Genomic DNA, 72,089 nt, shown 5'->3' on the forward strand with positions numbered 1-72,089 from the left:
CGGCAGGGATACCTCCATCCCTAGAACTCCACTCAAGATCTCGAACGCCCTCAAAAAGCCCTAGCTGTTGGGATGCAACTGACTGGGGGCTGCATTAATATAGTTCAAAAAATCACATTCGAACTGCATAAAGGGAAGGCAAACACCCAAATCTCTGAAAAAGCTCTCATATACATAAAATGAGGGGGAATTAGTAGACCTTTTCATGTACACACCCTCGCCAGCCGAACAAGGCTCCAGTCGGACCAACCGAGAGACGGAGGGGTCACAAATCCTGTGCGTCTCCCACAGCGCATCGACCTCCAGTTTCGAATCAAAGACACTCGCAAACCTGGCCATTTCGCGTTTGACCCACTCATAACCAGGAATGCCCAGCTCTGAGTCTCCAGGCGGAGGCACCCCTTTTGCCTCGGCGGCGACCACCGCCTTGCCATGTACCCTACCCCTAGTGGAGGCAGAAGACTTGCTACCATAACCACCAGCCATCAAGAAAACACAAAGAAACGGAAACGAGGAGCAAGCAAAGACGAGACTTGCGCAAGAAGCCGAGAGACAGAAAAAGAGTAAAGCGAAAAGGGCAAAGGCGCGAGAAAGGGAAAAGTCTCTCCCCGAAATTCAAAACCGCCAAGCTACGTGTCGACCAAGGGGCACGCCTGACGAAACATTAAATGCAAGCCATCATCGCTTAACCGCCATTTCCTTTAGTGCGCCGCCCGCAAGTTTCAGAAGTGAACAGCCGCGCCACGTGGCGAAGCTCCAGATAGCATACGCACTAAGTCACTCCCCCTCTAGCAAGCCCGGTCTTAACTCCTCAACCTACGGCTTTCAGAGCTCGGGGGGCTAGTGTACTGGCCGCATCCCGCATCCGGGCTCTAAGCTCGGATTAGCGAGATGAAGGTCATACCAGGCACGCGCTGAACAATAACAGCCCGGAGCCTGGACAGATCACACCCGAACCCAGGGACCTCATCTCAGGCCCAGGGCCCAATACAACCCTAAACCACCTCAAGGTACGTGCATTATATATATGAGACTATTATTCGTGCAAACCCTAACTTTAGCATCGGAGTCTCTTTTGCAGGTACCGCCCCCATCTTGGAGCATCAGCGTACCAGTGAAGGAGGCTCATCAATCTTACCTGGCGGATCAGCTCCACAGCAGATTTCCGGTAAGAACACTTTTAATTCATTGTTCAATTTTAATAAAATTTGATATAAGCATACAAGGTGCTAGAAAATCATAATTCAACAATTAGATCAATAAAATTTATATTTAATGTAAAGTTATTAAGCGGTGGATAGTTAGTAAAAGTTATACTAGTGCTGTTTGAACTCTCTCTCTCTCTCTATATATATATATATATATATATATATATATATATATATATATATATATATTGTTGGAGTTCAAGTGTAAAATGAAGTCTCACATTAGTTAAAGTTGAGCATTTTAAGTAATATATAAGTGAGAAAGACTTACTTATCTGTCTTAAGATTTTGAGTTATGTTGTGACGTGAATCTCACTTGAGTAGTTTATTCACTATCCATTATATGGATGGCTCCCTAGTGTTGAACTCTCTAACCCAACAGTTGTATCAAAGTCGATGGTTAGACCAAGTGACTAGTGACAGACTCAAATGAGTATTAAGCAATAGAATTGGTTTGACTCAGATGAGTATTGAGCAATGAAATTAGTTGTGGATGCTAATAGAGAATTAATGTAAGATCCAAGGGTAGGATCATCCTTGTATCGAAAAGTTTCTCCTAAGGTGTAAAGGAAGTGTCCTGTTGATGTGCAATGGCGGTGCAAGTAAGCTATCATTGAAAACTCATTAATAAAAAAAAAACTTCTGCTTAAAAAGAGAGCTTGACCATGTGAAAAAGACTCACACTTGAGGAGGAATGTAGGCTACCATTGAAAACTCGTTGATAAAAAAAATACTTGTGCTTAAGGAGAAAGCTTGACCATGTGGAAGAGATGGAGTTCAAGTGTGAAGTGGAGTCCTACATCGCTTAGAGTTGGACATGTTGAGTAGTTTATAAGTAAGAGGACCCACCTATCTAATACCTTAAGGATTTAAATTATGTTATGATGTCAATTTCACTTGTGTAGTTTACTTACTATCTATTGTGTGGTAATCATGGTATTAAACTTCCTGGCCCAACATATATATATTCAAATATTTGATACAACTGTATATTTTATATTTTAGTATTTTTTAATATTTAGTTGAGAGAAAATAATTCATAAAAAACCTTAAATGTGTGTTAAAATAACATATTTACTGTAACGACCCGCCGTGGTTCTTACACTCAGTAGAATTGCACTAATTATACCAGTGAACTAAGAGAAGATATGAAACTGGATAACAAAATACATACATGTATATATAAAAGTAATAATAAAATATGTTTCTATGCACAAAATACAATACTATATATATATATATATATAATCATCCAAAACAATAATACTCTCCTAGTGCTGATCAAGTACAATCAAACAATTATCCAAGATGGTAACTCTGACACTGGAACAAAACTTCACATCTTGCAGTGGTCATAGTAACCAACTCCAACCTAATGCTGACCTGCTTCCATACACAATATGATTATCACAGTCCATCCACATGAAAACAGAAGGGTAAACTAGAGTTCAAAAATCAATCATGTAAGCATAAAAATAAAGTGAAATTCTTGTTTATTTGAACAAAACTCCTTCTTAGAAATTATTTTATTCAAATAAATAATATATATTTATTCAAATATACAACCATTTGAGGAATAAAAGTGTAAAAATAAAATAACTTTGATGTTTCCTCGTTATTTCTATTTGTTTTTATAGAAAAATTTATAGACATGAATTCGACATTTGTAAATTTTTCCAATGACACATTTCTTATTAAACAAACCATCAAAATTATTTTTTGCCACATATATTTCTTCACTTTCCTCGCTTTTTTTTTTTTTCTTCTTTCTATTGTAACAAAACAGTGTTAAAGTAAAAAAATTTCTCTCAATATTTGTTTTAGATATGACTCATTATTAGTTCAATCCTGCCTAGATACTTAATTCTTAGTTATAACAAAAAAAACAAACTACTTGTTAATTATTGAAAAAAAATCATTTAATTGAATTATATTTTCTTAATATTTAGTTAAATAAAAATTAATATTTATTATTTTTATTAATATAATAATTTTTTTTATTTTTTTTATTCTAGAAAGTGTTAAATAAATTATACAGCACACCAATTTTGATATAACAAGCCCTTCCTGGATGACACGTTAAAATCGTTCGCCTAACAGAAAGGAGTGGGAAGGGAAGGGCACCCCATCTCCCAAGCCAAAATTAATAATTTTCATATCAGCTATATTATTATTTTAAATCACTTAATATAACAGTAATTATGTCTTAAATTTGAATCTTCTATGATTACATTCTATTTTCAATTACTACCACAAACAACTGCTTGGTATTTTTAATTTTTATGTATTTAAACAAAACTAATTATTTATGCAAAAGAAAATTGTCAGGGGCAGTAAATTGAAAAAATTAAAGAAGAAACTAAACATGTACTTTAAAGAATATATATATATATATATATATATATATATATATATATATATATATATATATATATATAAGTTAGTTTGTAGTTTAAGACAACCACCATGCAGTGATGTCTAGGAGTGGAATTCATGCCCTAGAACCACCGACCAAAATCTTTTCATGTTCAAATTTCGTGGCGATGTTACTATATGCACTTTGCAGGCTTATCCACAGAGTCGATGAATCTTTTTTACCAACATTTATTCATATATTGAATATTGGACCATTTTATGATAACATAGCATCATCACTATCGTGTGGACCCAATAAAATATTTATAATATTTTTTTTTATAATTAGAATGATAAATATCGGATAACACTCTCAAGAATATTAGCTAGATATTTAATAAATTAAGCATTATTATTCATTTAATAATTAGTTAAAGATTAGTAGTGTCTATAATTTGATGCAGTTTAATAATAACAAAATAATTTATATAAATTTTTTAAATATTAGTCACTAAATATTTTGTGACTCTAGTATTACCAAGAAATAAAAATTATAACTAATTTTCGTCACTAATTTATTGATGTCTTTTAGCTCATGTTTGTTTCTATGGAAAGACTATTCATGTAGATGGAAAGCGATGTATGGAACGTGTTTATTTCGAGTGAAATACGAAGAAAAAAAAAAGCGGGAAAAAGCGAGAGAGCTGTACGGAGGGTTCTTCGATAAACCATGGAAAAAAGCGGAGAAAGCCACGTTGGCAAGGATAGAAAGACATGGTTGCCCTTCTGGAAATGCAGTTGTCCATCACGTGCATAATCGATTATGCATGACACATAATCGATTATGGGCCAGCATAATCGATTATGCATGGCACACAATCGATTATGTGTCATACATAATCGATTATGTGGCATATTTTTGCTTCCAGTCGTGGCCCAGAACGGGCCGTTCCAAACTACTAAAACAAGGATAATTTAGTAGCTTAGAACGGGCCGTTTCAAACTACTAAATTGGCTTAAAAATCCTAGTTGAGAACGGGCCGTTCCAAATTGACTGTTATGGGTAAAAAAGCAAATTAGAAAATATAATTATCATAATATATTTTGTTATCATTATTTATTATTATAAATATTATTATTATCATTATTATTAATATTTAAATAAAAATTATCTTATATTATATATATATATATAATATTTAAATCATAGAAAAAATATATTTTTTTCAATATTTTAAATATAGTCAAAATATCAATTAAATTATTAAAATAAATAATATTATTTATTTGTATTATAAAATTGATAATAATAAAATTAAAAAAGAATCTTAAATTAATTTTATCATTAAATTTAAAGCAAATATTTAAATTAAATTATTTTTAAATTAAGATTTTATATTTATTTTTTTAGTTAAAATTTTTATATTTATCTTTTAATTATAATAATTATAAACTTTTTTTAACCTAAGAGTAAAATAGTAATCTTATAAAATCATTTATTAAAAATTTATTTTTATTTATAACATCAATCAATTCACTCACAAACTTTCTCTACACTTTTCACTTACTTTTTTTTTAAATCGCTCTTTTTTTACTGTCTCTTTTCTATCCTCAAATCTAAACAAAGGCTTAGTGCATGTTAACTTATAACCCATTTGGGTCTAGAAATTTCTGAACCTGGCATATCAACTAAACCTTTTCCTAAATATATATTTATCATTGATTTCACTTTTCCGTCTAATCATTTCTTTTCATGTTTCGTTAAGATAGGAACTAAATCACTTTCAAAAGGATCTAATACATAGATAATTAGATTAGACAAGTGTGTTTGTTCAGGGTGCTGATTTGACATTGCATCCGATGAATGAACAGATATGAAATGATTTTATTCCAAGTGTTTACGCCAACCCAAGATTATATGTGTTATAATAATTCATCCATTATTTATATTGCGCTGTTTAAAACTGGTAGAACAAAATATAACGATAATTTATTAATAGTGTTTTGTGACAGCCTAGCAGACTCAAACTACTTAAAAAAAAATCCCAAGAGCTATAATTGCATAGACTACCTATTCATAAATGTCCATATGTATGCCATTGCCAAGTTTTATGAATGTAGGTAATTACATTCTTTTACCTTTATATAAATAAACATAAACTTGGTGTAATGTACCAAGGACATTAAAATAAAATTAATTTGAAACTTAACTAAATCCCAATTTTTAATTAGTCTATACTTATAGGACTTGTTTAACTAGTTACAACTTAAATTAGTTTAAATCCATGTAACAGATAAATAAGTGAACTCTACAGAGTCCATTTTACATTCAGTTGGACTATGCCTTTATCTCTCGATCTCTGGAATTTGATATATAAAAAAAAAAAAATAGGTATGCTGTCTTAAATACTTTTAATTACGTAAAAAAATATTAATATTTTTAACGTGATATATTAAATAAACTTATTTTAAATATTTTTTAAGATGAAACAAGGGCACACTCTATCCTATTTTGGTTTTTTATTGTAGGAAACAATGAAGAACATGTTATATCTTCAGTTGTTCGTTCTTTTCTACGGCCCACGTTGGACAAAGGAAATATAGTAGCCCATGCATTATTAATGAGTCCTCTTCAAGGCCCAAACATATTTGCAAATTTTGGAGGTTCTCACTTCCCAATTTCACAATATGTGAATGTGTGGAGGGCTTGAAAAATTGATTTTGAAGTTTTAGTGATTTATGTTTAGAAGTTTTTATTTTAAAAGCAAATTAATAATAAAATTCAACATCAAATTTCAATTCTTTTAAATGAAAGTTCGTAAATATTACCTTAAATCTCTACTACTAAATTAATTTTAGTAGTTTTTAGAATGTAATTTTAAGTATTATACAATTCAATACTACAAATTTAATTTAAAAGATAAAATTTGTCTCTCACTATATTACTAGTTGTTCCTACCGTAAGTCCGTTGTCATCGTTAGGGTCACCGTATCTGAGGTATTGTCCGCTTTGGCACTCGTTGAGCTGTCACGGTTTTGTCCTTTAAAAGGCGTGTCGGTGGGTTAAGGAAGAAGGGTGTTTATAAACTACCCTTAGCCTCGACTCTTAAGCGATGTGAGACTTTTAAGCATACCAGAACAAGCCCCCCAGTCGACTCCTAAGCAATGTGGGACTCCTAATGATTATGACACACTTAATAAATTTAAGTTTTGGATTCAAGTTTTGTAAATAAAAAATATATATTATTCAAAGAAAAAATTCTACTAAATCAAATTTTTAATTAAAAATTAATTATTAATAAAATTAATGGATAAAAATAATTTAAAATTTAAATTTTTTAACAATTAGGAGAAGTTTGTGAAAATAAATCATTCAAATTAAATATATAAATATATAAATATCTATATGTTCTGGTCTAGAGTACTATTAGGATTTGTTTTAGGTAAGTCTTCAAAGTTTGAGCATTCAAGAGTGTAAATCTGTCTTATTAGGTCTAAGGTTCGAAATTTTATAATTACTTGTTCGTTGGTCTTATGGGCCTCGAAAACATCTGGATTCTCTAAGGTGACTTATTACTGTAATATTTGATTCTTAAATATAAGATTTTATTTCAGATATGATCCTCTATGGCAGGTTTATTTTGATACCTTTTAGGTAGGGATGGCAAAGTGGGCTGTGGCCCGCGGGCCGGCCTGTTAGCCCGCCAAAAATTGGCGGGCCGGGCTCATCATTTCAACCCGCCAACCCACCAAGCCCGCCCCGTCAAGCTCGCCAACCCGCGGGCCAAATAACGGGCGAGCCCGCTACAACCCGCCGAACCGCATATATATATTTTTAAATTTAATTATTTTTATGTTTATTTTATTTTGATGTAGAAGATGCGGATGAAGATGATCAAGAAAAAAAGTAGAGACATCTTCTAAAGAGAGCTTCTAATATTCTTAAAATAAGAATTTAAAGTTAATTAATTGTATTTAAACTTGTTTTGTGAACTATCAAAAAATTTAGTTGTGTAAGTTTATAATTTGATTTTGATTTTGGTATAAATGGACTAATTTCTATTTGATTTTGTTCTAAGTTTGTAATTTGTTTTTGTTGAACATATATTATGTACAATATGTATGCATTTTTAATTTCATATGGTTATATTTATTTATTTGTAGCAAATTTTTTTTATTTGAATATAAAATATATATTTTTTTCCATTTTTTTTATTTTTATTTTTGTATGCGGGCTGACCCGCCAACCCGCCAACCCGTCCTTAGGCGGGGCGGGCCAACATCTCCAGCCTGTTTTACATTGGCGGGCCGGCCCTGCCCGGCCCGTTTTTGGCAGGCCAAAACGGGCTGGGCTGGCCTGTTTTGCCATTCCTACTTTTAGGGAAGTAGTTTGCCTTAGGAAGTTGGGCTGCTCCTGATCCTTTAGTATCCCCTCTCGGCTTGGCCTTCACTATGTCCGGCCAATGATCTCAACCCAGGCCTCTCGCCAAAACCATCATGAAATTTATCCAAGATGGTACACTTGCGCCTAGCCCTAAGCCTAGAAGACAAAAGGGCTTGAGTGAAAGTTGTGATGCTTGACCAATCTCAACAAATCCATCTCGAGAAATATCCTGAATGTACGGTTAAAGATATCGATCAAGGTCTAAGAAATTATCCGGGATAGTACACTGTGTTTATTATTTAATATGGTATGATTTAAAATTTCAACACAAACTTAATTTACTATTAACTATATTTAAGTTATATTTTTTTACAAAACAAAAAATATAAAATGGTTTTTTTTTACAGGAAAATGGAAGATGTTTTTTGGTTGAGATATTTTGGAAAATGGAAGATGTTTGAAGCAAGAAATATTGTACAACCTACTAAAAAGAAAATAAATGTTAAAAATCCTTATATTTAAAAGGTCAATGCTCGTATTTATAATATCGATGTAAAATTCATTTATACACCGCTTCAAATAACTCACTAAAAAAAACACAGTAACAACATTGTCTATAAGGATAATCAATAATGTTCCTATAAAGTAAAATTTTCCGTAAGATATAAAGAATTTACTTAATTTAAAGAGTAGTGTAATTTTATTTCATTGAAATGTAATAGTAAATGTGCCATTACATATTATATTCATAGGTAGATAAATATATAATTTATAAAAGATTTAATTATGTTTTAAAATTTTTAAATTTGGGGTATATATTCTTTTGATTTCCCAAATTTAAAATGTTTTTAGTATTCAAAATATAAAAAATTATTATTATTTTAATTCCTAAAAAAACACTTTTTAATTTCTATAATTTTAAAAAGTATTATTTTAGTCACTAATATTATAATTGATATAATAAATCGAGAGACATTAAAATAATAGTTTTTTTAATATATTTTGGAAACTCAAAATACAAATTTTAAATTTTAGAAATAAAATAAATACTTCTTAAAATTACATCGATTGAAAACACATAAAATAAATTTTAAGTTCGACTTAAATATGTTTTTAGTCCCTCAAATTTAAGACAAATTTGTTTTTAATGTCTCAAATTTAAAATTATTATTTTTAGTCCCTATAATTTTAAAAAATCTTATTTTAATCCCCCAAGTCATCAATAATATATTTGAAAGTGACTAATTAAGACAAGTATGCAATATTAACTGAATTTAATGTGAAATCTTTACTAATAGGGACATTGATAGATATATTTTATATAATAATATTTGATTAATTTTTTAACAAAATTTAAATATAAGAACTAAAATAAATTTTTTTAAAATTACAGAAATTAAAAATAACAATTTTAAATTTGAGGGACAAAAAATAAATTTATCCTAAATTTGAGGGACTAAAAATATATTTAAGCCTTTTTAAGTTTTATAAAATTTCACATTTGTTTGTTTGGAAAATTAAACGGCATCGTCCGGTAGTCTTTTTGTTCTCTCTTGTCTTGGGCCAGATTGGTCTTTTTAAGTTGCGTCAACAACCAACAATTACATTACCTTCATAAACTCTATTTTTACCCTACGTTGCCTTGTAAATAGTTTCGGGACCACGGATCTTAATCTCATTACTCAGTGACGTGCCAAACACGAAAGGGCTCGTCAAAGCATCCTTTTAAACAAAAAAGTTCAAGCCTATATGCTCCAAGTATCTTTGGAGATTCACGTGCACACCAATTTAATATGCCGAACTCAAAATTATAAAGAGGTAACACCTATTTTAGTTCTTGAAGTTAGAAGATATTATTATATTAATTTCTCAAATTAATTTTTTTAAAATAAGTATCTAAAAGTGTAAAATGATAAATTTATTAGTTGAAGACTTAAAAATTGTATCATTAAAATTATATTATTGATATATATTTAAAGACTAAAATGATAATAAGTAATTAAATTTAAAGATTTATTTAATATCTTAGGAACTTGTTTAACAATTTCTTAATTTTAAAGACAAAAATGACAATATATTTTATAATGACATGTTAGATCATACACTACTAAGGACATGACAACACATCATCATATCCAATATCGTAGTAGAAAAGAAAATAGTTCATTGTCATCAAGGAAATCATATATCTAGGTTTATTATGTAACACAAAACTTATACACCATGTATGTACAAAACCTATATATACTCAAGATCTTGGGATCAATTGAGAAAAAAATAATAAAGTAGTTTTTGGTCATCAAGCAACAAAATAAGTTCCCCTTATAGAGTTACAGCCTTGGAATATGCAAATACATATATATGACCAACATTAACAAAACATAAATTGATCAATCCTACATCTATATGACAACAGTCAATGTGAGACCCGCTCCCTCCTTCTTCCCCCTTCCTCTCAACCCTCCTCATTTCCCTTTCTTCATTCACTCTCTTGTTCTCTCATTCTCTTCCCTTCCACTTAGGTTGAGGCAGGGAGCTAAGGTGGTCCTTTTCTTGTGGAGCTAGTAGAGAGCGGAGCTTTCTCTTTTTCTCCTTCTTCCTTTTCCTCTTCCCGGAAGCTCGGAATCTTCTCCTCCGAGGTAAGGGAAGTTAGATTCCTTGCATATTGTTTGGAAATGAGTTTAGAAACTCAAATGTTGTTTGATTTCTGGATATTGATGGTCGGATTGATGAGTTGTGCATTTTTGGGGTTTCAGAAAAATTGAGAAAAATGGGGATTTTTACACGTTTGATGGTTGCATGTTGAAAAAGAGATGGTTTTTGAGTTGTATGCTGTAAATGTAGTTCATTTGATGGATTGCATGTGTTTGAGTTGGCTGATTTTGTAGGTTTTGGGTGAAAATTTCAAAGTGGTGAGGGTTACTATTTGAAATTGCGCTGGGCGCAGTTCTTCGCACCGGGCGTGATTTGAAATGGGAAATTCCTGGGTGAATCACGTCGGGCCTGGGGAGAACCATGCTGGGCGCACTATTAGACGTGAATCTTATGTTTTTGTTACTGATATTGTGCCGGACGCAGGATAATTGCACTAGGCTCGGAGACCTCTATAGGTCTCAGGTTGAGTTTGCGCCGGGCGTGAGTATGTTGGTATTTGAGTCTTCATGAAAGTTATAGCCTTGGATGTTATCTTTCCAATGGCGCTGGAATCACCCAAAAAGGAGTTCTAAAATACCAGATATGATTGTTTTAGTGAAGATGGGTCAAGCTGCCAGCATTGGTTATAGCTATTGCGGTTTTTAGAATTTTTAATAAGGTAGATGAAGGAATTAGTACTTGGTGTCTTCATGAGACTTGTAGGAAATCTTCTTATCTTTCATATGATATAAGGATGAGCATGGTAGGAGTAGTATAACTCCTGATACGCTATTTTATGTGAAGGTTGCCATTTCACAATTAATGATTTGGTTAAGTTGAAAGTTGTTTTAGGTGCTTAGGTTGATTGGTGTTGTTTGGGTGGTTAATTTGGCATGATAGATTAGTTGTAAACAATATGCGTGAGTCGTATTATGTGTTGAATATGTTGTATGTTGTGAAGTTGTTGATCATGCTGTTAATAATGTTAAGCTGAGCTGTGCTGTATGTTATTTTAGCTGTTATTGTTGTTAAGATGGGCTGTGCTGTATGTTGTTTGAGCTGTTATTACTGTTAAGCTGAGTTATGCTAAATGTTGTTTATGCTAATTAATGTTGTTAATGTCGTATGATGAAAAGTTGAGTTGTGCTGTATGTTGTTTATGTTGTTAATGATGTAACGTTGAGTTGTGTTGTATGATTCTTATGCTGATTAATGTTGTTGAGCCGAGCTGAGTTGTATGCTGTCTAAGTTGTTAATGTTATTATGTTGTGATGTGCTTAATGTTGATTTTGAGCTGTGTTGTGAATATAGTAGGTCGAAAGGCTGAGCTGTTGTAGGCTGAAAGACTGAGCTGTTGTAGGCCATAAAGCTGAGCTGTTGTAGACTGTAAGGCTGTGCTGTTGTAGGCCGAAAGGCTGAGCTATTGTAGGTCGTAAGGCTGAGCTATTGTAGGTCGAAAGGATGAGCTGTTGTAGGCCATAAGACTAAGGTTTTGTAGGCCGTAAAGCTGAGTTATTGTAGGTCGTAAGGCTGAGCTATTGTAGGCCGTAAGGCTGAGTTGTGTAGGCCGTAAGGCTGAGCTGTGTAGGCCATAAGGCTGAGCTGTTGATCACTAAGACTAGAGGAGACGTTTTTTGAAATTGCTCATCCCTTTGTGTGGATTGAGGAAGCTATGGTGCTCTTAGAGCCCAATTTGTTGAAAACCCTCCCTGGGAAGTTGTCCCTTGGAGTGGTCACGGTGCTGTTCTCCTCTAAGTACTTAGTTGGTCCCGTGTGTGGGCAAGGTCGAGGCACACGTGTACAAAGCGACCATGGTATAGGAGTCAGGTCGAGCTATACCGCTTACAAGCGACCAAATCTAGATGAAATGCGTGACGATGCATAAGTTATTTGATGTTGATTTTGCCGAATGATGTGAGTTGTATATGTGTAGTGTGCTGTGAAGCTGAGATGTAGATGTATGCTGTTATGTGTTGTATGTCAACATTGTTGAATTTGATGATGTGCTGATAAGTTGAAGCTGTTTGTAATTCCTATATATATATATATATATATATATATATATATATATATGCTAATTCTTTTCACTAGCTTACCCTTATTTATTTCCATGTGGATTATACTACAATGATCATACTATGTATGGAAGCAGAGCAGGGATAGGCTGGAGTATAGTAGCAGGTCTGCAGCTGGCAGATGGAGCGGATGTTTTTGTTGTTTTTGGCTACCTAGTGTAGTTAGGCTAATGTTTTTTGTATATTGACTTGTTGAGCCCCAGGCTAGACCTATGTGTATATATTTTATTTTGACATATATATGCATACTCTATTCTGCGTGGTGTTGTTGTTGTGCGACGGCTAGGTGGGTCGTTACACTTTTTGGTATCAGAGTCGTTCAAGTCTAGTGGACACTTTGTGGGGATGGTTCCTTTAGGCTTTTGTTGTGTTGAACTCTATGTTGTGCTGATTGTGATGTTGATTTATGAAGAGTGATGGTTGATTGGGAGTGCTTCTAGAGGGTGTTTCTCGAGAAGTACTTCCCAGAGCTGTGTGTTGGTTGTCCAATAGTTGTAAATGAGAAGAGGTACAAGGTAAACTTGATCTATTTGCCTTTAGTAGATATTTACATAATCTTAGGGATAGATTGATTGTCTTCCAATCACATCCTTATAGATTGTGCCAATAGGAGATTGATCTTCCCTCAGGTGGAGGATGAGTTGTTGATTTCGGCTGGCCAAGCTGAATCATTGATGAGAGGTGGAGCAGAGTGTTGTATTCTGTTTGCTGCTTTGAGTGTGGAGACCGAGAGGGTCATTGTTGAGATAGATGTGGTGAAAAAATTTGCTAAGGTGTTTCATGATGAGATGCCTGAGTTGCCTCCTACTAGGGAGATGGAGTTCAGCATTGACTTGGTTCTAGGTGCGGGGCCAGTGTCGGTGGCTCCCTATAGGATGGCCCCAGCTGAGCTGGTTGAGCTGAAAGGTCAGTTGGAAGACCTGTTGAAAAAGCAATTGGTGTGGTCGAGTGTATCGCCGTGGGGTGCTCCCGTGTTGTTGGTGAAGAAGAAGGATGGAGGTAGTCGGCTATGTGTTGATTACCGGCAGTTGAACAAATTGACCATTAAGAACAAATATCCACTTCCTCAGATAGATGACTTAATGGATCAATTGAGGGGAACATCAGTTTTCTCGAAGATTGACTTGAGGTCAGGATATCACCAGATCAGGGTGAAGGAGGGTGACATACCTAAGACCGCTTTCAGGACTAGGTATGGTCACTATGAATATGTTGTGATGCCGTTTGGTGTGACCAACGCCCCGACAGTGTTCATGGATTACATGAACAGGATCTTCCGGCCCTTCTTGGATAAATTTGTGGTGGTGTTCATTAATGACATCTTAATTTATTCAAGGATCTCGGAGGAGCATGGAGAGCACTTGAGGCTGGTGTTGGAGATTCTGAAGGCGAAGCAGTTGTACGCCAAGCTGTCTAAGTGTGAATTCTGGTTAGAAAAGGTGAAGTTCTTGGGCCATGTTATTTTAGCTGAGGGGATTACTGTTGATCCGACTAAGGTGGAGTCGGTGTTGTAGTGGGAGCGTCCAAGAACTGTGACATATATTCGGAGTTTTGTGGGTCTAGCGGGTTACTATAAGAGGTTCATTGAGGGATTCTCCAAGATAGTAGCGCCTCTAACCTAGTTGACTAGAAAGGATCAGCCGTTCATTTGGAAAGATGCCTGTGAACAGAGTTTTGATGAGCTGAAGAGGAGGTTGACTACTTTTCCTGTGTTGGTGTTGCCCGACTCTGGTGAGCCCTTTGATATGTACTGTGATGCTTCTCACCAGGAATTGGGGTGTGTGCTGATGCAGAACAGGAAAGTAGTGGCATATGCTTCAAGGCAACTGAAGAACCATGAGAGGAATTATCGTACTCATGACTTGGAGTTGGTGGCAGTTATTTTTGCCTTGAAGATATGGAGGCATTACCTTTATGGTGCTTGGTTCAGCGTCTTTAGTGATCACAAGAGTTTGAAGTACTTGTTTGATCAGAAGGAGCTAAACATGAGGCAGAGGCAGTGGATGAAGTTTCTAAAGGACTATGATTTCTAACTGATGTATCACCCTGGGAAGGCCAATGTTGTGGCAGATGCGTTGAGTAGGAAATTCATCCATATGTCTTGTATGATGGTGAAAGAGCTGGAGCTAGTGAAGGAGTTCAGAGATTTGAATCTCTGTGTGGAGCTAGCTCAGGATCACATTAGTTGTGGGATGACTACCATAACTAGTGAGTTCTTGAGGCAGGTTGGACTAAAATAGTTGCAAGATGTAGAGTTGGTGAAGTTTCTTGATTTGCTGGGTACCGAGAAGGCTGTTGGTTTTGAGCTGGACAGAGATGGGATCTTGAGGTTTAAGGGCAGAATTTGCCTACCTCATGATGCTGAGCTGAAGAAAGCTGTAATGGAGGAAGGCTACAAGAGTAGACTTAGCATACATCCTAGTATGACTAAGATGTACCAAGACCTCAAGAAGACTTTTTGGTGGTCTGGTATGAAGAGAGACATTGCTGAATATGTGGCGGCCTGTCTGACTTGTCAGAAGGCGAAGGTGGAGCATCAGAAGCCGAGTGGTTTGATGCAGTAGATGGAGATTCCAGAATGGAAGTGGGATAGTATCACTATGTATTTCATTGTGGGATTTCCTAGGTTAACTAGGAATAGTGATGCTATCTGGGTGATTGTTGATCGGCTGACCAAGTGTGCACATTTCTTGCCTGTCAATATCAAGTGGTCCTTTGAGAAGCTGACGTAGTTGTATGTGAGGAAAATAGTACGGTTGCACGGGGTGCCTTCCAATATTATTTCAGACAGAGATCCAAGGTTCACTTCCATATTTTGGCAGAGTCTACATCAAGCCCTAGGCACAAAGTTGAGGTTGAGTTCTACTTATCATCCACAGACGGATGGTCAGTTAGAGAGGACAATTTAGTCATGGGAGGATCTGTTGAGGGCTTGTGTGTTAGACCACTTGGAAAGCTGAGAGGAAGTCCTACCACTGGTGGAGTTCACGTACAATAATAGCTTTCATGCTAGTATTGGGATGGCGCCATTTAAAGCACTGTATGGTAGGAAGTGTATGACTCCTCTGTGTTGGTATCAAGATGGTGAGTCAGTGGTTATGGGGCCAGAGCTGATCCTATAGACTACTGACAAGTCGCCTGTAGTTGTGGTTGATTACAAGTTGAAGGAGTTGAGAGGCAAGTCTATCGACTTGGTGAAAGTGTTGTGGGATGCAGCTACAGGTGAGGCTACTTGGAAAGTTGAGCAGCAGTGCAGAGAGTAGTATCCTTCCTTATTCCCAAGTAAGTCTATTTTCGGGGACAAAAATTCCTGTTGTTGGGGAGGTTGTGAGACCCGCTCCCTCCTTCTTCCCCCTTCCTCTCAACCCTCGTCATTTTCCTTTCTCCATTCACTCTCTTGTTCTCTCATTCTCTTCCATTTCTCTTAGGTTGAGGCAGTGAGCTAAGGTGGTCCTTTTCTTGTGGAGCTAGCAGAGAGCGGAGCTTTCTCTTTTTCTCCTTCTTCCTTTTCCTCATCCCGGAAGCTCGGAATCTTCTCCTCCGAGGTAAGGGAAGTTAGATTTCTTACAGATTGTTTGGAAATGAGTTTAATAACTCAAATGTTGTTTGATTTCTGGAGATTGATGGTCGGATTGATGAGTTGTGCATTTTTGGGGTTACGGGAAAATTGAGAAAAATGGGGATTTTTACATGTTTGATGGTTGCATGTTGAAAAAGAGATGGTTTTTGAGTTGTATGTTGTAAATGTAGTTCATTTGATGGATTGCATGTGTTTGAGTTGGCTGATTTTGCAGGTTTTGGGTGAAATTTTTGAAGTGGTGAGGGTTACTGTTTAAAATTGCGCCGGGCCCAGTTCTTCGCGCCGGGCGTGATTTAAATGGGGAATCCCTGGGTGAATCACGCCGGGCGTGGGGAGAACCACGCTGGGCGCACTATCAGATGTGAATCTTATGTTTTTGTTACTGATATTGCACCGGGCGCAGGATAATTGTGTCGGGCTCAGGTCTCAGGTTGAGTTTGCGCCGGGCGTGATTTTAATGTGCCGGGCGTGAGTATGTTGGTCTTTGAGTCTTCATGAAAGTTGTAGCCTTGGATTTTATCTTTCCAATGACGCTAGAATCACCCAAAAAGGAGTTCTAGAACTCCAGATATGGCTGTTTTAGTGAAGAGGGGTCAAGCTGCCAGCATTGGTTATAGCTGTTGCGGTTTTTAGAATTGTTAACAAGGTAGATGAAGGAATTAGGATTTTGTGTCTTCATAAGACTTGTAGAAAATCGTCTTATCTTTCATATGAGATATGGATGAGCATGGTAGACGTAGTATAACTTCTGATATGCTATTTTATGTGAAGGTTGTGACACCCTTACTACCCCAACACATATATAAAAAAAATTATAATACATTTAAGAAGGTTTAAATTTTCTAAGTTGGTAAAAGGGTTCACATAAAAATTCGACAATCACATTAATAGAGATTTAAAACATAAAACACAAGAGTTTTACAAATTGTTTTCAAAACAATATTACAGTGCCAAATACACATAAATATTTCATCCTAGAAATCCTCTGCCCCGATGTCACACTATCAGAGCATTCCCAGAATTTTAACTGTTGGCATCCTAGAAGCCACTCGTAGCTGGATCTTCTTCTCCTAAAATATCCACAGTTTATACGGTGAGAAAAGAAAATATCTATATGCAAAGTACATACAAACACATCACAATATAATCTCATAATAACTCATTATTTAATAAAATATTCATAAGCATTTATCTATATATATATATATATATATATATATATGTGTGTATCATAATTTATCAACCATTCATCATATTCACATCTCAATTTACAATTACATCAATTCATCACAATCCACTTGAACATTACAATTCATTCATAATCCACACAAATTTCACTATGTCAAGGTCACGCTACCCTTTTTCCAACCTAGGGCCGTGCTCACCCCTGACATAACACTGTGCCAAGGTCACGCTACCCTTTTTAGTAGCCTAGGGCCGTGCTCACCCCTGACATAATACTGTGCCAAGGTCACGCTACCCATCAGCTTAGGGTCGTGCTCACCCCTGGTCATCAGTACCATAATCACATCTCATTCACATCTCAATTATATTCCACACTTCTCATTTCATAACTCAAATTCACATCACGTACATAATTCCACATCACATACACATCACATACACAACAGATAAGCCCAACAAAATGAGGGTTTACACACCCCTCAAGCAATTCACGTCAAGATCATCCATTCTTAACGAGTAATATAGCAATAATAATCATAAATTATAATAATCAATAAGATAATCAATTTAATATAACAGTGAAACTCATAATTATTCCAAATTCTAGTTCACAACATTTATGATTTCTTCTTTCTTCCCAGATCATTATTCCTACAATTTGGCATATCTATAAACCTCAACACATAATTTCAATAGAACTAATGATTCTTCAAATAAAATAATTATAAAATCATAATCCTAAGAAATTCTTCCTCTACCCAATTCCCTCATGTACTCTACATATAAATAATCCCCTTTTCCCCCGTACCTGGATGAATAGTAACTTGAGCAGAACCTCATCTTCTTTTTCCTTAAACGGTAGTCAAAATTCGGGCAGAACCTTCTCTTCTCTCTCCTTAAATCGGGACCGGAACTAGGGTAGAACCTCCACCCCCTAAGCTCCTTCCATCAACAGCAGGAAGTAGAGAGAGAAAGAAAAGAGAGAAGGGAGAGAAGATGAGAGGTGTGAGGATTTGAGAGGGAGGAGGGGCCTTTTTATAGGCATTTTCGCGGACCTATCCGGAACGGCCGTTCTGAAAAGTGGAACGCCCGTTCTGGACCCTTCAAATCTACGCAAAATTTTCAACTGGAACGGCCTGTTCTGAAATCAGAACGGCCCGTTCCAAAACCCAGCAGAACGCCCCGTTCTCCTTCTAGAACGGCCCGTTCTGCAAGGAGAACGCCCCGTTCTCCTTCTGGAACGGCCCGTTCTCCTTTGGAGAACGGCCCGTTCTGGGCCCGTTCTGGACATCCCAAAAATACACAATTTTATCATTTGGAACGGCCCGTTCCACATTTGGAACGGCCCGTTCCAGAAACCAAAAATACCCAAAAACTTTAACAAAATTACGAGAATGCCATTAATATTTACGAAAATGCCATTAATAATAAATTTACAAAAATACCCTCATTCCTCTATTAAAATTACGAAAATACCATTATTAAATACGAAAATGCCATTAATACAAAAATACTCTTTATAAAAAATTGGGGTGTTACAATTCTTCCCTCCTTTTAGAAATTTCGTCCTCGAAATTTTGCAATGGTAAATTCTTCGCTTCTTACTTCTAATTCTTATGCAACCTCACTACCTACAACTCTATTCATTTTACCAAGGAAATTTAAGGGTAAGACAAGTAAGTTTTAAGGAATCTAAATCAATCCCTTAAATGTCTCAAACAAACCTATAATTAAGGTCTATCCATTCACCATCTTACTTCCAAAATGAGACGTCTAATTGCTACAAAATTTGTAAAGATTTCTTGTATACTAAACACGAGTATATGATTTCTTTTCTCTTCACCTAAGGTCACTACACTTCCGCTGCGCAACTCTGATACATCTTAGTAGTTCGTAAATATATTTCAAGAACACTCGTATGTCTTTACTCTAAAATCATCTTTCTTAATTCAAGGTTACTAAACACCCAAATTGGTTCTTGCTCCTCAAAACAACATTGATTTCTACTCAGAATTGGTTATCTATACTTCTACCAATCTTCTCCACTTGGTTCTAAGAAAGGATCTGACTCCTAAGCTTCTCTAATCTCATCCATTAATTCACTAGTTACTTTCAGCATAATCCATTCAATGCTTCTAAGGGTAATCTCACTCATCTAGCATAAGTCTCTAAATTCTTCAATCAAATCCAACCATTAAATCATTAAAATGATATATCAGAGGTCATCATAATCGAGGTATCTGCTACAATATTGGTTTTACTTCTATGGTTATCTCTAAAGATCAAGTACCTAAGTGTAAGTTCACTAGGTATACATATCAGATCACTAATTTCACCACTCCATCTATACCCAAGTCAAATTCTTATCCATCACCTTATCCTATAATCTCATATCTTGTTATCAAATGAATCAACTAATTATGCTTCTCCAATTTCTTTCAACGATCCACTTAGTATTCGAGTCATACCTAGTTTTACACTATTAAGAGTAATCTCATAAGTCAAACTTAAATCCCTAATTTGAATCTCTAATCATAAAGGAAAATAAATATAAAGATTTCCTACTCAAAATATCGGTTACCACAATGACTTTACTCAAATAACAACTAAGTTTGAAATATTAGTCCTTTTAGAAGTTTAAACTTAACTTAACTCTTTCAGTCAACAAATAATTAAGGCTCTAACGATCAATAAATACCTCAAGCTTATAATTATATAGGCAATGTCTCTAAATATTACAACCGTTAACTTAAAATCATAAGTAAGGTAATTCCTATGATGAGTTTTCAGTTGCCTAGAATCACAAGCCACTATCTTTCCTTCTTGCATCAACACTCCACTCAAACTTATTTTAGAAGCATCACAATAAACCACAAAAGTCAAGCAATACTAAAACAGGTGTACTAGTCAACTTTTCCTCAAGGGCCCGGTAAACTATCCTTGCATTTACTATCCTATACAAACACAACTCCTTTCGTAGTCAAACTTGTCAAGGTAATGCTAACTTGGAGAATCCCTCTATGAATTTTCTATAGTATTCAGCCAATCCAAGGAAGCTACTAATTTCACTAGTTAACTTATAGGCAAACAAATTAAGTCAACCATGAATTCTCTACCATCAATAGTCAAGGGATACTTTGGACAGACATCAGAAGTGATCACTGAACCATTAGTGGGTGTCTCTACTATTAGTTCAAAAGACAAGGAAAAAAATAGGTAATTTAGACATACACGTGATATAAAAGAGTGAGTCGCACCAGTCATATAAAACAATTAGAGGGGTTCCATTGATGAAACACATACCCTGGATGAAATCTTTGGATTAAGTAGCTTCAACACCACTCAAGGCAAATACTCTTCCTGTGGCTCTAGGCTTGCTAGCGCTCCCTTCAACCTCTGTTGTTTCTTTCTTATTCTTGGGGCACTCCCGAGCTTTGTGTCCCTTCTCGTAACAGTTGTAACATGTTATCACTCTTGGTACCCAACACTCATATGCCTTATGACCTGTCTTCCCACAGTTGAAGCAATTATCGCGTGGAACAGAACCCTCACTCCCTCCTTTTGATGTTTGTCCAACCATTGGAGATTGACTCTTTCGTTGCATCGAATCTTGATTATTCACCTTAGAACTTGAATTCCCAGTAGACTTGGTGTAAGGTTTACTTTTACCTAAAGCACTAGAATTTGTGGTACGCATAGGACCTCCAGCTCCCTTGTAATAGTCAGCACGTGCACGATTGTCACGGTCGTAAATTCTACTCTTGTTGACAAGAGTCGGGTAGTGATAAATTTCTTGATAATTGATTACTGTTTTTATCTCAGAGCGAAGGCCATTCACGAACTTAATACACTTAGCCCTTTCGCCATCCTCACCATGGTAATGAGTACAGTAGCGAACCAAGGCATCAAATTTTGCGGCATACTCTGCAACTGTGTCATTTCCTTGCTTTAGTTCAAGAAATTCAACTTCCTTCTGGCTTCTTACATCATCCGGGAAATACTTCTCAAGAAAAACCCTCTTGAAGTTGTCCCAATTCAATTGCATTTCTCCATTAATCATCCTTTGAAGTGCTCCTTCCCACCAAAAATGGGCATCAGCAGTCAACTTGAAGGTAGCCAACCTCACTTTCTGAGTGAAAGGACACTCCATGGCATTGAAAATCTTTTCGATTTCCATTAGCCAATTCATCGCAACATCTGGGTCATATCCTCCTTGGAAAGTAGGTGGATTATTTCGTTGAAATCGCTCTAACCAATTAGGAGCGATTTCAGTCCTATAGTTGTTACTTACAGCTTGTGCTAATGCTTGAAGAGCATCAGCAATTGCACGATCATTCCTACCAGCCATAATCTAAGAAAATAGTACACAATCAAATAAACAACAGACATAAGGAATTATCATACTAGCATTAGTGTACTAACATTTCACAAAATACCTTAACCATTCCAAACTCACTTTTTTTCCACCTTAAACTCATATTCAAGCTTTCCAAAACAGCTCACAAAGGACATAGAGAATAAAATTTACATACTACCTAAACCATAAAGTTAACCAATACTCAAGGAACATTCCAATCTCTCATCAAAATATCAAAACTCCAATTCTCAAATTCAACCTCCTTTGATTCAATTGCTTACTACTATAGATTCCTAAATTCCTAAAAAAGTATCAAACAAATAAGAAATTATGAAAAGATTAATCAAAAATAGCATCATCAAATTATATCATGTCTATCAGACAAATCTTGAGAATACAATGCACACAAATAAATAAATAAGAACATAATTAATCATCTCATTAGCACATCAATCAACTCATCACATTATTAATCTACCAAACAAGCATAGTAAACTCATTACTCACGGCCGATTGGATCGGCCCGCTCTGATACCACTAAATGTGACACCCTTACTACCCCAACACATATATAAAAAAAATTATAATACATTTAAGAAGGTTTAAATTTTCTAAGTTGGTAAAAGGGTTCACATAAAAATTCGACAATCACATTAATAGAGATTTAAAACATAAAACACAAGAGTTTTACAAATTGTTTTCAAAACAATATTACAGTGCCAAATACACATAAATATTTCATCCTAGAAATCCTCTGCCCCGATGTCACACTATCAGAGCATTCCCAGAATTTTAACTGTTGGCATCCTAGAAGCCACTCGTAGCTGGATCTTCTTCTCCTAAAATATCCACAGTTTATACGGTGAGAAAAGAAAATATCTATATGCAAAGTACATACAAACACATCACAATATAATCTCATAATAACTCATTATTTAATAAAATATTCATAAGCATTTATCTATATATATATATATGTTTGTGTATCATAATTTATCAACCATTCATCATATTCACATCTCAATTACAATTACATCAATTCATCACAATCCACTTGAACATTACAATTCATTCATAATCCACACAAATTTCACTATGTCAAGGTCACGCTACCCTTTTTCCAACCTAGGGCCGTGCTCACCCCTGACATAACACTGTGCCAAGGTCACGCTACCCTTTTTAGTAGCCTAGGGCCGTGCTCACCCCTGACATAATACTGTGCCAAGGTCACGCTACCCATCAGCTTAGGGTCGTGCTCACCCCTGGTCATCAGTACCATAATCACATCTCATTCACATCTCAATCATATTCCACACTTCTCATTTCATAACTCAAATTCACATCACGTACATAATTCCACATCACATACACATCACATACACAACAGATAAGCCCAACAAAATGAGGGTTTACACACCCCTCAAGCAATTCACGTCAAGATCATCCATTCTTAACGAGTAATATAGCAATAATAATCATAAATTATAATAATCAATAAGATAATCAATTTAATATAACAGTGAAACTCATAATTATTCCAAATTCTAGTTCACAGCATTTATGATTTCTTCTTTCTTCCCAGATCATTATTCCTACAATTTGGCATATCTATAAACCTCAACACATAATTTCAATAGAACTAATGATTCTTCAAATAAAATAATTATAAAATCATAATCCTAAGAAATTCTTCCTCTACCCAATTCCCTCATGTACTCTACATATAAATAATCCCCTTTTCCCCCGTACCTGGATGAATAGTAACTTGAGCAGAACCTCCTCTTCTTTTTCCTTAAACGGTAGTCAAAATTCGGGCAGAACCTTCTCTTCTCTCTCCTTAAATCGGGACCGGAACTAGGGTAGAACCTCCACCCCCTAAGCTCCTTCCATCAACAGCAGGAAGTAGAGAGAGAAAGAAAAGAGAGAAGGGAGAGAAGATGAGAGGTGTGAGGATTTGAGAGGGAGGAGGGGCCTTTTTATAGGCATTTTCGCGGACCTATCCGGAACGGCCGTTCTGAAAAGTGGAACGCCCGTTCTGGACCCTTCAAATCTACGCAAAATTTTCAACTGGAACGGCCTGTTCTGAAATCAGAACGGCCCGTTCCAAAACCCAGCAGAACGCCCCGTTCTCCTTCTAGAACGGCCCGTTCTGCAAGGAGAACGCCCCGTTCTCCTTCTGGAACGGCCCGTTCTCCTTTGGAGAACGGGCCGTTCTGGGCCCGTTCTGGACATCCCAAAAATACACAATTTTATCATTTGGAACGGCCCGTTCCACATTTGGAACGGCCCGTTCCAGAAACCAAAAATACCCAAAAACTTTAACAAAATTACGAGAATGCCATTAATATTTACGAAAATGCCATTAATAATAAATTTACAAAAAATACCCTCATTCCTCTATTAAAATTACGAAAATACCATTACTAAATACGAAAATGCCATTAATACAAAAATACTCTTTATAAAAAATTGGGGTGTTACAAAGGTTGCCATTTCACAATTAATGATTTGGTTAAGTTGAAAGTTGTTTTAGGTGCTTAGGTTGATTAGTGTTGTTTGGGTGGGTAATTTGGCATGATAGATGAGTTGTAAAAAAGATGGGTGAGTCATATTATGTGTTGAATATGTTGTATGCTGTGAAGTTGTTGATCATGCTATTAATAATGTTAAGCTGAGCTGTGTTGTATGTTATTTTAGCTGTTATTGCTGTTAAGCTGGGCTGTGTTGTATCTTGTTTGAGTTGTTATTGTTGTTAAGCTGAGCTGTGCCAAATGTTGTTTATGCTAATTAATGTTGTTAATGCCATACGATGAAAAGTTTAGTTGTGCGGTATGTTGTTTATGCTATTAAGGATGTAACGTTGAGCTATGCTATATGATGCTTATGCTGATTAATGTTGTTGAGCCGAGCTGAGTTGTATGCTGTCTAAGTTGTTAATGTTATTATGTTGTGCTGTGCTGAATGTTGATTTTGAGCTGTGTTGTGAATATAGTAGGCCGAAAGGCTGAGTTGTTGTAGGTCGAAAGGCTGAGTTGTTGTAGGTCGTAAGGCTGAGCTGTTATAGGCCGTAAGGCTAAGTTGTTGTAGGATGAAAGGCTGAGCTGTTGTAGGCCGTAAGGCTGAGCTGTTGTAGGCCGAAAGGCTAAGCTGTTGTAGGTCGTAAGGCTGAGCTGTTGTAGGCTATAAGGCTGAGCTGTTGAAGGCCGTAAGGCTAAGCTATTGTAAGCTGTAATACTAAGCTATGTAGGCCGTAAGGCTGAGCTGTGTAGGTTGTAAGGCTGAGCTGTTGATCACTAAGACTAGAGGAGACATTTTTTTAAATTGCTCATCCCTTTGTGTGGATTGAGGAAGCTGTGGTGCTCTTAGAGCCTAATTTTTTGAAAACCCTCCCTGGAAAGCTGTCCCTTGGAGTGGTCACTGTGTTGTTCTCCTCTAAGTACTTAGTTGGTCCCGTGTGTGGGCAAGGTTGAGGCACACGTGTACAAAGCGACCACGGTATAGGGGCCAGGTCGAGCTATACCACTTACAAGCGACCAAATCTAGATGAAATGCGTGACGACGCATAAGTTGTTTGATGTTGATTTTGTCGAATGATGTGAGCTGTATATGTGTAGTGTGCTGTGAAGCTGAGATGTAGATGTATGTTGTTATGTGTTGTGTGTCAAAATTGTTGAATTTGATGATGTGCTGATAAGTTGAAGCTGTTTGTAATTCCTATATATATATATATATGCTGATTCTTTTCACTAGCTTACCCTTGTCTGTTTCCATGTAGATTGGACTACAATGATCATACTATGTATGAGAGTAGAGCATGGATATGCTGGAGTATAGTAGCAGGTCTGCAGCTGGCAGATGGAGCGGATGTTTTTGTTGTTTTTGGCTACCTAGTGTAGTTAGGCTGATGTTTTTTGTATATTGACTTGTTGAGCTCCAGGCTAGACCTATGTGTATATATTTTATTTTGATATATATATACATACTCTATTCTGCATGGTGTTGTTGTTGTGCGACGGCTAGGTGGGTCGTTACAGTCAAGAGACCAACAATCTCTAGCTTCAACCATCCTATGATGGGCAACAACATTTTCAAGCCACTATCCTCAAACTATTCCGAGTTTGCTCTCATGTTAAAGACATGAGTATTGTAGTCAACACAATAACAATAGTGTAAACTTGATATAAAACAACATAAGATATCAATAATATAGTAATACATATACCATAAAAGTAAATGATACATCAATGAGTGATCAATGCTCGTAATCATCAACAACAAACTCACAACAAAAATTCATACACAACCACATCACAACACCATATGCCTATGTACCAACTTGCACCATGTGTCGTCACGCACGAATAACAATAGGAATTTTCCATAACGAGTGGTTTATTTGACTCAACCGTACCAGACAATTATAACTTTAGTCACTCAAGTATAGTCGACATAAACCCAAAAGGTCTAGTGTCACTGATTGAGTATAAAACAACTTAAGTATGAGCTAGCCTACCATGACATTGATATGCAAAAACCCTCTATGTATTTAGCCCACTATCTACCCCCAAGATATCATGCACCCTTCCAAGACTAAGTCAGGATGCACCCCAAGTGGCCACCCTCAACTTATGTGTCAACTCAACATCCAAGTTCCTAGAACCTAGATACGACCATTCAACATCAAGTATGAGGTGTGTAACACTTGTCATATTTGACATTTCTACGATTTCACTCCATGATACATCACATGGTGACACTTCACATAACTTCTTATTGGTCAGAACCTTTCATCGGGCAGAACCCTCCGTATGTAGCCCATCTTAAGATGCTTGGTCGCCTTTTAGGATTAATGTTTGTCTCTATAAACCAACACAAGGATTTTTAGTGAACTTTATTCTCATTCGCATGCTTTTTGGAAAACTTCTTAAAAGGTTACTCATCCTTAAATTGTTCCAAGTAAAAAACGTTTAACTGTAGAGTTCTTAAGTGATGAGTCATATTAAATCACATCTTATTTTTATAGGTGTGAGATAATTGTAATGATCCACTTGATCACTACACTTACTAAGGTTAAATATCAACTAAGCAAAAGTACAAGCATCAAACATCTGTCTAGGATATCATGTAATAAGTAAGTAAATCTCATGTAAATAGTCAGCTATGTAAGAAAATAAAACAACTATTCGAGCATATATACATGCTTCACACAAAAGAAGTAACTACTATATACAAAATAAACATAGTCGTTGATCAAACGTCTATAAAAAACCTAGCTACCTCAGAGTAGCAACATCCAAAAGAGAGTCACCTCCAATGTGACTAACTACCAAACAACACAACACAGTTCTTTTATCTTGTCTTGCTCTCATACTAATTATAATCATAGCAATCCCAAACCACAAGAGAAAACATAGGGTAAGCTTGTGATACAAAAGAAACATCATACAATAACATGCAACACAAACAACTTAAAAGGAACATCATTCATTACATCATATCTTGTTTTGTCATACAACTTAAAGTATCCAAACACCCGTACAACTTAGGTAATTTCATCACAATTATCAAACAATAATTTGTCTTCATACAATATTATGTTCACGTCATTCATTATATAATAATGGTGTTATGGTAGGCCACTGTTAAAAAAACCTCCTTAAGTAGGTGTGTTGATATCTCATTTATGTCCTTAGTTAGTGGGTGAGTAGGGTAGGAGGTCAAGGGCTACAACCCTTAATCAAGTACTTGGAAAGGTTGCATGGTTTCTTGAGGATAATCAATGGCTGAATTTCATATAAGACTTGGTAATGCATGTCAAGGTCATGGTAAGCCTATAACCCAACTGTACAATTCCTAACAGTGGAACCAAACTTTCCTAGTGCAAGTAAAAAGACTCAAGAAATTAGAGGAATGATTGTTATCCCATTTTGCTCCGAGTGAAAAAATGATTGGATTGGTTCAGTAGCATAGAGTCACTTAGACTTCTCATATTGTTAGGAAATCTTCGTAAGTGAATGCATAACGATGTATTAATTGAGGTGTTTACATATAAGGTATGGTGTGGTGTGACCATGTTCATTGATGGATGTCTTGTTTGACATGGTTTGGCTGAGATACATGTTTGTCTAGGAGATCTCCAACAATTGAGGTTGAGCAGTCTAGGTAGCATAAACCCTACCGAATCCAATGTTTGACCTATCTTAACCAGGTCAGGTATATGACATCCTTAGGAACTCCGAAGAGAACCAGGTATAGACAACAATAGGCGATTGCTCAAGTGTGCCACTTAGACTTGGAGGTCCAATACTACTGTTAGGGCAGAAGGGTTTGGGTATGGGCCTACCATGGCCTTGGCTTGCATCACCAATCCACATATAGAATTAGCCCACCCACTACCCTCCAAGTACCACGCACCCTCCAGTACCTAGTCAAAGACTACATCTCTAACTAGATACCTTACTCAAATTGGTCATTCAACCATGACATGGATCGACTACTTCCATGTCGCCCACACAGTACTAAGAGATTCAACTTTAAGACAAATTTCAATTTATCACCTTAGTACTATGTATCTCAACATAGGACATATATCTTCACCATATGTCCCCAATTTTACAACTTTACAACAATAGGCATCTTTATACAACTTTACAACAATAGGCATCATAATATCAACTTGAATAAACAACTTAAACAACTATAGTCATCAAAATCTCAACTTCAACAACTTTAAACAACTTTAAGGCAACTTACAACTTAAAAGTAGCTTTCAACAATATTAATCATTTATACATCATAATAACATTATTATACATCAACAATAGACATCACATATCAACTTGGCAACTTCCTATCATAATACAACTTTACAACATATTCTACACATGATACAAATCAACCAACATTTTTAAAATTCACCTATCATGCCAAATTACCCAAATAAACAACATACATCAACCTAAGCTCCCAAAACAACTTTTAACTTAACCAAAACACATATTGTGAAATGACAACCTTCACATAAAATAACGTATCGGGAGTTATAATACTCCTATCATGCTCATCCTTATCTCATATGAAAAATAAGAAGATTTCCTAAAACTCTTATGAAGACATCAAGTCCTAATTCCATCATCTACTTTGTCAAAACTTACAAAAACCGCAACAGTTATCCTAAATCCTGACAGCTTGACCTTTGCTCACTAAAAAGGTCATAACTAGAGCTTTAGACCTCCTTTTTAGGTGATTCTAGCGCCATTGGAAAGATAAGATCCCAGGCTACAACTTTTATGAAGACTAAAAAGTCAAATTTGATAGAAAAGAATGGCACAATCCAAGAGGGGGGTGAATTGGATTCAATGATCCTTTAAAAATTTATCAGAGTATTTTGGATCTTAATTTCAATCAAAACTTTTCTATGACAAAATTTCCAAATGAAGCTCTTCTAAAGACTTGTTATGAGAAATATGAATGCAATATGCTCACTTGATTACAACATAATGAGGTTCAACAATAATGTTCAATTATAGATTTAAACCATCAAGATTCACATACACTTGTTAATCAAGTTTTATCTTCTTTAAAGTTCACCCAAGAAATTACACAAAGTAAAAGATAAGGTTGAAGAAGATTGCACAAGTCTTTTATACTGGTTCAGCCACTCCACATGTGACCTACATCCAGTCCTTAATCAACACCTGATTAAGATTTGTTCCACTATCTTTAATCAAGAAGGTTTACAAGCAAACACACATGCATATACTTCTATACTAAAGATAACCACTTTCTTGACCCCAAGAAAGCACCCCTTGTAGAACCCACTACAAGAAACCTTATTACTTGAGAAACCCTTCTCAAGATTTTCCACAAAGATTCACAAAGAATAAAAGGAACGAATTCACCTGGAATTCTTGAACAAATCTTGATCTTCCCCTTTCAAGAATATGATGATGATGATCTTCTACCAAAGCTTTTCACAAACGTTTTCACTCTTGGATTTCACAAAGAAAACTCTCCAAGATGTCACAAAGACTCACAAAAACGTTTTTCACAAATTGTTTATTAGTTCTAACTCATGTCTGAAGTTTCTCAAAGTTCAAACTATTTATAAAAGTTTCAGACACAGATAATCGATTATTTTAAAGAATAATCGATTATTTTGTTCTTCAGGTTTTCTGGAAATCAACCAAGAACAATATAATCGATTATTTTGCTGGATAATCGATTATTCCAGAGAGTTGTTCCTGGGATAATCGATTATTTTGGCAAATAATCGATTATTACAGCAAGGCATTCCACTTAGCCTATCTGCTGAAATAATCGATTATATTTAACAATAATCAATTATTTTGAGTCAGTTCTTAAAACTTCATTTTAAGACTCAAAATAACTTTTCAATATTTTTAACTCATCATCATATACTCTCTACTTGTTTTAGATATAGATTTTCTTATGCACAAAGCATACTAAGCACACAAAACTATAGAAACATATTCACAACAATTTATATCCTAAGTTCTATTACATAGCTCGAACTCATAGCATTTTCTTGACACTTCTTTGACTTTGTTTTTGTGCTCCAAGTTGTTGTTCTCATGTTGTGATCATAAAAACTCTTTTAAGCTCTCCCAAGCTCAACAAAATTATGAAAGAAAAAAGAGCTCAACGCTTTACCTCCAGGAACTCTCCCCTGGCACACTTTCCCCAAAGGGCTCAGCCGTTTTCCAAGGCGCTCAACCGTTTCCAACGACTCAACCCTTTACCTTCAGGGAATGCTCCCCTTGCACGCTGCCCTCAAAGGGCTCAGCCTTTTAAAAGGGCTCAGCCGTTTATGACAGAACCCACATGTTCTTCACCATTTTCACCCAAAACCTGCAATCTCAGAAGAATCCAACACATGCAACTTCAAGAATGCAATAATACCTTCAATAAACAACACCTAAAACACAAGAACAACTACATGCAACCACTTATGCAAATCAATCATCTCTTTTTCTTTCCAACAACAAAACCCAACCTTTTTAACTCAAAACCTCAAATTAATCCACACACACAACTGCATGTCAACAAAAATGTGTTCAACACTTCATTCTAATTGAAAATTAGTCCAAATTAACAAGATACGGAGCCTCCCTAACCTGAAGATTTGAAATCCCCGAGGAACGAAGAGAAACACAAAGAAAGCGGGGGAAACGAAACTACAAGTTCACCAGCTTGGACCTCCTTCTTCTATAATGGCTCAGCACCTAGAATGATAGTGGAAGAGTGACTTATAATTTCTAGATAAGGATGTAAGTGAAGGGGAGAAGGAGAAGAAGCGGGTTCGGGGCATTACAAAATACATTTTTAATCCTCTATTTTCATCAATATGTAATTTTGACCTTATATTTTAAAATAAAAATAAAATTTAATACATTATTTGACTAAATTTTTTTTATGATTTTTCAATTAGGTCCTTGAACCAAAAAAACTAAAATTAGATTCTCTATTTTTTATAATTTAGCCTTAGAATTAAAAATTTATTTACAACCTATGAAAATTTACCAAATATTCTTTATACATATGGATATAAGAATATGAAAATATTAAAAATATTTGATGAAATTTCATAAATTAGAAATAAATTTTTAACCACAGAAACTAAATTACAAAAATATATATATAAAAAAAATCTAATTACAATTCTATTAGTTTAAAGACTTAATTAAAATATTTTAAAAAATTCATAGATTAGAGAATATATTAAACCTAAAAATAATTAACTCCTTAACTTTCACAAATACAAAATTTTAGTCCATTGTCATTTTTTCAAAATAAAAAGTCTAACAAGTTAATGGAAATAAATGAATAAAAACAAATAAAATCATAATTTTAAATATTACATAAAAAAATATTCTAATAAAAGTTACTTTTATATTAATATATATATATAAGGAGGGATCCGTTTATTCTAGGAATAAGTCTACCTAAACTTATGTCGTTCAATAACTCATTTCTACATCAAATTTTAATAATTCAACCGTTAAATTTAGGGTTCTTAATGCTTAGATTAAGTATGCAAATTTTTAAAAAATTTGAAAATCATTTGATACTTCATTTCATTAATTCAAATTAACATATAATCATAAAATTATTTTATACATTGATTTAAATTAATGAAACGAAGTATCAAATAATTTTTAATTTTTTTTAAATTTATAGATTTAATCTATGCATTAAGATAAATTTATTCTTAAAATAAATAAATCCTTATTTTATATATATATATATATATATATATATATATATATATATTACCACTTTTTAGAAACATAAAAGGTGAGGTCAGTATCATAAATATCAGTCTATTTTGAAATCCATAAATCATTTATCTATTAAAACATTTGTTTTTGTGCGAAGTATATGAACCTGGACGTAATAACGCGCCATGTGGCAATGCAACTCATGGTCAAAGTTACGATATGAATGAAGTTCATTCTTTGAAAATGAAGAACAAAAGTCGTGCTAGGGATCGTCAAGGCAACAGGAACAAAAGAAACAAGTATATGATTCCTTTCTTACTTTTTTAAAATAATTTTACATTGCTTGATAGTAATTTTCATTCAAAATTTAATAAATTTTGAAAACTATTTCTATAATTAATATTTTAAAAATAAATTTAAATAAACAGATGAAAGATTTGTTCAGTGTTCTTTTCATCTATTTTTATAGTTTTTTTGTTCATGTAATCAAAGACAAATTTTTAGAAAACAAAAAAACTATTCGAAAAAAAAAAAGCACCTTTAAATGTACTAAAAACAACAAACATTTTCTTAAATAGAAAACTATTTTCAAAAACAGTAAAAATCAGTTTTTCAATCCACTCATTTGAGTGCATGCTATAACTAAAAACAGACACTAATTTATTAATTATGATACGATTATCTTCACTCCTCTTTTGAAGAAAAAAAAAACTGATTTACAATACTTCCAGTGCTTTGATCCCAGCTAGAATTTTTTTTTAATTTTAATATTAAAGAGACAGCATACGAATAAATTGATATTATTACTTAACAAAATACATATATAATTCATTTATATAAAAATAATAGTTAAATTAGTTAATTTTAATTATTACCGTCATAATTTAAAAGTTTATCTTAAAAATAGTCATAAAATTTAATATTATAAGTGGTTGTTATATTTTTTTTAACTATGTTATTATTATGGAGTATCAATCGCCTTTTGTTAATGATTAATTTCAATTAGAGAATTATGAAAAAAATCTATTTAACCATCTTTAATGAGATTTTCATCTTAATCATATTTTTTTTTCATACATAAAATTTAAACTTGAGACTTTGCTTAAAGAAATTGAATTGAATACTATTCAACCTAACAACTTGTTAGCAAGTGATTATTATATTTAATTACACTACTAATAAAGTAAAAAAATATTTTTTTTCACCGATGAATACAAATATACCAACTTTAATTTTATTAAGATTGAGTTAATATGTGAATGACTTATTAATAAAAATGAAATAAAATAAGATTATAAAAAAATTACTAATTAATACATTTATAAGTAAATTATAACAAGTGTAAAAATTTTAAAATTTACCGTTGTTATAATTAGAGTTAAAATAATATTCTTATTTATTTCTTTTACATATGTATAAGTATTGTATAAATAACCTCCAAAATCAATATGGTCCAATCCATTTTATATATGGTGTAAGTAGTAACTAGTACTCCCACTTTCTTATTTTTAATCTATTTATTAGTTTTTCTTACTCTATAAAAAATAATATAGAATTATATTTTCCGATACAGTAATAATAATATTTTCTCTATTTTCTATCATAAGCATTAAACAACAAAAAAATTACATATTTTTTATTATTAAATATAAATAAATTTTAATTATTTTTTCTTTATTACATGATATTCTCTTTTAAAATACTTTCCGTTTAATACATGATCTTTTGTTTGACATTAGTGCATTTGAAATTAGTTTATTTTATTTTATTTTTAATAGATGTTTTTTCAAAATTCCAGAACGATATGGAAGGCTCTTAACTATTAATAGCAGTTGTTCAAAACAAAAAACAAAAAAAAACTCTTAATAGCAGTTTAGACAGAGGGGATATACAACACTTCGATAACAAATGATATTGGTAATGCCACGGCGTCGGAGTGGTTTGTGCCGGTAACCCTGAACGGTCAACGAAGCTGCCACGTCAGCGAGATTCCTTTCACATTTACGTTTCCCAAAATAACCTCCAAAAACCCAATAAAAGGATCTGACCAATCACAAAGCCCATCATCCATCATCTTATTACCAGTGCCCAGCGTCGCGTCACGGACACAACAAACACACAACCGAGCTCGCACCGATTCTCACTTCTATCAATGGCGAAGACCTTCAAATACATCATCCTCGGTGGAGGAGTTTCCGCTGTTAGTTCTTCCGCATCCTCTCTCTTTTTCATCTTCCTTTTTTTTTTTTTTTTTACCGTTTCACTTTTTCACTTCCGATTCGCTTTGGAACTCACTGATCTCGAAATCCTAGCGCAATTCACGTTTATTGCCAGTGCCTCGACGCTCGCTCTTTGATCCGTTTGACTTACCAACGGAATCGGAGAACGGAGTCGTGGAATTGACAGAACCTAGGCTACGTTCCGTTAACGGAATGCGAATAGGTCGAATCGTGTTTCGTTTCGTTTCTGTTAGCTCTCGAGAACTGTCTGTGAGCGTGGATTGCGTGATTCCGAAATGTGAAAACTGCGATCGTTGTGAAAACTTTATTATTATTTTTTTTTTTCTCGTGGTTTGATTTTTGGATACTTTAGTTAATTACTTTTCGAAATTGCAGGGTTATGCGGCGAGAGAGTTTGCCAAACAGGGAGTTAAGCCAGGGGAGTTGGCTATCATATCCAAAGAAGCGGTATAGTTCATAAATTATTTATTAAACAGTGTTTTCTGCATTTTGCTTTTCGCACATCGTAGTATAGTCCATTTAGCTATATATTGCACATTTGCACTATTGGACATATTGTCTATCTGTCTTGTTGTTGTCAGGTTTCCAAATTACGATTCAAATCGTCAAGCTAGTTTTTGAATCATCATTTCTAACAAATTGTAAAATTCATGGCCTCGTGTCATAATTTTAAATTAGAAAATGACAGTAGGTTTGGGCATGTTTAAATTAATTTTTTCACAAACACTTATGAAAGAAAAAAATAATAAGGAAAAATGAATTGAGTTTATCACATAAGCTAAACTTTACTTGTATACTTAAACATTTATAAAAGCTCTTTTTACTTATTGTCTCCAAAAGCTAAGGTGTATAAGTTAATATTAAACGGAGATACCTTCTTATTTTCTTCTCTTACAAGTATTTACAGAGAAGGTTATTCTTAGATGTATTTGGACAAAGTTATTCAAATAGCGCCAAATTTTGAAAGTCTTAAGTGATTACGTGAATCCTTTATTTTAGAAAAAGGAAAATAGAGCAATGGAATAGCCAAATACAATGCGTAGAACGAGTGAGTCAACATGTGAAACCCCTGCTTAGAAAGAATGAAAATAAAATATTTGAATAATCGAATGGCGTGTTTAGTAGTGATTCTTTAGTTCCTTTTTTAAGTTTTGTATAATAATTGTTCAAGCTTATCAAAATTTTCAATTTCTTTGATAAGAAATGTTAAAAGTAAAGTAAAAAAGAATGAAAAACATTGAATCATTGAATCGTGCAATTCATATCGATGATATGGAATCAATCTGATTCATCCATGTTACTATGTATAGTAGATTCTTCACATCTATGAATTGTTGGTAGTCAAATCATATCGAATTGTGAGATTCGAATTATGAATAGGAAGATTCTAATAATTATGTATCTCAGTACAATATTGGATTGGACCTCTTAGAAAGGCAGTAATTTTAACTTTTATCCTCTTTGGTTTTATTATTTTATTCGAATATGAATGGTTCTGTTTTCCAATGGCCAAGGCGGTGAAGGAAACTTCATGCATATTCTTTTTAGTATCTACACCGGTTCTACTCGTCATTTTTGTATTCATATTTTACATCACGTGATTCTCGAGCATTTATTCTTTTGCTTCATATTCCCTTATTTATGTTATGTTTGCACAGGTAGCACCTTATGAACGTCCTGCTCTGAGCAAGGCTTACCTTTTTCCAGAGTGTAAGTTTGTAATGCTATTTATACGTACATCTATTTTTTTCTCAATCCATTTGTGTTTAACCTTGATAGCATCGATGTTGTATTATTGTTCTGTTGAATTTAATCTACACCGTGTCTTTTGTTTATCCTGTGCTTTTCATCTCTTTTGAATTCTCCGTTAAAATTTAAATAGCACCTGGCATTGCTCGAGTCACTGAATATTTACCTTGATGTCACAATTGGATTTTGCAGCCCCTGCTAGACTTCCTGGGTTCCATGTCTGTGTTGGAAGTGGGGGAGAAAGGTTGCTTCCTGAGTGGTACCAAGAGAAGGGTAATATTGGCTTTCACCCATATTGTTTTAGTTCAGCGTTATTACTAGATAGTTTTAGGATTCAATAATTGTCTATATTATATCAAGTGGGATGAAGAGTAGAAGGAAGAATGGGGTTTAACAACAGTTTTTCTCATACAAAGTTGCAAATTGAACTGATGATTGCAGGGATAGAGTTGATTCTTAGTACAGAAATAGTAAAGGCAGACCTTGCTGCCAAGTCCCTGATCAGTGCTGCAGGAGAAACATTCAGTTACCAGATTTTGATTATTGCAACTGGCTCAACAGTAAGGATGTTTCTGGATAGTACAGATGTTGCATTTATTCTCGTTTGCCTCATACTAATGCTAATAGTATTATTTTCCAGGTTATAAGGTTGACAGATTTTGGTGTAGAAGGAGCTGATGCCAAAAAAATCTTTTATTTGAGGGAGGTTGACGATGCTGACAAATTATACGAGGCAATCAAGGCAAAGAAGAATGGAAAAGCTGTGGTTGTTGGGGGAGGATACATTGGTCTTGAGCTTAGTGCAGTGTTGAGACTCAACAATATTGATGTTACCATGGTCTACCCGGAACCTTGGTGTAGTAAGTGGATGTTTCTTTTTACACCTACTCTCGTGTTGCCCGTATTTGTGTATTCTTATTTAAAAGTAATAATAATTATAAACTAATAGTGTAAACTGATGTTGCAGTGCCACGACTTTTTACATCTGGAATAGCTGCTTTCTATGAGGGGTATTACGCAAAGAAGGGTGTTAATATCATTAAAGGAACCGTTGCTGTTGGATTCACTGCTAATTCCGATGGAGAGGTATGGTTGCATGTGATCTTGGAACCCTGTCATGGGATTGCATCATAAAGTTCCTAATCGAACTCGGCATGACTTATTGACTTTCATTCATCATTCAGGTTAAAGAAGTCAAACTAAAGGATGGCCGGGTCCTGGAAGCTGATATAGTCGTTGTTGGTGTTGGAGGAAGGCCTCAAACAGCATTATTCAAAGGGCAGATTGAAGAGGAGAAGGGTGGAATCAAGGTCAGTGATACCATATCCGGGGACTTGTTGACAGTCTATAAAATGTTATCCATCCTAAGTAGTGAATAGTTATTCTTGTTAACAATATCAATGATGGCATATGTTTATTGCAGACTGATTCGTTCTTCAAAACAAATCTTTCCGATGTATATGCTGTTGGTGATGTTGCTACTTTCCCTTTGAAATTGTACGGTGAATTGAGAAGAGTTGAACATGTTGATCATTCTCGCAAATCAGCTGAACAGGCTGTGAAGGTAAGGCGCTCCCCTAAATTTGTCAGCTTATGCACGAAATACATATTTATCATTGCCCTGGCATGCCTCCCCGATCCTGACATCTAGTTCTGAAAGCATCAAATGGTTCCTCAAGCTATTTAGTACATATTTGCTTAAACTTTTCTTTTCTGGTTCTCCAAATGGAGGTTTCTTGTAAGGAGCCATGCTTGCAATGCTTTATCTCATTCTATGATAACGTGTTTTATGTAGGCCATCAAGGCAGCTGAGGATGGAAAAACAGTTGAGGAGTATGATTACCTTCCATACTTCTATTCCCGTTCATTCGATCTGTCCTGGCAATTCTATGGCGACAATGTGGGTGACACAGTGCTATTTGGAGACAACAATCCAGAGTCATCAAAGCCCAAATTTGGGACATACTGGGTTAAAGATGGGAAAGTTATCGGGGCCTTTCTGGAGAGTGGAACTCCCGAAGAGAACCAGGCTATTGCTAAAGTTGCTAGGGTCCAGCCTCCTGCTGCGGATATAGATCAACTTGCTAAGGAAGGCCTTTCCTTTGCTAGTAAAATATAATGGTTTTATTGGGAAAGATGTAATTGCTTGGTGATTGCATAGATTGTATCTTTACTGGCTTCGTTTGACTCTGGATTATGCATTACGAGAGCCTTATTTCGTATTTTTCGTTTGATATGTATGTAATAGCAAGATATGTGTTTTACCATAACTATTGTATTTCTCTTGCCACTTTTTGGTTTCTGTTTACCTTTTCTTGACTTGATAAGCGCATCTATTTTCCCTGCAAGCCAAAAAAACACAACAAAAACAAAGAAATAAGAGTTACTCGCCATTTGGTTTGCAAATTGTTTCTAATTCCTGACTCTTTATACGAATAGCTGGATTTTATGTTTTGCGCAAGATTGAAAATAGCATTTGCATTTAAAAGTGATCCCCAAGAACGATATCTGTCCAGTTTAATATTCATGGGAAGTGGATTTGTCTATCATATTCCCATGCCAATTGGAATATTTTATAATGATCAAAATGCTCTCCTTTCTATTGCTTTCTATTGCGGTATCATCACCTCACCAATCACTGTGGTAATGAACCAATGCATTGCGATGCATTCACCTACGAAAACCTCCCAATAACATAGGCAGTCTAAGTGACTCCACCTTATAAAATCAACTCAATCGTTTTCACACCCAAAGTATCAACTTGATCATAGTAAAATATTCTACTACTCTCTCTTAGTTTCTTGAGTCTTGTCACTTATACTAGGAAAGTCTGGTTTCACTATTAAAAGTGATACAATTGGGTATAGATATACTATGACTTTAACATGCATTATTGTCCATTTTTAAGGGACCATACAACCTTTCCAAGTATTTGGTTAAGGGTTGTAACCCTCAACCTCCTACCTTCCTCAACATTAACTAAAGACCCAAAAGAGACTCAACACATCTTAAAATCCCACTTCAAGAGACACACCTACTCAATGAGGGTTTTCCAATAATGGCTTACCCAAGCACTACTCCAAGATATCCTATGTGAAATTTTCAGTTTTCAAAATAATTTTCTCTCCTCAAGTCCTAAGTTTGCCAACATGATTTAGCGTCATATTGCATTCTAAACATATACACCTCACCATACATCTACTATATACATCATATCTAGTTAATACATATAGAGATCAACAACATCAATCATGTATAGCATACCAATGCTTAACACCTCAACCAAGAATAACATACCAATGTTTATTATCATCACCCTACATCATACAACATGCAATAGATACAAGTATTATATTCATGTTCACCAAATTCACCCATCATACAACATGTATCAACATATAACTTATCAAAATAAATTATTATACAATGACAACCTTCACATAAAATAATACATAGGAATTTATAATCATAGTTTTAAAACCGGTCATCAAACTAGTTAGGGTACTAAGCCAGTGGGTCAAAGGTTGAACCGGTGGCTCACTAATTAAACTGCATGACTCGATTTTTATTAATTTTTTTAAAAAATATTCATGTTAAATATATTTTATACTTATAAATTTCAATAAATTCATATCCTATTTTAAATTTCAATTTTCATCTTATTTAAAATTATCTTTATTTTTATTTTGTATAAAGAAATACATTAAAAAAAATTGCATGTTAAACTGTATATTAATATAAATTAAAAATATAAATAATATGTACATATATAATATGCTTGCAATTGATATCAGAAAATAATATATGTAATATCTATATAGATATATTATTAAATATATAATTTAAAATTAATAATATACTATAAAAGTTATTTAAGTTGTATATATTCTAAACAAATACATTAGAACAAGTAGTTATTTTTATGTTTAATAAGACTTTTTACTCTTCCATTAATAGATTCAATTCTTATTGTTATTTTTGTGGTTTGTGGTTCCTTAAAAAAAATAAAAAAATTTGTGGTTGAACCGGTTTGACCCCGGTTCACTGGTCGAATCGAAAAATTGACTGGTTTAATCCGGTTTGAAACAGTTCAAATGCATAACCAATCCAACTTAAGATTCGGACCGGCTGGACTACCGGTTCCCGGTTCAATCGGTCTGACCGGCTAGTCCGATCCGATTTTTAAAACATTGATTATAATACTTCAGTCAAACTCATCTTTATCTCATATCAAAGGTAAAAAGGTTATCTATAATTGTTACGAAGACTTCAAGCTCTAACTCCATCATCTACTATATTGAAAATCACAAAAAACTGCAACAATTTGCCAAAATACTGACAACTTGACCTTTGCTCACTAAAAAGGTCATAATTGGTGTTCTAGACCCCTTTTTAAGGTGATTTCAAAGCTATTGAAAATCCAACATCTAAGGTTACAACTTTCATGAAGATCTGAACAACTAATTTGACTCATACTGGGAATCTTGAGACAATCACAATCGTGACAATTACGTCATGCCTATAAGAGACTCAACTATGCTACTATGCATGCCTTTTGACTTCAGGTTGTAAGGATCACAATTGTGAACTTGAGTCACACCCATGACCAACTCTGTTCTCACTCTTACAACATTTTTCGACCTTTGACAATGTCAATCACGGTCATGATCACTAAGTCACGCCCATAACGTCTCCCAAACATGGGATTACAAACATGAACTCCTCAAGAACATCTCCAATGAATTCTAAACCACCTCAAACTCATTTGTAAGCCCAAAATCAAATCAAAATCAAATCAAAACCATCAAACTCACATGCATCCTATCCAAAAGATTCTAAGCAACATATGCAACATGCATGCACTCAACGCCAAGAGATCAACCACATTGGGTTTTGGGTTCACCTTCCCTAGAAACCCCAACTTCACAACATGGAATTCATGAAAATTCAAAACTCAGCCACATAATCACATTTTTTTTATGATGATCCAACCACTTGCAACTCAAAATGTAATGTGATTTGAGTTTTAACTTCCCTTACCTTAATCTCCAAGCAACTAAGAAAAGAGAAGGAGAAGAAAGGAGAACTTCGAGCTTCCAAGCTCCACACTGCCTCAACCTCTTGATTCTTAGCTTAAGCTTCGAATCCGACACTCTCCGCTACAAATCTTACAGTCCAGAAGAATCTAGAAAGAATAAGGGAAGAAGAATCATAGTTTCTCTCTAAGGTTTTTGAAAAATAAGAGACCATGAGCTCTTTTCAAAACAAAAACCTTATATATTCTTCCTCTTAGGGTCAATTAAACCTCTAGCTTGAGACCCTCACAACTTACCCAATGTTATAGATTCAAAATATGATTATTAGGTAAACATTTAAATTTTATCTAATGTAATATATTTAAGACACAAAGTGTTGTTCCTTTTTCTCCTTTGTGTTATGAGCACAATTTATGGTCATGGGTACACTAGTGAAATTACTAGCTATAGTAGGTAAATGCAAAGTCATCCAATATGGTATAGTTATTTGAAAATTTTATAAATAATGCATTTTGGTCCTCAATAGGAACTATAGGAGTTGCTTCTTTCGAAAAAGAAAAAAAAAAGTTGTATGTGTTTGTATTGAAGAAGGTGAAAGTGAAGAAGGGCATGGATAGCTTTGGTGTTTGAGAGATGATGGTTGCCAAAATGAAAGCTCCCTAGTACGATGTTTCAAGTATGCATTATGCGTCATTGTTGGTGATTTGTAGCTACCTATTGAAACTAATATATAAGGATCTATATTCGTATGAGTTTTTTTTTTTATTTTAGGGTTTCTTGGTTACATTGTCAGAATATTATTGTAAGGATCTTTGTTGAAGGTTTTTTTATTTTAGGGTTTCTCGATTACATTGTCATCATAATCTTATAACATTAAAATGTGATAATGAATTGAATATTAGTGGAGTAAGAGTTTTTAATTTTTTGTTTTCAAAAAGTTGTAAGTGTCTTGTGTGTGTTCGAGTAGCATGATTGACTCTATTGTAGGAGTGACAAATTAATGGATCAAATCATTTTTTAGGAAGATCATAATGGATCAGATAAAAATAATCCGTTAACCAATTTAGATCCATTAAAAAATTACATAAAAATTTAATCCATTTAAAGCAAAAAAAAATCCATTTAATCAATCCATTAACAAATTTTTCATGGATGGATATCCAATTTTGAAACATTGTATTTCTCTCTTTTTTTTTTTATAAGTCATTACATTTTCCATTAAGTTTTTTAAATTCACAAGTCTTTTTTTCTTTTATGTCAAAATATTCTTTTAAAATCTCAATCTAATAAACATTTTAATTGTAATCCAATGGATTTTGAAAAATTAGTAAATGGATCACTAACCATCTATAAAATTAAATGGATAGATTAGATCTGTTGCTATTTAATTTTATCATAATGAATGAATTTACTTATAGATGAATTAGATGGATGATGGATAAATAGATTCATTTGTCACTCCTACTCTATTATTAATGAAGGGATAAGTACAATGGATGGTGAGAATGTAACTATTGAGATAAGTGACATTTTTCATACAATATAATAAAATAATAATGTTATATGTCATAATGGTTATCGTGAAGGTTTATAATATGAAGCTTGTGATGCTCCAAAAGGTTTAATAAAAGATATTTTTTTTAGGGGTTAGAAGGTATTTCTGAAGACAATAGAAAAAGAAGATAATGTTTATGAAAATGAAGAAAATAATGATTTAGGTATTGTTTTGGAATAAATGATTGAAGAGGAATTGGAAAGTGTGATTAATGAAGGACGAATTGAATTTTTTGACGGTGTAAAAAAGGCCACAATTTCTAATTTGGATTTTTTTTTTTAATTTGGATCAACATTTAATTTAACATGAACTTAGGAATGTTCAATTTATAAGTCATGAAATAACTTATTTCATTATTGGTTTGCAAAAGTTTTGATGCATTTTGAAATACCATTAATTCTTTTAAAAGGCCTTTTTGTGGAGAAAAAAACACACTAAAAAGGAGAGTTGATTAATGTCAAAAAAACTCGACACATTTTTAAACAATGAAATAATAACAAGATCTTATGAGTACATACAAATAATTAAGTAAAAAGATCACAATGATTTTATGCTAGTTTGTTTCAACTACTAAAACTCCATCCAACTTTTGATCAATCAAATCAAGTACTTAAAAATTCAAATATTTTTTCACAAATCACTTCTAACAAGAAATTAAAAAAGAAATATATAAAATTTATAATTGAAACTCAATTAACTACAGCTTATTTTCTCCTGTAAGTACTTGCAAAAAAAATTGGACCAACATGTACAAATTGATTCTTTTAGATTCATTTTACAGTTTTAATTTCAGTCCTACTGTATAAATATTAATATAAACAAAAATACTAACGACAGCCTTCTTTAACACTTCATTATTAGTACACTCCGAACTCATGATTGAAATTCACGGATTCTAGTGAACGTTATCTCCAAATTGAGCCCATTAAATAAGAGTAATCCACAAAATGTGATTTTCAAAAAATTTAAACGAATAGTAAATAAAAAAAAATGTTAGGAAGAAAGTATTAAAGTGTCACTAAGATTTCTCTTCACCAAAAACTTTATCCAGGCACAACCCTTTATTTGATTTGTCAACATCCAAAGTGATTTAGCGTGCGAGTCCGGCGAAAAAACTAAATTAGGTGTAAATTCTCATGGCATAATTCATTAATTTGTTACTTAAACACTTCAAATAATAACCGTAGTCAAGAAACAAAACAAGGAATAAGCTAATGGGATTTACTGAAATGAAATTTCATAACATCAAGAGACTAAAATATAAAACCAAATTCATTCAACTTAGTTGGTCATTGAAATGAAACACACTAAATTACTCTTTAGAACAAAACTTTGACAAACTCAGAAGCTCTAGCGTTAAGCGATAATATGTTCTAGACAAAGCTGAATAGAATAGACTACAATTAATCGAAGAGACCGAAACCCATATCCTGCACAACAAAAACAAATTGAAGCATAAACAATCAGAAAACCTTCATATTACCCAAATTCACACATGCTTGAAATTTGCACACCAACTGAAAGCTAGTTATGATACAAAGCTACATCAAAGACATTGAAAGGCAATATGCAAGGTGCATTGACCATATTATGTTTTGATCTCTAAGTCCAACCAGTAAGATATACAGAACCATTTAAATTAACAGAATGAATAAAACTTAAATGTAGTATCAAAGGTGTCATTGATATTGTTCTCCAATCAAAATTGAAATTTCACCTTGATAATATACATGATAAAAGATTTCACTAAATGTCTATGTGTGTTACCAAGACAAAACTTCAATTTTGATCGGCAAACAACACAAGTAATACCTATGATACTATATCTAAGTTTTATCCTAACAGAATATGCAGCAACTCACCAACCAAACACAAATTCATAACCATTTACAGTGCACCAAAAAGCACAATTAGAAGACCAAAAAGAAGAATAAATCAAGAGGTAAAAGACCACTTACATCATCAGATTCTTCTTTCTCCTCCTCTTTTTCCTCTTTCTTTGCCTCAGCAGCTGGAGCAGCGGCAGCAGCACCGCCAGGAGCGGCCGCAACAGCAACAGCACCACCACCACCAGCAGGCACTGAGGCCAGCTTTTCCCTACCGGCAGCAATGACCTCCACTATATCTCTACCCTTAATTTCAGACAACAATTGTTCAATCCTATCATCATTGGCATCTGCTCCAACTGCAAATTAAAAAATTAAAACACCATTCCTCAGCTTCATGAACCTCTCCACAATATATACCCATCAAAACTAATACATAACAAAATAAAACGAACCCGTTTACCAATTTTGGCACCAATGAACCAAAATCAATTGGGGCAAGTAAATCTCAACCTAAACCTACTTAAGAGCAGCACAAATTCACACTCATACCTAAACCTAATTAATTAGAATAAGATATTCAACACATAAAACAATTAAAATAAAAATAAGATTTTGATGGAAGATAAGAATGCAGCGTACCACAGCCAAGGATTTCCTTGATGTCAGCGGCGGAGGGGCTGGTGTTGCCTCCGAGCACGGCCAACAAATACGCGGCGATCACCTTCATCGTTCTGCAAAATCACGCACTGTAAGTAACAGTCACAAAAATATAAGAATACAAAGACGCAGAGAAGAAGAAGAGAGAGAGAGAGAGAGAACCTGAGAGAGAGGGTGAAGATGCGAACGAGGAGAAAGCAAGCGGCGACTTTCAAAGAGGTTATGTTATGGCTCTGTTAGAGTGTGATACTGCTAGGGTTTCCTTTTGTTTTGCAGAAAGAGAGAGTAACCGGTTTGTGGGCTTTGTTATCCCTACCTGTGTTAAGAGGCCCATTTTCACCAAGTATTATGGGCCTTCACAGATGACTTTGGATGGGCCTTCTTCAGAATTGGAGCAGATCGGCAATTAACAATAGGTTTATGATATATACACCTCTCTTTTTTAATAAGTACACTTCTTTTTTTTTTAAATAATTAAAATTTTAAAATAATTTTAATTTTTAATTTTTAATTTTTTAATTTTACATCCATAACATTTAATTTAATATTTCTTTTCACATATCTTTCCTCATTTTTTCAATTTTTATATGTACTTTCTTACCTTTTTTTTATCCACCTATTTTGATAATATTTAAAAACTAAAAGAGAAAAAAAAAGTGTATAAAAAAGAAGAAAAAAGTAACAAATTGAAAGTTAGAGGTATAAAATTAAAAAATTTTAAAAAAATTACAATATTTTATAATTTTTTTAAAAAATAAAGGAGATGTGCTTATAAAAAAAAAGAAGAAAAAAAAGGAGGTGTATATATCATGGGAGGCAAGAAGGAAATGGGCCCTAAATAAGTAGTTCAACAACTCAGCCCGTGATTCAAGTTCTGCTATTATCCAATTTTGCTTAGAACTTAGGGAACTAAATTATTTATTTTCGTTAAGTCGGTGTTAAAAGAATAAAAAAGAGATATTTTAACCTTTCGAACAAAATAAGAAAAAGAAGATAAAAAATCATCAAGTTTCAGTTTGACTTATGTTGCTAATTTATGACTTATTATTTTTGTTTTATGAACTTTTGAAATTATTTTTAATTTTATTAATATTAGCATATAATAATTATTTTAATACTAGATATTATTTATGTAACAACCCGGCTAGTCACCACACAGAGTACAACAAAACAGTATCGCACATAAAAGAGCAAGTATATATATATAAACCACTAAAATATATACACAAGATCCAATCTAGGGCTAAGAATCAGAGTATATATAAACTACAGCCCAATTGCTACACTATGTAGCTAAAACAGCAAAACATCCAAAAGAATAAACTCCATCTGCCAGCTGCAGACCCGTCTCAACTAACCAACCTAACCCTGCCCTGTTCCCATACATAGTATGATCATTGCAGTCCAAATCACATGGAAACAACAAAGGGTAAGCTAGTGAAAAGAACCAGCATACATATATATAAGAATACATGAAAGGTAAAAATAGCTACAGCTAACAGCATATCGTCTAGTTCAGCAACATCAGCATATAATATGTCACAGAATACAGCATGAACAGCAGTAAACACACAATGCGTCGTCATGCATATCAGCTAGATTTGGTCGCTTGTAAGCGGTATAGCTCGACCTGACCCTTATACCGTGGTCGCTTTGTACATGTGTGCCTCGACCTTGCCCACACACGGGACCACTAAGAACTTAGAGGAGAACAGCATAGTTACCACTCCAAGGGTCAGCTTTCCAGGGAGGGTTTTCAACAAATTGGGCTCTAAGAGCACCACAGCTACCTCAATCCACACAATGGGATGAGCAATTTCGAAAAAAAAACATCTCCTCTAGTCTTAGTGATCAATAGTTCAGCCTTACGGCCTACAACAGCTCAGCCTTACGGCCTACAACAGCTCAGCCTTACGACCTACAACAGCTCAGCCTTACGGCCTACAACAGTTTATATCAGCATGCAGCACAACACAACAAATCAGCATACAACATACAGCACAGCTAAATAATATACAACACAGCTTAAACAGCTCACAGCTCAACAATATTCATCAATCATAGCTCAACTCAGCATATAACAACATCTATCAGTATTTTCAACATATACCAGCATATAAAACAGCATCTCATCCGCGCCCGGCGCACTCATGGTTATGCCCGGCGTGGCCCAACCAGAGAGCATCAGGGCTCAAACGTGCCCGGTGCAATACCCATTGCGCCCGGCGTGCTAGGAGGCAGAGACCTCAAAAGGTCTCATACGCCCGGCGCAATATCAATTGTGCCCGACGCCACCTCTGGTAGAGACTCCTAAGGAGTCTCCACGCCTGGCGAGACGTGGTCACGCCCGGCGCAACACTAGAAACCCCAAAAACATGTTACATATTGATATCGCGCCCAGTGCGGTCCCAACCACGCCCGACGTGGGCCATCCAGAGGCTCACACTCTCAAGCTCGCCCGGCGCATACACCATTGCACCCGGCGGGCTTGCCCAAAGGAGCCCTCTGGTGGTCACGCGCCCGGCGCGGCGCGAAGAACTGCGCCTGGCGTGATACTTAGCAACAACTTACCAAGTTCGAAAATCTTGCCCAAAAACTGCAAAAATCAACATTTCCAGCACATGCAAACTAGCCAAAACGCCACATTTTCATCAAACATAAAGAAAAACACCTCATTTTCAGCATGCAACCATTAACAAGGAAAAATCCCCAAATTTCATCAAAACCCCGAATCCCTGAAAAACCCATTTTCTTCCATCTCATCCAGTAATCAACCAACATCAACAATGAGTTTCTAAACTCATTTCCACACAAATCCAGCCAAAAACCTAGCTTCCCTTACCTCGGTGAAGAATCCGAGCTCCGGGAAGAAGAACAACGAGAGAAGAAATGGAGAAGAGAAAGCTTGAGAAAAAAGAGAGCTCCACATGGCTCAGCTAGCTCCTTCTAAACTTGATTAGCACCTAAGCTTACCAAAAGAGATCAGCAAGTGAGTAGGAAGAATTTGAAGAAGGAAGAGTGAATGAGAGAGTGAGAATGAAAGTGAGTGAGAGTTGAAAGGGAGAGATGAGAGATGCGAGTCTCACAATTTACTAGATTGTTATCTATATTTTTTTTTTTCATCTTCTCTCATTTTTTTTTTCTTTACCAAATACATTCATCCTTTACAATATTTTATATGTTTATTTTCCTTTTCATCCTATTTTTATTTCATCAAATAAATGATTAATTTAAATTAGTATTATAGTTTGTGCGTTATTCAGACATATAATATATAACTAAAATTTATAATAAATTATATATACAAATAAATAATATGTTTATAATATATTATATATAAATAATATTTAAAATTTTTATGATTACGTATTTTAAAAATATAAATTATATTTTAGATTATAGCACAAGATTAATATTATTTATAATAATTTATTTTAACTATAAAAATTAAATTCATAAATAATCATGATAAATAAAAGTCAAATTGTATAAGAACTTAAATAAAATAAATAAAAACAATCTATAATAAAAAAATAATTAAAAATTTTCTTACACAAAATAGTCATTCATGTTCAAACTTCTTCCTTTGTCATTTCTCACAACCATGGTTGTGACACCCTTACTACCCCAACACATATATTGTAATAAATCTTTCAATTACAGTAAAAGGGTTCACATGAGAAACTTCGAACAACCACATTAGCAGAAATATAAAACATAACACACAAGAGTTTTTACAAATTGTTTTCAAAATAATATTACAGTACCAAATTCACACGAATATTTCGTCCTAAAAATCCTTTGCCCCGATGTCACAATATCAGAGCATTTCCCAAAATAAAACTGTTGGCATCCTATATGTCACTTGCAGCCGGATCCTCTCCACCTAAAATATCCACAATTTATACGGTGAGAAAAGAAGATATCTATATGCAAAGTACATCCAAACACACCATGTTAAAATCTCATCATATTTTCTTTATTTAATAAAATATTTACGAGCATGTATCATAATTTATCAATCCATCATAATCCATTTAGATTTTATAATTAACATTATCATTTTTACCTTTCCTCATTCACATCAATATAACAATTATCTCAACATCTATAATTCATGCCAATTTCACAATTAACACTATGCCAAGACCTCGCCATATCTGACACAAGTGATACAGGTTAATTGCCTCACTCAACCCACACCAGACCAGGGTCATGCCCTCCCTGTAGCATCACTTACCCAGGGGCCATGCCATCCCTAGTCATTTGGTGTGAGGAAACACAATGACATTACAATCAATACAATCTCTTGCAATTAACCCCATGTCAGGGCTGCCATAAACGACATAAGTGGTGTGTGTTAATTGTCTTACTCATCCCACACCATGCTAGGGTCACGCCCTCCCTGTAGCACCACATACCCAGGGGCCGTGCCATCCCAGGTCATCGATGTGAGGCACCACAACCACAATCAAAATCACATTCATACATCATTTCATCTTATAACTCAAATTCATATCACGTACGCAATTCCATATCACATAGATAACAGATAAGCTCAATAAAATAGGGTTTACATACCCCTCAAGCAATTCACATCAATATCATTAATTCTTAACAAGTAATATAACAATAACTTTCATTAATATAATAATCAATAGAATAATTAATATAAACAGTAAAACCCCTCATTATTCCAAAATCTAGCTCACCGCATTTTCCTTACAATTCATTCTTCTTCACAGATCATCATTCCTACACTTAGGCATATTTATAAACCTCAACACAGATAATTTTAATAGAACCAATAATTCTCCAAATCAAATAATTGTAAAATCAATCATAATCCTAAGGAATTCTTCCTCTACCCAATTCCCTCATGTACTATACATATAAATAATCCCCTTTTCCCCCGTACCTGAAAAGATAGGAACTTGGGCAGAACCTCCTCCTCTCTTTCCTTAAACAGTAACTGGAACTAGGGCAGAACCTCCACTTCTCTCCTTAAACAATAACCGAAACTAGGACAGAATCTCCTCCTCAAGATTCCTCTTTCTCTCTCTCTCTCTCTCTAAAATTTTTCACCCCCCCATGCCTCCTATTTATAGGCAATCTGGGTTACCCGGAACGGCCCGTACCGATTTCGGAACGGCCCGTTCTGGAACCTTCGAATCTGTGCAAAATTTTCAACTAGAACGGCCCGTTCTAAAATTGGAACGGCCCGTTTCCAAAAAGCAGAACGGCCCGTTCTAAAACCAAAACGGCCCGTTCTCACTCTCAGCAGAACGGCCCGTTCTCCCTCCAGAACGGCCCGTTCTCCTTCCGGAACGGCCCGTTCTGGGCCCGTTCCCAACTTAAAATTTCAGTATCCTTTTATTGCTTGGAACGGCCCGTTCCAACTTTGGAACAGCCCGTTCCAAGTTACCCATTTACCCCTCAAACTTTAATAAAACTGCAAAAATGCCATTAATATTTACAAAAATACCCCTAAAACTTAATAAATTTATGAAAAGACTCAATAATAATATTAAAATAATAGGGTGTTACAATGGTTGTCAAACTCGCGAGTCAACTCGTAAACTCGTACGAGTCTAGGGTAGCAAAACGGGTTAACTCACGAATAGACTCGTTTTTTGGTAGACTCAGGTTGACTCGGGTAGACTCGGTCAGAATCGCAAGTCTGATGCCGAGTCCACAAGTCTAGTTAGGTTTTTTTTTTCACCCCTAAATGCCCCCAAAATGACGTCGTTTTAGCTAGGGTTAGTAAGTGAGAATGGCATTTTTCCCTTCGCGCACGATGCCTCCACCATTCTCGCGAGTCTGATCTGATTTCTCTCCCTCCGCCGCATACAAACGCTCATCTCCGTCACGTACGAACGCACATCTCCTCCGCGTAAGAACGCCACCGCATACGAACGCGCATCCTCTTGCTGGGAGAGGAACGAGTCTAGTTAGGAAGGAAGCTCGCGAGTCTGATTTCTCTTCCTCCGCCGCATACGAACGCACTTTCTGTCATTGCAGCTTCCGGCGTCATCGTTGCAGCTTCCAACGCCGTCGTCGTAGCTTCCGGCATCGTCCCTACAGTTTTCGACGAACACCCACCAGTCATTGTTGTTGTGGTGATTGATAAATTTAGATCTTGTTTTATGTTTTTGATTTGTGGACTTATGTGTTTTCGACTTTTGGTTGTTCATGTATGGTTAGGATTTGTATTTTAACATTTTATTGTTGTTATTTGACTTATTTCAGACTTAGAATGTTGAAATAGTGATATCATATTGTGTGTTCATGTTTTTTAATATCTTTTAATATTAGGTAGACTCTTACGAGTCTACAAGTCGAGTCTACAAGAGCTCCACGAGTTTGTGTAGACTCTCGAGTTTGACAACCTTGCTTACAACCTAACAGGTTAATAAGTAACTCCACAAAATATTGTCAATATATTTTCCTATTAAAAGGACACAGACATTCAATGTTCACAATTAGAAATAGTTTAGTTAATAAGCGAATAAGAGATCTCTTGATCTGAGAATATATTTTGTATCTTCACCCTTAATTCATTAAGAATTTTCAGAAACAAAACTAAATAAATAAAATATTTTGTGTTGAAAACGAAGTTTAAATTCTATTGATGGAACTAAAAAGACGAGGATAGCTCTGTGTGTGTGAACATAATTAACATATTGGCACTAGATGTAAAATTTGATAAATTTATATGTTTAATAATTATTTTTGTGTGAATGATATCTCTTGAATCATGTGGTACTCTCATAATGACCATATAAATAAAATTTTAAATAATTTAGACATTCATATGTAATATAATACTAAAAATTTAATTACTTGTTACTTGTGTTTATATATGGTTATATATATATATATATAAGAGAGTTATAATAATACTGGTGTAACTTTTATTAAGTATTATACCGCTCAATAACTCTATATTAAATGTGAATTTTGAAAGTTCTTTACTTTTAGATCATATATACAAAATTTTATATTAATCCAAGATGATTTGATACTTCATTTTTATAAAATAAAATTAATGTAATATATTCATTTTAAAATATACTAAAATATGAACACTTTGATTACTTTCAAATTGTTGTTCAATTTTTATGAACTTTCAATTCAACGATTGGATTTACAAAATTTATATTTAATATTAAGTTATTAAGTAGTGTAATACTTAATAAAAATTATACCGGTATAATTATAACCCTCATATATATATATATATATATATATATATATATATATATATATATATATATATATATCACTATTCGGAAAATAACTTGTAGGTAAATATTATTTCCTACATAGATGATAATTGTGAGTAAAAAAAATACTACTTCTACCTAAAAAATATTAAATGTAAGTAAAATTTAAATATTTATATTTACAATTTTTCTTTTTAAGTGAAAGCTATCAAATGATTGTTAAATAATATGATAATGAATAGATAGATTATTTGTGAATACATGTAAGATGTCGTAGATAAGTATAGGATAGATAATAGCTTACAAATTTTTAACTTATATAGTAAAAATTTATATTTATTACTATGAATTATTTTTTTAGTGTATTAAAATAAAGTGACGTAATAAAATATCAATTGTCCTTCAAATGGTATGACCATTCTGTTATTAAAAGAAAATACTAAAGGCATATTTTTCTCAAAAAAGTTGTCATGTATGTATATGGATGGTAAAGATCACATTGAATAAAGTAGTCATTATCATCTTGTATATAAAGAGAGATCTCTACTTACTAGTGATTAATTTTGTCTAATACATACCTATAAGTATTTATTTTATTTAAAATTTGATACACTTATATATCATAATCAAAATATATAATATCACATCTTTCAACCACTGAATATATTAAATACATATTCCAAGCTCCAACACTTATAGTGATCCTATACTGAAAAAAATATGCACGAAGGAACGCTAATCCAACATTATTCTATTGGATTATGTTCTGATTATAATTGAATTGATAGATCATAGTAGAGTTTGTCCTTCGGATTTCACACTAAGGTCGCTATCCATCGTGTATTGTAGTGTTAAAAATAAATGAACTCTTATTTTTCAAGGAATTTTATTTTCTTCCTTTGTCGTTTTTATTGACTTTTAACATAAAACCAGGTGTAATGTTCCTTCCATGTGAAAATAAGTCCATTTATATTATTAGCATGCATAGTTGCACTGGCTGACTACTTGAAAATGAAAATATTTATATATAGTTGTACGTATTTTCATATATAGTTAATGACATAGGTTCGAAAACTTTACTAATTTTTAACACAATTTTGTATTACTTATAAAACTGTGTATGTGTACTAATCAAGTTTCTAAAAAAAAAATAAGTATTTTAGGAGATTTTAATTTAAACCACATATTATATATTTCTGTTGATAATTAATGTATTTTATTTCCCCTTTTAATGAATATATATATATATATATATATATATGTATATATGTGTATATTAGCATTTCCATATAACGTTAAAACGTGTTTTTATAGGATATGAGCTAGTTAGCTACCATAAAATATTAGGCTTAATTCGACATTTAATCATAATATATACAGCTATTTTTTTTAAAAAGAAAAATAGTTTAATTTATGTGATTTTGACCCTTTAAAATTTAATCATTTGTAATATTCAGCTTCCATACTTTTCTAATTACTAAAACTAAATCCCTTACAAGTGACAATAGTATATATGAAATAGAATCAAACATAACACTTATTTATATGAGATTTCAAAGGTAAACATGCATGAAATATTTAAATAAAATAGGATATATAAAATCATTAAAATGTAATGCTGAAAAGCATTATTTTATAGCACATTTTTTAATTTATTTTTTTTACACAAATATCTAATATAACAATTTCACAACATCATTATATTTATTACTATGTTGTGGCAATTAGATAAACTTTTATTAGATGATTATATAACGATTCGGCAAGTTATTACATTTTACATATGAGCAACTAAACAATAAAAAATATAAATAATTCAACTATACTAGAGTTATAATACTATAGTACCTAAACATCCATACAACATATATATATGTATGGGGTAGAAAAAACATAAAATAGTTCTTGTCAATTTGACTTGAAAACATAAAACCCCTTATGAGATAACAATGAAACCCTCGATATATATATACAAATATACAAGTAGTATAAAGTATTGAAAACATAAAAATATAGCGTCACTCAAACGCCTTTAAAAACCAATGTTGTATCGGAACAATTCAGCAATATAAGGTCATCTTTAACATGCCCATCCATCAACCGTGCCTTCCATCTAGTCAAGCTCTACTCTCATAACAAGTATAATTATTATAGTCCAACAACATAAAAAAAGTAAGAGTGTGCTCATAAACAACAAAGCAACATATAATTTATAAGTAATGTACTAACTATATTAACAACTCCATTAACACAACACAACAACAACCTAAGCTTAACAACATAAATCAATAAAACAACACAATTATTTCAACTTAACAACATGGCTATACAACTTATAATCATATCAACTTAGCATATGAATAACACAACATATGAGTAGCACATCAACTTAACAACATAGCAACATAATGCATCGTTACACATTTCAACTAAATGATCTTACAACATAGGTGAACAGTCTAAGTGGTTTGCTCTACCAAACCAACTTCACAACACGATCTTTTTGTTTACTAGATCAATAACAAATTTGTATATCAATCACAATACAACATGATTTCTTGGATTTCTTCACTTAAACTAGGAAAGTCTACTACTCGTTGTCAGGTATAACATAGCTTGAGTATGGGTCCTCCATGACATTGATATGCATTAACCATGTCACCTATAGGTATAACCCGCTAACTATCCTCGTAATACCACACACCTTTCCAGTAATCAATTAAGGATTTTACACCTCAACTTCGTACCTTACTCAATTTGGTTGCTTCTAAACTAGTAGGTCTTGACTGGCCCCTATATGATATCAACTAAAGTACTTAGAGGAGCCTTAACACTCCACTTCAAGAGACAATAATACTCAAGAAAGGGTTTTCAACAATTGGACTCTCAAAGCAACACACCATATATCCACACAATGAGACGTTTCAACTTTTAAAATAATATAACTCATATAATCCTAAGTTCACAACATAATTCAACATCATGCATCGTGCATCTTATCAACATAATTCAACATGTCTCACGCAATCACAACACAATACAACACAACAACATACTTTTCACACCTTCACAACATAAAACACAACATATTACTCATATTCATTCAACATACTCATGCCCAACGTGATCAAACTCACACTCAGCATCAATGTTGGGCACCACTGTTCTCGTGCTTGACACCAATGAGGCAAAAAGCTTCTAGCTCACTTAATTTTCATGCTCAATACCAATTCTCTTGTGCTTAGCGAAAATGAGATAAAATGTCTCTCAGTGATCCGTGCTTAACGTCACTCATTTATGCCCAGTTCACTCACACTCAATGCCAATCATCTCGTGCCCAATGAAAATGAGGTAGAGAGCCTCCAACTTACTTACTTGATGCCATGAAGTTGCACCTAGTGCGAAGGCAATTTTTGCACTCTGCAAAATTATGATTTAGGCACAAAACACCAAAAAATGTATCTTTAATCCAAGATGCAACTTTCAATTCAATAAATATAAAACATAAACAACTCAAATTCATCAAAAAGAATAACATGCAACCATCACATGATCTAATATCATAAATTCATCTCTAAACAACCATAAGCCTAAGTAACAAGGTTTTTCTCTTCTTAATTCAACAAAATAGCTACCAATGGAAGAATCCATGTAACACTATCATCTCACAATCATGTTGTTTGATTTGACTGTTGTTGTTAAGAGCTCTAAGGTTGGGAGACCCTAAGGGCACATTAATCTTTGAAGGGTTGGATTAGAGATAAGTGGAGTTGGCTGAGGAATGGTATTAAAGAAATTTTTTTAAAAGGAATCTCATAACTTAAGTTTTTAAGAACTTTATAGAGAAGTTAGAGAAAGATTCTCTCATCCTTCTCCTTTCTTTCTTCTTCTTCTTCTTCCCTACTTAAACCTTCATTTTCTACCCTTTTCTTTAGCTAATCCTATTGGTTGTGGGCTAGAATCCGAGCTTGTGGAAGGAAAATATTCAAGTTGAAGTCGCATAGATTTCCTTATCTTCTCCTCTTGCGAGTTAATTCTCTGAGAGGTAAAGGAAGCTTTGATTTTGAATTAGGCATGCAATTTGTATTGGTGATGATCAGAATGAATCAATTTAAGGTGTTGAGTGATTGAATGATGACGTTGAGAGGGTATGGTGGGTTGTGTGTTCAAGGGTGTTCATGGAGGTTCATGCTTGATTTTCAGTTGCATGTTATTTTTGATGCTGAAATCATGTGGTATATGTTGCATATATGCATATTATTGTTTTGCATGTTATTGGAATTTTTTTATTTTTAGAAAATTATGCAAAATCAAGTTATCCACAAGTGAAAAATCTGATATCTCGTAGGGCACGCCTTCAAGATGCCAGATGTGGATCCAAAGAGAGGTCTCTATCTCATTCGTGTTGGGCACAAGATTGGTGGCACCAAGCATGAGAAGAAAGATTCATTTTGAGTTGGAATTATGTTGGACATGGGTTAAATGTTGTTGGGCGTGAAGAAATGGACTCATCTATGCTTGGATTCACGATGGGTGTCAGAGTTTGTGGCGTTAAGCGTGAGTTAGGCAAAAAGCTCTACCTGATTAGGGTTAGGCGCGGATGTTGCCATGCCAGGTGTGAGACTATGATGGAATCATGCCTAGGAAGGCAAGAGGTGACATATTGAAGGAGCCAAGAGGAGTTGGCTAGACATGAAGGTTTGGGCCAGTCAGGGCCCAATGGGCCTGATGGGCCTGGGAAGGCCCAAGTTGAACTTTTCATGGGCCATATTTTTTTATAGCTAATTTCATATGTTTTGTATACATGATGTTAGTATAGGTATCATATATTTTGGTCTTGTATTTTGGACCACATAGAATAGCATTTTAGGTTTTAGGCTAGTTGGGCCTAGTTTTGGGCTTCATGGGCCTTTGGGCTTTTGGTACCCAATATTGGGCTCATTTTCATTCTTGTAATTTTTCCTTTCCATTGTAATTGTTTGACCAATGTAATTAGGTCATTAGAATAGGAAAATACAAGGAATACTAAAGTATGCTAATTAGGTTAAACTAGGTTTAATTTGGAAGCCATTTAAGTTACATTTGAGTCACATGTTTTGCACTATTGGTGGCTGAACATGTGACACTCAAATTAACCCTAAATGACTCTCAAATCAGACCTAAATGCACCTTGGTACCTAAATTTTCGGACTTACACATGTGCACCAAAGTTTGAATTCAAATTTCAAATTTGAATTCAAACTTTAGGCGCCAATTTGTGTAGCTTTGGTTTAGGTGCCTATGTGCTTCATTTCCGTGCATACTTAAGTCCTCCCTTCACATTTTTGTATTCACTTTTGAGAATAATGAAATTTGAGAGCTTATTCAGCCAAATTTCGTTCAAGAGTCACCATGAGAGAAAGCTTCACCTTAGGAACCCTACTAGGTTTTCCTCCTCTTTGAAGTGAGCTTTCCCTTGCACCTTAAGCTTGGATGCTTCCATCCAAGGCTTAAGCCTCTTCTATATCCGAGATTCTTCCTCCATCTAGTGTTCATCTTTGTGGTTTCCATCTCCTTGAAGAAGATCCGAGCAAAGGAGAAGCTAAGGAGAAGTCATCTACCACTTCTCCTAACCTTGCTTAGGACCTATTAGCTTGAAAATGATGGAAAAGTTTAGGAGGAGTGGAAGATGACTTCTCCTTAGCTTCTCCTTTGCTCGGATCTTCTTCAAGGAGATGGAAACCACAAAGATGAACACTAGATGAAGGAAGAATCTCGGATATAGAAGAGGCTTAAGCCTTGGATGGAAGCATCCAAGCTTAAGGTGCAAGGGAAAGCTCACTTCAAAGAGGAGGAAATCCTAGTAGGGTTCCTAAGGTGAAGCTTTCTCTCATGGTGACTCTTGAACGAAATTTGGCTGAATAAGCTCTCAAATTTCATTATTCTCAAAAGTGAATACAAAAATGTGAAGGGAGGACTTAAGTATGCACGGAAATGAAGCACATAGGCACCTAAACCAAAGCTACACAAATTGGCGCCTAAAGTTTGAATTCAAATTTGAAATTTGAATTCAAACTTTGGTGCACATGTGTAAGTCCGAAAATTTAGGTACCAAGGTGCATTTAGGTCTGATTTGAGAGTCATTTAGGGTTACTCTGAATGGGTAAGTTGTTTTTCAGTTGTCTCCTCTAGATTCTATATGGTATCCGTGTATGGACAAGGTTGAGGTTCACATGTATAAAGTGACCAACTGAGTAAAGTACCAAGTTAGGGACACAGTCTGTAACCTAGTATCAGAGGGTTATAGTATTTGGAGGGTAGTTAGTGGGCTAATAAGTGACTTAGTGTTGCAAACTAATATCGTGGTAGGCTCATACCAAAACTATTCTATTCTGACATAGTACCATACTTCCTTGTTTAAGTGGTGAAACCTGAGAAATCAATCTAGCTTATGCTAGCCTTTGTTTTTAGCCTTATGTTAGCCGTTGTTTTTGGCCTCAATGTTAGCTATTTTTTTTGTGTTATACCAGCCATTGTGATTTGATAGGGTTAAGCCACTTAAACTTAAACTACTCACCATAAAAAGTAGGAGATCTTCGTAATTGACATGCGTGATGATGAATTAGATGATGTACATGTATATATATGTGGATGTGATGGATATGTTGTGAGATGTTATGTAACGACCCGTCGTGGTTCCTACACTTAGTAGAATCGCACTAAAATATTGAACTAAGATAAATAATAAGATTGGATAACTTATAAATACAAAAACATAAAAAAAATATATAAGAATCATTAAGTTTTTAAGTATTAGGTATTTATACAATTATCCAAAACTACTATCTCTTAGTGTCGGTCAAGCATAAAACTGTTACCCAAGGTGGTAACTCTAACACGAGGATCAAACTTCCTGTCTCGCATCGGTCACCTCAACTTCAAGCTAGCCTTGACCTGCTCCCATACCAAGTATGATCATCGTAGTCCCACCACATGGAAATAGAAGGGTAAGCTAGAGTTTAAAAAAATCAATCATACAAGTACAGACAATAGTCTATACCACACAATCATCCAACTATCAATCATAAAGCCAAACACCACACACTTCATCATAAACGACCATACAGTTCAACATAAAAAACCTAACTCATTCATATAACTTAGAAGCAACTTTAATACGACAACAACAACAATATACAACTTAATATTTAATGTGTCGTCACGCATGTACAACTGGGAGATCTCCAACAACTGAGGTTGAGCAGTCTAGGTGGCATAAACCCTACTGAATCCAACGTTTGACCTATCTCAACCAGGTCAGGTATAGTACAACGTTAGGAACTCCGAAGAGAACCAGATATAGACAACAATAGGCGATTTCTCAAGTGTGCCACTTAGACTCGGAGGTCTAGTACTACTGTCAGGACAAAAGGGTTTAGGTATGAGCCTACCACGGACTTGGCTAGCTTCACCAATCCACATATGGAGTTAGCCCACCCACTGTCCTCCAAGTACCACGCACCCTCCAGTACCTAGTCAAAGACTACATCTCTAACTAGATACCTTACTCAAATTGGTCATTCAACCATGACATGGATCGACTATTTCCATGTCGCCCACACAGTACTAAGGGATTCAACTTTAAAACAACTTTCAACTTTAAAACAACTTTCAACTTATCACCTTAGTACTATGTATCTCAACATCTGGCCGCTTGTAATCGGTATAGCTCGGCCTGGCCCCTATACCGTGGTCGCTTTATACACGCGTGCCTCGACCTTGCCCACACACAGGATTAACTAAGTCCTAGAGGAGAACAACACAACGTCCATTCCAAGGGACAACTTCCCAAGGAGGGTTTTCAACAAATTGGGCTCTCAAAGCACCACAACTATCTCAATCCGCACAATGGGATGAGCAACTTCGAAAACATCTCCTCTAGTCCTAGTGATCAACAACTTATAATCACAACTTAATCAACTTAACCACACCCTATAGTGACACTATATATGTCACTATAAATTACTTTTACCCACACAATAATTACAATATATGTTGATATATTATTAAAAAGTGTGGGTATGGACTATAGTGACACACAAAATATGTTGTTAAATCTCATTCAAAATCAACACTAAAATTGTGCGTGACTATATGTCAAATAGACATATACCTACATATATTGTACCTATAGTGACACTTTTTGTATGTCACTATATGTAACATTTCTTGTAGTGATCTCGAATTCTCAACTTTCTAAGCTTTGAATCACAATTCAACTCCTACAATCTAAGCTCCGAGGAAAGGTTAGAGCGATTCTATGAAGTCAGAAGGAAAAATGGTTTCTTTTTGCTCCGGAGCCCATTTAAATTTCTCTAAAATATCTTTTTAGAATTATTAAGAAATGAACTTATGAAGTTCAAATCTTAAAAAAAATCTTATATATCTTCCCCTAAACTTGGTCAACTTGACCCCAACTCAAAACAATCCTCTAACAACTAAATTAAAAAGAATTCCTTAATTCTTAAAGTTTTAAAATATTAAAACAACATATCAACATAAATCATATACTTAAATAAATTAAATAAATAATAATATAAATCGCAGTATTACAGCTCGTGTAAATATTACTATAGAAATATATATAAATTCAACTGATTTAATTTATATATTTTTATGGTTAATCTACACAAATCTTACATTCTCATTAATTATGTCTTAGACGAAATTTGAAATAAGAGACTTAATTTCAAGAAGAAAAAAAATTATAGCTAGTATACTTCATAATTAGATTAGTAAAGGGAAGAAAAATTGCACGTAGATTAAAGGATATGATTTAATGAACGGTGTCAAAACACAAGTTTTCTTTGAAAACGAACATCATCGATGCAAACACTGAAACACAACCATTAAATATAATGTTTAGGAACTTTTCAGATAATTATTCTGCTAACACTTATAAGCTAACAAAGAAATAAGAAGATAAAATAATTTAAACTTTGTTATAAATTAAAATTATCTTATGTTTTTTTAAATTTTTTTATAGAACTTTAATCATTATCTTACATGAAATAATTTTAACTTGTAACAAAAAACTTATTTTATTTTATAAATATTTTTTGGGAAATTTTCCAAACAAAACATTATCCGATAATGGTTCAACAACTGCTATATTGATACTTTTCTTTTGGAGGCATGTAGTGCTTAGTGACTATAAAAAACAAAAGTAAACATTAAATGACAATTACGTATACTTTTTTTATTCTTCTATGTTCTTGACTTCCATTAAATTAAAATGACTAACTATTTCTTATTATTATATCAACTCATTTAATTTATTATTATTGTTATTATAATAATCTTCCTGCGTCAGTACAATTAAAAACTATTGTACGTGAAACCTACTCTCTTTTTCTAATCGCGAAAATATTAGAGGAGATTACGAGGTTGAACGAAAAGAAAAGAGTGCGTTGAACTTGAACAGCGAAAACTCAAGAATCAAGAATTGACTACTAGGCAAGCATTACTTGGCCACTGAAACAACTTTCACGTGGCAAGTGGCAACTATGTTGTTTCTCACTCTTGAGAAAGAAAGAGCACTGCAAGATCGTCAATTTAAAACTAATGCAATTATAACCTCGAAAAGCAGCACAAATTTGACTGTAATGTAAACCCTTAGCATGATCGTGTTTCGTGAAACATGCTTTATATTACTTCATTACAGAGAGTAAAATGACATTTTCAACACTTCTGCGGATCTAATTGTTACTACTATTTAAACCGAAACCTTAAACCATGTTAAGTTCACTACAACAAAATTTTCATTTAGTGATATATACACTATAATGACACTATAAAATTATTTTTATTTATATAATAACTACAATATATATTGGTATATTATTAAAAAACGTGAATATAGACTATAGTAACACACAAAATATGTTGTTAAATCTTATAAAAAATTAACACTAAAATTATGCGTATAACTATATATCAAATAGACATATACTTACATATATTATACCTATAGTGACATTTTTTATATGTCACTATATATAACATTTTTTTAGTGATTTTATATATACACTATCAGTATAATATATAACATTATATGTGATTTTATTTGATTACCATACATGATTTAATAGTTTGATTCCTAAATTTTATTTTTTTTCTTAGCAAATCACTAAATATATCATTTTATTACGTTTGATTGATGTCATTCAATCTCATCTATACACGTGCGTGTGAGAGAAGGAGGTGTATTCTTTCAAGTAAAAAACAAAACTTAGATAAATAGATGAGATTTTCTTTAAAAGTAGACATTTTAAATTTTAAATTTTGATATAATTAGAAAAATAAAGTCCAATAAAGTCACATTTTTTCTTTAGAGATTACTTTATATAAAAAATTTTATACGAATATTTAATAGATATTCATTATATTATCATGTCATATTAATGAAAATAATGAAGTAATAAAAGAATTTAATTTCATTTAATGTATTTTATGTCATCATCTATGATTTAAATAAATCTTTTAGGAGGATTGGAGGAGTGTGTGTGAGTGACTTAACTGATTATGTAAATACTCATTCAACTCGAAAATGATTATAAGCATTTGAAAAATTCTTTAAAATAATTAAGGTTCTCATTTTTCAACTTAATATTATTTCACTTTTTTTTAATGTGTCTTCATCATAAATTATTCAACCATCATAATTCAAAGTAATACATTTTTTAGAAAAATAGGTATTTTAATAAAATTGCATAAAAATTAAAACTGATACATTTATTATTTTTCTTAATTTATGTATTAAAATATTAAATTACAATCATTCTAGGACAAAATTAACACTGTGAAATTGTTTGATTGTTTATTTAATTTTATCAAGTAAATAATTTGTGCTATGTGATTTTAATGTTTTAAAACTCTAAAAATTTAGGAAATTCTTATGAGTTTAGTTGTTGGGAGTTGATGTCAAAGTTGACAAAATATAAGAAGAGATATATAAGGTTTTCTTAAGATTTAAACTTCATAAGTCCACTTCCTTAAGAAATCTAGAGAGAAGTTAAAGAGATAATCTTTAGAGCTAAAAAAGAATTGTTCCTTCTTCTGACTTCATGGATTGCTCTTATCCTTCCTCGAAGTGTAGATTGTGTTGCTAGGTTATGATTCAAAATTTCAAGAATTAGGTGTTGGTGGTGTCGTGTGGAGAAAGCTCAAAGAACCACATTCTTTGTCATTCTTACTCCTTCTACCTCTTTTCTTGGTGATTTGAGATAAGGGAAGCTTATAGATTGATCCTTGTTGTATTGAATGTGTTGATTATTTGATTGATTTGCCCATTTGTGACTTTATTGTTGGATTGAGAAGTTGAATCCTTAGGTTTTTGGGTGTTCTTGTATGTCTTGAAGAAGAGTTGATGATCTTAAGGCTTATTGTTGCATGTTGTCTAAATTGATGAATCTGAGTTGTTTGACATGTATAAATGTTGATGTCGAAAATGCATGTTGGATTTATGATGTTGGAGGTAAGAATTTTGAGATATTGAGTTGGGTTGTTGTAAGTTCTTAAATTTGTTCTTGAGGTGTACGTACTTAATTTTTGGGCTTGCTTGCTCAGAGTCCCGTGAGGTCACTTGAGTGAGCAAGTGAGTCCATTTCAGGGGTAGTCTTTGAATTGGCTCGTTTGGAGCCTTGATGTGAGTGTTTAGAGTAAATTTTGATAGCTCAAAGTGAGAACTCGCTTGCTTAGAGAAAGTTGGTACGACCATCTTAAAGGTACTATCTAACTTGGCTCGTTTAAAGTGCTCAATGTGGGTGCTCAAATTGAATTTTGATGGCTCAAAGTGAGACATCACTTGCTTAAGTGAGCAAAGCACCTCCTCAGGGTGCTCTCTATCTAAGCTCACTAGAAGCTAACTCTAGGGGTGCTTGAAGTGCTACTTTCCCTTTTAAACTTGTAATTTTCTTAATTTATCTCATTGATCGAGTTGGTTGTTTACATGATATATGATGATCATTGAATCTTGTTCAAGATATATATTAATCTACGATGATATATGACGAAGAACCAAGTTTCTTTAATGTTGAAAATATCTTGTGATATGGAATTTAAGACGTTGTGCTACATGTGTTGTGTTGAACTATGTTGAAAATGCATTGTGCATGTAGCTATGTTGTGTTGTTAGCTTTGAACTAGCAGAGAGGTGTTGTTTAAAAAACTAAAATATCTCATTGTGTGAATATGTGTTGTGGTGCTTTAAGAGTCTAATTGTTAAAACCCTCATTGAGTATTGTTGTCTCTTGGAGTGAAGTATTGAGTCCCCTATAGGTCCTTAGTTATTGTAATTGAGTAAAGTATGAAGTTGAGAGGTAGAATCCTTAACTAGTTACTGGAAAGGTGTGTGGTATTGTGAGGATAGTTAGTGGGTTGTACCCATAAATGACTTGGTTAATGGATATTAATGTCATGGTTGGTTCATACCCAAGTTATATTATTCTTGACGACGAGTTTTGGATTTTTCTAGTTTAAGTGGCAAAATTCGAGAAATCATATTGTATTGTGCATTGATATCGAAATTTTTTGTTGACCTAGCAAGCAAAAAAATCAGACAGATAAGTTTAGTTTGATAGGATCAAACCACTTAAATTGTTTACCTATGTTATAAGAGATCTCTTAGTCGAAATGTGTGACGACGTATTATATTACTGTGTTGTTATGTTGCAGTGTTGTTTAAGTTGTTATGTCATTAAGCAGTTGGGCTGTGAGTTGTTGTGTTTATCACATGTTGTGTCAAAAGTTGTATTATTGATATACTAAGTGCATAGGCAAGAATGGGAATAGGTCATGCATTATTGATATACTAAGTGCATAGGTAGGGATGATAATAATTCAGGTTAAATTAGGTTTTGAATATATAGGTTGGGTCTATTCTACAAAATTAAAGCTTCAGTTTGATCTATTATTTATCATAGGCTTTTTTTATAGGCCTGGACTGACCTTTTTAAAGTCTGGTCTGACCTATTAGCCAATTTAAAAGTCTATTTAAATTATTCATGTTAATTAGGCCAATAAACCTAATTTTAAAAATTAACAAAATTATTTTTAAAAATATAGTTTACTTAAAATTTAAATTTTAAAATAAATATAGGAGAAAAATTGAATCATTTTCTATTAAAGGAACAATTATGTGTAAGGTTCTTTATGACAAATCAATAATTCAATTCATTTTCAATTAGGTCTTGCTCTAGCCTCTTTAGGGGTTATTACTTCCTTGGTAGTTCAACACATGTACTCTTTACCCGCTTATGCATTTATAGCGCAAGACTTTACTACTCAAGCTACGTTATATACTCATCAATATATAGCAGGCTTCATTATGACAGAGGCTTTTGCTCATGGAGCTACCTTTTCTATTAGAGATTATAATCCAGAACAAAATGAAGATAATGTTTTGGCAAGATATTTAGGTCATAAAGAGACTATCATATCCCACTTAAGTTGGGCTAGCCTCTTTCTGGGTTTCCATACTCTAGGACTTTATGTCCATAATGATGTCATGCTTGCTTTTGGTACTCCGGAGAAACAAATCTTGATCGAACCTATATTTGCCCAATGGATACAATGTGCTCATGGTAAAACTTCTTATGGGTTCGATGTACTTTTATCTTAAACGAACAGTCCAGCGTTCAATGCAGGACGAAGCATATGGTTGCCTGGTTGGTTAAATGCTGTTAATGAGAATAGTAATTCATATATGCTAATGTACACTCATGCACAGGTCGTGAGCTTATAAACTTATAATAAAAAATAATAATTGTATAGAAAAATATTTTAAATATTGATAATTTGTTTTTATCTTATAAATTTATTGGTTTATTTATATTTTAATAATATATATATATATATATAAAATTTTATTATGTTATATAAATAAATAAACTAGACTATCAGGCCTAAGAGACTTTTCTATAAGCCCAAGTCTCACCTTTTTATATAAATAGGCTTTTTTAAAAGCCTAAATTTGGTTTCTTTTTATTAAATAGGTCAGACTAGGTCAAGTTTTAAAGAGGCTAGGCCATAAGCTCCCTGTTTAATGACTTATTTCCATCTCTATACACAAGTTGTAAACTTATAAACCTATAATGAAAAAAAATAATTGTATAAAAAATATTTTAAATATTGATAATTTATTTTTATTTTATATTTATTTTTTATTTATATTTTTAATAATATATAATTATATTATATAAATAAATAGGTTGACCTATCAAGCCTAATAGCGTTTTTTATAAGCTTAAGCCTGACCATTTTATATAATAGACTTTTTTAAAAGTTTAAACTTAACCTTTTGATTAAACAGATCAGGCCATACTAAACTTTAAAGAGGCCAAGTCGTAAGCCATTATTTAAGGTCTGACATAGTCTCATATCTAATTGGCATACTAGTAAGTTGTGTGGTCTATGTATCAAGTTAGATACGATGATGAGTTGTATATAATGTTGTATGCTAAGTAGTTACTGATTTATAAATCTATGTTGTATGTTGATATGTATTGCTAAATTGGGCATTCAACCATAGTTGTGTTGAGAGGATGGTATGTTGTGCAATGTTGATATGATGATCTAATGATGTAATTGTATCTAGTGCAAAAAATAGTTTTAAGATCATAAAATAACCGATCTTAAAAATGATACGATGATAATTTCGTAAATAATGTGAACACTTTTGAGATTGGTTAAATTTTAACCAATCTTAAAAGGATATGTCTGACATAACTTTTAAGATCGATTACAAAAGAACCGATCTTAAAAGTGATATATAAGATCGATTCTTTTAATACCTGATCTTAAAAGTTGTATCATACATAACTTTTAAAATCGGTCATAAGAGAGTCAATCTTAAAAATACTTTTAAGATCAGTTAAAGTTTATAAAAAATAATATCAAATAAAATAGTAATTATAAATACCAATTTAGTTTTATTTTTCACATAATTTCATTATATCAAATAACTACGAATTAATTTTATTCTATTTTATTTCTTATCTAGTTCTAATCAAATAAATTCACACGTATTCTTCCCTTCCTCTTAAAAACAAAGCATAATACTATGACTTTAGTTTCAATGCACAGATAGTTTATATATTAATGATATCTTGTGTGAATCATTTTTATTTTATAAATTATAAGTATTATCTATCATAGGTAATCTAATTTAACTTCTATCAGAGGTAATCTAATTTAACTTTTATAAGTGACGAATTTTTTTAGTATTTAATATAATTATATATTTATGATTTAAACTTAAAAATATTAATTAAATTAAAATAATTTTAAATCAATTGATAACCTGCTCGTCGGCACATGGCAATCATGTAACATTTTTTTTGTGAATATAAAATCATGCAACATTCTATGATCAACCAAATGAATAAAGGGCTATTTTGATTTAAGTTTATGAGTAAGGTGGACAATAAAAGCGGGGGACAATGTCATCATGATAACAGTTAATTGACTAATGAATATGGGACATATTCGTTTATACACCTTCTCGGCAGTATGCTAAGATGAAGCGTAAAGTATAGTATGTTATTATTCACATTTAGAATGATTAAAATAATCGGTTATAAAAAGTAATTATAACCATAATTAACTAATTTTTTAATAATTATTTATTTTAAAAAAATAATTATAAAAATTAACTATATATATATATATTAAGTGATTATTAATTATAATCATTTTTTATAATCGATTTTAGTGTATTATAACTGGTTTTAATTTTTAAAAACCAGTTATATATTTTTATCAGTTCTTTAATCAATTATAATTAAAACTAATTTTAAAAAAATTAACGTTTAAAATTAATAAACATGATAAATTTTTATTTTTTATAGTTAAAATTTATAATAAATACTTTTTAATATAATTCATACCAATTGTAAATAATATTGAATAAATATTTTTATATTATTATAGAAAATATTTTCATTATTCAAAATTTATTTTAAAATATTAAAATTTAATTTAAAAATAAAAATTCAAAAATTAGAGTTTGAAAGAAAATTATCAAAAACTTTCTTATTGAAGAAAAATAATCAAAAACCTTCTTGTTGAATAATAGTTTTTAAAATTATTATCATTTAAAACAACTATTTTAATTTATAATAATTAATAAAAATGATATATCTTTTTTGGTGTACACATTTTATTATTTATTTTATTCTTAATTTTCAAAGCACTATTTTTCTTCTATACTTTTATTTAATTTTTATTCTTTTTTTTTTCACTTTCTTTTGATAATTTTATTTTTCAAAAAGTAATCACTCAAAATTGCTCATTTTTATTATTTAATTTTACTTTTACATTTTACATAAAATACATAGAAGTACGAAGTAATATATTTATATTAATTTATATAATAAAATTTCTAAAATATAAAATTAAATAGTTTATTGAATAAAAATTGTTTTTCTATTTTTTTTCAAAACCAATTATATAACTAATTTTAAAAATATAACTGGTTATATAATTGATTTAAAAATGTAACCGATTATATAATTGATTATTGAAAATTTAAAACTAATTATTCTAAATATAGTTGATGATTAAAAAATAATTATAGTTAATTATAATAATTACTTTAGATAAAATCATTAAATAATTATAATTAAGTTATTTAAATAACCTAACAATAAGTACATGTTGGCCTGGATAAAGTTGGACATGTATTCATGCGAGTAGCTAATATTAGTTATTGAGCTGGGTGACACGTCCTTTCTGTAGAAATCTTGTTATTCTTTGAGTCTTTGAAAATAAATGATTATAGTTGATTGGTTGTACATACCGTAACAAAGTATTAAATTTTGTTGAATATATTTTGAATAATTGATTTTTGGATACCATGAATCGCACTTTGCCGCGTAAGTTAGATAATAATGTTTTATATTAAAATATTGTTTTGTAATATGACAAATGTAAAAATCGATTAATGTATCTTTATTAAAAACTATTTTTTAATGAAATGTATTAATTTCCTTTGATGACTGGGTTTATATATTCACTTAGTGTTGGAGAGTTTTTAAGCATTAGGTATGTAGGTCTTTTTCACTTATATATTACTTAATATGTTAATTCTAATTAATGTAAAACTTTTCTTCACTCTTGAACTCTAACACTATATAATATATATTTTCTGGATCAGCACGTCTATTACATAAGATAATATATGTTGAATATAAATTTTATATAATAAATTATATAAAGAAATATATTATATTTTTTATTGATATTTTGCATTTATAATTTGATATTAGAGCTTAGACTTTAGGAAACCCTAATCAAAGAATATCATTCATAGGGTGACATGGCAAATTTAGAAAAATAGCTCATAACTCAAGGAGCTTCGTTCACAGGCTCCCCCTAGTCATCTCCAAAGATGACTATCTCTGTCGACAATATTAGAGGAGATATTAATTGAATGAATGAATATATATATATATATATATATATATATATATATATATATATATATATATATATATATATATATATATATATATATATATATATATATAATAGGTTATAATAAATGGAGACTGAGTCTCCAAAAGAAGATTATTGAAATTTTGTTCCTGAAGCTAGATGGACTCAAGATAATATCAGCAGAATTAGAAGACAATAGTAAGATAAAAAGTTTGTTTGATTTTTTTTATTTATAAATATGTATTGAAGAAAAATTAAAAAATATATTTTTTTTATGTTTTTTTAGAGGGTATTTTTTTATAAGTTAAAATTATGTTATACATAAACTAAAAAAAGGTATTTTGAAGAAAATACTACGAGAGAAATTCTAAAAATTAACTTATATATAAACTAATTATACTTTTTTTTTGGAGAAGTTTATTTTATTTTTATATTTATATTTTTATAGGGGTGTTATATGAAAAAAAAATAGAGCAAATTACACTTTTTTCTCTTTATTAGTGATATAAATATTACAATGTCCTTCTCTTTTATGTTAAAAATTACAATTTTTTCTCAACATATTTTAGTACGTTAAAAATTACAAATCTATTATTGAATAAAATATAATTATTACAAATTTTAATACTTATATATATGTCAATTTGTTTATATATATATATATATATATATATATATATATTTTGATGAAAGATGACTCAAGTGAGAACATTGTCTAATATGAGAACATGAAAATAACTAATAATAACCCTTAGATCAAAATAAATAATTAATGAAGATTAAAAAAACTTACATATAAAGTTATTACATGTTATTATCATCGTAGTTTTTCCTATACTATTGTCGTTAATTCCATCACCCCCACCTCCATCGCACCTCTGCCACATCACCTCCACCTCCACTGTCACCACTATTGTAATTATTCGACAAGTCACTATACTTAGTATAATACAGCAATACACAATAGAAAATATAAAACATTCAACTACTTTAGGGTTCTCATGCAATAACACGTAGATATTCATATAACAAATATATGTATAAGGTGTAGAAAATATAAAACAGTTCATGTCAATATAACTAGAAAAGTAAAGCCCATTATGATGATACATATAAACCATGTACATATATACAATAAACATCAAATATGCACACTATTAAATATAAAATAACCTTATTGTCGATCAAACATATAAATACAAGTATTACACCAAAATAGTACAACCAAAACTAGGTCATCCCTAACATGACAATCCACCAAGCAGAGCCTTCCAACCTAATCATGTATTGTTTCCATACCAAGTATGACCATTGCAGTCCAAAAATATGAAAAAATAAGGGCAAACTTGTGAAAGAATCAACATAATAACAACATAAGGAAATAACTACATCAATTAAAATCAACTCAAAGCAACATGTTAATTTCCAACTTAAAACATAACCACAACTTAGATTAATCACAACTTAGATTAATCACAACTTACAACATGCACATCATTCTCAACATTAACAACTTCAATCACATCTTAAACAACATAAAACAAATAATGCGTAGTCACTCATATCAACTTATGGAGATCTTTTACAATTGAAGTGAGCAGTCTAAATGATTTGAGCCTACCAAACCACAATGTCTAACCTATCTCTTCCAAGTCAAGTATAAACAACTTCAACCCATTTAACAACTTAATGTTTGATTTCTCAGATTTCACCACTTAAACTAGAAAGGCCTAGTATTACTATCAAGGCTAGAACAACTTGGGTGTAAGTCTACCACGATTTTAGCATGCATAACTAAGCCTAATATGGAATTAGTCCATTGGTTATCCTCCAAATATTGCATACCTTTCTAGTACTTAGTTAGGGATTTTCACTCACGACCTTGCATCTTACTTAATTGGTCACTTTGTAATTAGTATGGCTTGACCTAGCTCTCGTACTAGTTTACATAAAACCTAAAGGAAACAACTTAAAAATAACTTCTTATTCAGTAGACAACTTATTCACTGAAGGAATTTCAACATTAGGTTCTTATAGCACCACAACTTAGATCCACATAATGGAATATTTTAATTTCTAAAACAAATTTCCTTTCTTCTAGTATTTATGTGTCTCAACTTAAACATGCATCACATGTCTATACAACTTATCATCATTCAACTTAACAACTTAATCAACTTATTTCATACCACTTAAACAATTTACAACTTAGAACTTAATCAACTTCCAACAATAGGCAAATTCTAAATTAAACAACTTAAAAAACCATTATATATTATCATAGATCAATACATAAGGAGCTA

At 33.0% G+C, this 72,089-nt stretch overlaps 3 protein-coding genes across 4 annotated transcripts; 1 reads left to right on the top strand and 2 right to left on the bottom strand.

The window, feature by feature from the left end:
* Positions 1–16,577: 16,577 nt before the first annotated feature.
* LOC145950129 (uncharacterized) lies at positions 16,578–21,687 on the bottom strand. Its single transcript, XM_083061086.1, has 2 exons — positions 20,725–21,687; positions 16,578–17,306 (listed from the first exon to the last, which is right to left on the bottom strand). The coding sequence occupies exon 1, from the start codon at positions 21,608–21,610 to the stop codon at positions 20,744–20,746; it is 867 nt and encodes a 288-aa protein (XP_082917212.1). The 5' UTR covers positions 21,611–21,687; the 3' UTR covers positions 16,578–17,306; positions 20,725–20,743.
* A 12,371-nt stretch (positions 21,688–34,058) lies between these two features.
* Positions 34,059–38,298, top strand: LOC109818059 (monodehydroascorbate reductase). Its single transcript, XM_020383457.3, has 10 exons — positions 34,059–34,219; positions 34,635–34,706; positions 35,918–35,969; positions 36,201–36,281; positions 36,450–36,568; positions 36,649–36,868; positions 36,976–37,094; positions 37,193–37,318; positions 37,432–37,572; positions 37,804–38,298. The coding sequence occupies exons 1-10, from the start codon at positions 34,172–34,174 to the stop codon at positions 38,125–38,127; spliced, it is 1,302 nt and encodes a 433-aa protein (XP_020239046.1). The 5' UTR covers positions 34,059–34,171; the 3' UTR covers positions 38,128–38,298.
* A 5,555-nt stretch (positions 38,299–43,853) lies between these two features.
* LOC109791131 (large ribosomal subunit protein P2B) lies at positions 43,854–45,401 on the bottom strand. 2 transcript variants are annotated; one of them, XM_020350395.3, is made up of 4 exons: positions 45,248–45,401; positions 45,068–45,159; positions 44,558–44,784; positions 43,854–44,029 (listed from the first exon to the last, which is right to left on the bottom strand). In XM_020350395.3, the coding sequence occupies exons 2-4, from the start codon at positions 45,153–45,155 to the stop codon at positions 44,003–44,005; spliced, it is 342 nt and encodes a 113-aa protein (XP_020205984.2). In that variant the 5' UTR covers positions 45,156–45,159; positions 45,248–45,401; the 3' UTR covers positions 43,854–44,002. The 2 variants fall into 2 exon arrangements, with proteins under 2 accessions (XP_020205984.2, XP_020205991.2); XM_020350402.3 differs by having other exon boundaries at positions 45,068–45,174; positions 45,248–45,363.
* Positions 45,402–72,089: the final 26,688 nt, after the last annotated feature.

Source organism: Cajanus cajan, chromosome 7 (genome assembly GCF_000230855.2).
Source record: "Cajanus cajan strain Asha chromosome 7, NIPB_CcT2T_4, whole genome shotgun sequence".
NCBI lineage: Eukaryota > Viridiplantae > Streptophyta > Magnoliopsida > Fabales > Fabaceae > Cajanus > Cajanus cajan.

Coding starts and splice junctions, on each gene's coding strand:
- LOC145950129 (XM_083061086.1), bottom strand. CDS start 21,610: ATGAATTGGCTAATGGAAATCGAAAAGATTTTCAATGCCATGGAGTGT.
- LOC109791131 (XM_020350395.3), bottom strand. CDS start 45,155: ATGAAGGTGATCGCCGCGTATTTGTTGGCCGTGCTCGGAGGCAACACC. Junction 44,785..45,067: donor CAAGGAAATCCTTGGCTGTG/GTACGCTGCATT, acceptor TTTAATTTGCAG/TTGGAGCAGATGCCAATGAT. Junction 44,030..44,557: donor AGAAAGAAGAATCTGATGAT/GTAAGTGGTCTT, acceptor TTTGTTGTGCAG/GATATGGGTTTCGGTCTCTT.
- LOC109818059 (XM_020383457.3), top strand. CDS start 34,172: ATGGCGAAGACCTTCAAATACATCATCCTCGGTGGAGGAGTTTCCGCT. Junction 37,095..37,192: donor CTGCTAATTCCGATGGAGAG/GTATGGTTGCAT, acceptor TTCATCATTCAG/GTTAAAGAAGTCAAACTAAA. Junction 37,319..37,431: donor AGGAGAAGGGTGGAATCAAG/GTCAGTGATACC, acceptor TGTTTATTGCAG/ACTGATTCGTTCTTCAAAAC.